The sequence below is a fragment of the Dasypus novemcinctus genome, chromosome 2, assembly GCF_030445035.2.
Source record: "Dasypus novemcinctus isolate mDasNov1 chromosome 2, mDasNov1.1.hap2, whole genome shotgun sequence".
NCBI lineage: Eukaryota > Metazoa > Chordata > Mammalia > Cingulata > Dasypodidae > Dasypus > Dasypus novemcinctus.
In genome coordinates, this window is record NC_080674.1 from 75681137 (window position 1) to 75748728 (window position 67592).

Below are 67592 nucleotides of genomic sequence, written 5' to 3' on the forward strand. Positions count from 1 at the left end.
TTAATAAATATATCACACCCACAGCAACACATCTCCACAAGAACAAGGTTTTTTTAAAAATTTAAACTCAAGCTCATGGGCCCCTTGTTAAGAACCCCTGCTTTAAAGGGTGAAGAGGCAATACCTGAGGTCTACAGTGCCAAATTAAATGAACAATGACCGCAAAGTTGGATGGAGCAATACAAAGTAAATACTTGACAACTTTCTTAAATGCACTCATTTGCTGAGAGGCATGATTATTGAGTACCTACTCAAAATGATCAAAGATCCCTGTATTTGCAGAGTTCAGAATTCTCTGCTTGAAGATATATCTGTGGTTGTGGGGTAAGGAAAATAAAGAAAAATTGTTGTTTTTTTAAAAATCCTAATTAGCGATGCGGCGTTTTAAGTAAGTATTTAATACATCTTGACCTTTGTTATCTAAACGAGCCAAAGATGGTCTCTCTGTATTGACCCCGTGGTCGTTTATTTCTTCACAGCAGCCTGTGTCCGTAGAAAAGCCTGCTGGCGCCAAACTCAAATTCTTACTCAACTAATTATTTAAAAAACAACCCCAAACAAGCGATTTAAAAACTGCTCCCAACATCTGCTTGCAGTTATAAAACTCCAAGTCGCTTTGGCACTTTGCAGCGATCTGGCCCAGAGGCTCCCCGTCGTGCTGATTCTGCGAAATCACCTACCTAAGCCCTCTTATTCTCTTCCTTTCCCTTCTCCCCTGGGTGTTTTCCCGTGCTCTGCTTTCCATTCCGGTGGCTACAACCCCTGGAAAGTTTCCGGCTGTGAGGGGTTGGCCCTGCCCCGGCAAACCTGTCAAAGTGGCATCCCCCTTAAGTAGCAAGTGTGTTATTGCCATCTAGTGGCCAAAACCTTGGAAATCCTTGAATTTTAACTCAACTTCAAATTTAAGAAATCTCATAAACAAAAAAGCAACACCAAGGAATTCAGGGAAAGGAAAATGCTTTTTTAAATCAGAGATGAACTTACCAGGTGCAATGGATGTGTCATGATGATGGGAGAGAGTGTTGCTGTGGGGGGAGTGGGGGGGCGGGGGCGGTGGGGTTGAATGGGACCTCATATTTTTCATAATGTAATTAAAATAAATAAATAAATAAAAAAAAAACAAAAAAAATACATATATATGAATTTTTAAATTTATGAATTAATATGACTAATTATATGAAATATATTATGAAATATATTTAATTATGAAATATCCATGAAATGAAAGGTATCTGAATGCATCGGGAATATTCCTCACTACCCATCTGTTTGAGGCAGCAGTTCCTTCTTAGTAAACTTCTATTTCTTTAGATAATAGAGCTATGGGATCTGTCCACCCTTGTGGGCAATCTGCAGCAATTGGTTTTTACCAATACCACTGGATTAGGAACATTTATTTTTAAAAACAGTAGCAGCAATATGGAATTTACTGCAGTGCATGGTTCCTCTCTCTCTCTTCTCTTTTCTTTTGGCCTATTAATTCATGTGGCCTTATTAGCGCATTTGATGGCTAGGCCTGTGCCTTCTCTCTCCTGTGTATCTCTGCTTCCCTGAACACAGTGTTCTGTCCCCAATGGGACTCAATAAATGCTGACTGTCCCCTGTCCTTGTGCTGTGTTGGTGGACAGCAAATGCCACCCGTTTATCTTCTACATTGTATAAACCATCATTTCTCAATGTGAGGAAGAAATGACAATTTTTTCCACTTTGAACACAGTTACAAAATGCTCAGATTGCTGAGAGCTTGGAATCTTAACTAATGCTCAGTATAAACATTCTCCTAGGAAAATTTTATCGTTGTAATACCTTTTGTTTCTAAGAGGCTATAAATATAAAATTATAAGTTGATTTGATTTTTATAACAAGAAATTCTATTTTTCAGCTGCTAGCCAGTTGAAAAGGATCTTATAAATAATCCTCTGGGGACAGGCTCTGAATACCCTCAAAGTACATTTGGATCATACAGTCTATGCAACAAGGAGTACTACAGAAATGATGGCATGTTGGGGTCAAATTATATGGCTGGAAAAAAGGGACATTTCATTATCCCCAAGGCTTCTCTTTCCATGATCAGCAGTAGAACTATATAAGTGAATTCTGATTTATCACTTACAGGTCAGTTGATTTCCTACTCCTTCATCTCTAGATAAATTTCTATTGGGCTTCCTTGTCACCAGTTTTGAGGAGGATTGTTAAGAAGGACAGTGATCCAAACAGAGCCTCAGGGTCTGCGTTAACATAGGAGAGGTTGTTGGCGCACTCCAGTGTCTCCAAATAATGATTTATTCACAAGTTGGGTGGGGGTGGGGAGAGAGAAAGAGAATGTTTTAGTTTTCTGGGCTGCTCAGTCAAATACTATGAAACGTTTCAGCTTAAACAATGGGAATTTATTTGTTTATGGTTTTGAGGTTAGGAAAAAGTCTAAGTGAAGTCATCATCGAGGCGATGCCTTCTCCTTGGGGCATTCTGGGGCTGGCGTGGTCCTTAGCTGATCACATGGGAAGGCACCCACTCACGTGATGGAGTCTCCTGGTCTTACCCTTGGCTTCTGGGTTTTGTTGAACTTCAGCTTCTTACTCCTGTGACTCTCTCCCTATGTTCTATTTCATTCTATGGATGAATGACTCCAGTAATAGGATTCAGCCACGTCTTGATTGAGCTGGGCTACACCTTAACGGAAGTAGCCTCATCAAAAGGTCATACTCACAATGGGTTCACACCCATAGGAATGGATTAGGTTTAAGAGCATGTTTCTCTGGGGTACATACAGCTTCAAACCACCACAGAGACAGAGAGAAAGGGAGATGGAGAGGGAGAGAGAGGACGAAGGAGGAAGAGAAAGGGAAGGGAAGGAAATTGTTCCCGTCCTCCCGCCCATCTGAAGATGTGGGATGGAGCTGAATGAAAGGTGAGCTATCTGCAAGGTCAGCACCTTGCACTGGCTGAAGGCGCCAAGGGACCTAAGAGTCCTTTTTCCTGAGGGGGTGTGTGTCATGTACACCACTGGGGGGCCAAGAGGAGCCTCACGTCCTGGAGGTGCTATAACCCATCCTCTTAATTAACAGAGGCATCCTCTTCTTTTTCTTTTTAAGATTTATCCGCCCCCCCCCCCACCCCGTTGTCTGCTCTGTGTGCATTCACTGTGTGTTCCTCTGTGTCCGCTTGCATTCTCAGCAGCTCTGGTGGGAATCTGTGCCTCTTTTTGTTGCATCATCTTGCTGTGTCAGCTCTCCATGTGTGCAGTGCCACACCTGGGCAGGCTGCGCTTTCTTCACGAGGGGCGGCTCTCCTTTCGGGGCGCACTCCTTGCACATGGGGCTCCCCTATGCAGAGGACACCCCTGTGTGGCACGCACTCCTTGAATGTATCAGCACTGCGAGTGGGCCATTCCATCTCATCACATGGGTCAGGAGGCCCTGGGTTTGAACCCTGGACCTCCCATGTGGTAGGAAGATGCTCTATCTGTTGAGCCAAATCTGCTTCCCAAGAGGCATCCTCTTAATTAACCTGTTTGCTGGTCCTGAACAGAGCTGGGGAAGGTTCCTCTTGTTTTTTTGTCTTTTAATTAATTTATTGAAGTGTATCACTCATACATACACATACATAAACAATAAGTGTATAGTAATAGTTGTGAACTAACAAAATGAACATATATAATATCATCAAGACTCATAACTCACCCTACCACCAACACCTTGCATTGTTTTTTTTTAAAGATTTATTTATTTTATTTATTTCTCTCCCCTTCCCCCCCTGCCCCGTTGTCTGCTCTGTGTCTATTTGCTGCGTGTTCTTCTTTGTCCACTTCTGTTGTTGTCAGTGGCACAGGAATCTGTGTTTCTTTTTGTTGCGTATTCTTGTTGTGTCAGTTTTCTGTGTGTGCGGCGCCCTTCCTGGGCAGGCTGCACTTTCTTTCAGGCACAGCAGCTCTCCTTATGGGTCATACTTCTTGCACGTGGGGCTCCCCTATGCAGGGGACACCCCTGCGTGGCAGGGCACTCCTTGCGCACATCAGCACTGTGCGTGGGTCAGCTCCATACAGGTCAAGGAGGCCTGGGGTTTGAACTGCGAACCTCTCATGTGGTAGACGGATGCCCTAGCCACTGGGCCAAGTCCACTTCCCAACACCTTGCGTTGTTGTTAAACCTCAAAAGAAAGTGCAGCCTGCACAAGAATGGTGCTGCACACAGAGAGCTGACACAACAAGATGATGTGGCAAAAAGAAACACAGATTCCCAGTGCTACTGATAAGGATAGAAGTGGTCACAGAAGAACACACAGCAAATGGACATGGAGAGCAGACAACTGGGGGTGGGGAGAAATAAATTTTTTTAAAAAAATCAATATATAGAGAACATTGTTGGGAAACAGACGTGGCTCAACTGATAGAATGCCCATCTACCATATGGAGGATCCAGGGTTCTATACCTAGGGCCTCCTGACACATGTGGGGAGCTGGCCAGGGCGCGGTGCTGTTGTGCGCAAGGAGTGCCATGCCATGCAGGGGTGCCCCCGCGTATGGGAGCCCCATGTGCAAGGAGAGTGCCCCAGAAGGAGAGCCGCCCCATGTGAAAAAAGCGCAGCCCGCCCAGGAGCAGCGCTGCACACATGGAGAGATGATGCAACAAAAAAGGGACACAGTTTCCCAGTGCTGTCTGATAATACAAGCAGACACAGAAGAACACATAGAGAATGGACACAGAGCAGACAATGGGGCAGGGAGAAGGGGAGAGAAATAAATAAAAATAAATCTTAAAAAAATAAATAAATAAAGAGTACTGTCAAAATATTACTACCAACCAAAGTATTTTCCCCCCAACCCATCCTATTATTATTATCTTTATATCATTTATATATGAACACACATAAACAATTAAGTGTATAGTAAAAGTTGTGAATTTACAAAGCAAGCATGCACAACATTCCATACATCAACCCTCCACCAACACCTTGCATTATTGTGAGACCTTTGTTACAAATATGAAAGAATATCATCAAAATCTTACTAGTAATTATGGTCCTTATCTTACATTTGGTGTGTTTTCCCCTACCCCACTCTATTATTATATTTTAAATATATTTTTTGTGACAGAAGTTGTAAACTTATAAAACAATCATGCACATGTGCAGAATTCCCAAACAACACAAAACACCATGGTGGAACATTTGTTAAGATAATATCTGATTGTTACCACATCCATAATGTACATTTTGCTCCTATTTTCCATACTGCCCCATTATCAACAAGTACATCTTTGACATAGATGAAAGAATATCATATTATTACTGATAACCACAGTCCATAGCTCACTCCAGTTGTATTTTTCCCATGCTTCTCCACATTCCCAACACCCTGTAGTAGTGATGTATATTTGCTCTAGCTCACAAAAGACATTCTTGCATTTGTACCATCAACCACGATTCTCATCCACCTCTTAGTTTACTGTGCTAGTCAGTTCCTAGATTATTCTCTAGCATTCTGTCATTTGGCATTTATATACCTAGACTACCATTTTCAGCCATATCCATTTATAAAATAGCTGTTAATCACTATGTGTTACCTTCCACTCTATACATTTCCACACTTTTACAGTAAAGCTAATTAAAACTTTTACATACATTAAACATCAGTAATCCATCTCAGTCCTTCTCTTATCTCCTTTAAAAATCCACCACCTACCACCAGGTCTTGAAGCTATTTTCCTACAATTTCTTGTAAAAGTTTTATGGTTCTTTTATTTTTAGTTTTTTGATCCATTTTGAGTTAATTTTTGGATAAGGTGTGAGATAGGGGTCCTCTTTCCTTTTTTTGGCTATGGATCCAGTTCTTTCAGCACCATTTGTTGAATGGACTGTTCTGCCCCAGCTGTGTGGGTTTGAAAGGCTGGTCAAAAATCACTTGACCATACACATGAGGGTCTGTTTCTGAACCATCAGTTTTGTTCCATTGGTCTATGTGTCTGTCTTTATGCCAGTACCATGCTGTGTTTTTACCACTATAGCTAGATAATATTATTTAAAGTCTGGAGATGAGGGTTCACTTTTCCTTTTTATGATGTTTCTGGCTATTCAGGACCACTTACCCTTCCAAATAAATTTGATGATCATGTTTTCAATTTTTTAAAAAATGCTGGTGGAATTTTTATCAGGATTGCATTGAATCTGTATATCAGTTTGAGTAGAATTGACATCTTAAAGATATATTTATCTTGCCTCCATGGTTTCTGGTGAGAAATCAGCACTTAATGTTATACATTGCTTTTCTCTTGCTGTTCTCAGAATTCTCTCTGTCTTTGGCATTTGACATTCTGATTAGTATGTGTCTTGGAGTTGGTTTATTTGGATTTTTTTGGATGGGAGTACATTGTGCTTCTTGGACATGGATGTCTATGTCCTTCAATAAGGTTGGGAAATTTTTTACCATTATTTCTTCACATATTCCTTCTGTCCCTTTTCCCTTCTCTTCTCCTTCTGGGACATCCATGACATGTATGTTTGCATGCCATTTGCTGTCATTTAGTTCCCTGAGACCCTGTTCAATTTTTTTTCCATTCTTTTCTTCATCTGTTCTTTTGTATGCCCAATTTCAGAGGCCATTTCTTCAAGCTCACCAATCTTTTCTTCTGCCTCCTCAAATCTGCTATTATGTGATTCCAATGTTTTTAAAATTTCATTTATTGTACCTTTCATTCCCATAAGATCTGCTATTTTTCTAGGTATGCTTTCAAATTCTTCTTTGTGCTCATTCAATGTCTTCTTAATATCCTTAATCTCTTTAGTCATCTCATTGAATTTATTAAGGAGATTTGTTTGAACAATTATGATTAGTTGTCTCAAATCCTTAATGTCATCTGGAGGCTTATCTTATTCCTTTAAGTGGGCCATATCTTCCTGTTTCTTGGTGTGGGTTGTAATTTTTTGTTGGTGTCTTGACATCTGGCTTACTAGAGTATTTTTTCTGGGTGTAGTTTTTCTCTTTAGTTTAGGGCATCCTGCCCTTTCTCCCTTGCTGGTTGTACAGTAGGAGCCAAGGATGTAGTTGGTGCTATAAGCTGTGGTAGCCCTCATTGCCCCAGGGACTGATGAAACTCCTCTCAACTATCTCCTTTGCCAGGGGTAGAGACAGAATCACAGCTGTGTGGTATAATCCAAGTCATGCAGTCCTAGACTGCAGTTGCCCAGAGAGAATGATGAAGCTTCACACCCCTTTCTCCCCTGCCTGGGTGGGATGGAGCTGCCAGTATGGGCAACAGTCTATGCAGTGTGGGTCCAAGATGACCGCAGTTGCCCTGGTAGACTTCCAATTATTCAATCTGTGCCAGCAAAATGTACTTGCAGTTACCTGGATAGGCTGGTGTAGGGCCCACCATCTTCCTCCCTGCTAGAGGTGGGGCTGAAGCCTAGTCTAGGGCTGCAGGCTGATCTGGGTGAAAGAAACTGGTCCCTACTGTCACTGTGATTTTGGTCAGCCCAGCTTCCCCTCATCCTGGGGCAGAGTCAAAATGGTGGCCACTGCCTCTTTCCAACTTGGACAGATTCACACCCAGCTGTTTCCAGGGCTATACCCTAGCCAGTTGAGTCCACCAATCAGTAGCCAAAATCAGCAGCCAATCATCTCCTCCTCCCCTGTTTTCGGGAAATGGAACTTCCAATTCCAGCCACAGAATAGCTCCTGGGGCAGCTCGTGCTGCCAGAGTAGGATAATCCCCAGCCTTGGCAGCTTGGCCTTTAATTTCCTGGAAAGACTGGCACAGGTCCCCCAGCTTCCTCCCTGCTAGAGGTGGCACTGGGGCCTAGGCTAGAACTGCAATCTGACCTGGATGGAAAGAAGTCGGTCCCCACCAGCACTGGGATTTTCAGTCTGCCCCACTTGCCCTCGTGACAGATGTGGAGTTACGATGGCAGGTACCGGCCTCTTTCTGACTTGGACAGACTCAAACTTAAGCTGTTCTTAGGATTATATTTTAGCCCGCTGAATTTTACTCATCAGTAGCTTAAATTGGTGCCCAACCATCTCTTCCTCCCCCGTTTTGGGAAAGTGGAGCTTTCAATTCCAACAGTGAAACAGCTCCCGAGGCAGCTTGTGCCCCCGGTGGAGGATGGGCACTGGCCTCCGGGGCGTGGAGCACTCTGCTTAGGAGTCTCTGCAGATGGGCAGTCTCCTCCTTCCATTCCTTCAAGGACATTGTAGGATGCTCTTCTGGTCTCCTGGAGTCCCCAAACAAGTGCTTCAGCTAGCTCCAGAGAGCTCTGGGTGTTTGCTAACTGCCCTGTAGCAGGAGATGACTCTAGGAGCTCTTTAGTCTGCCACCATTTTGCTGGTTCTCCTTGGTTCCTCCTTTTTTTTTTTTTTTTTTTTTTTTTGTGAAGCCCTGCACTCCATCAGAGAGTGCTCTGGGCAGCTCCAAACTCTAAGCCTGAAAATACGAAAATAGATTCTCTCTGTGAATGAGGGACACTAGGAAAATGAGCAAGGGTTTTGTTTTTCTGTTTCGTGAAAGGAGAAACTTACAAGTACTTGATATGCACCAGCCTTATTTGATGCAGAGGAAATACAGGAAACCATAAATGTACATTTTACGTGACTTTATGAGGAAAGGCAGACAAACACTGCACGTTGCAATTCACATGTACACTGGAAACTCAGCTCACTGTCATTCCTATCAGGAGGTTTGATGGCTTCACAAAGAAAATGTAATGGCATCTTCCTGAACCACAATAAGCAAGTTGTTTTTTCTGCATGCAAATTTGAGAAGAATAAGATAAAATAGAGTATAGGCTTTGTTGGAATGCGTTTCTATTTAAAGAAACAAAACTTTTTCTTGGATTCAGAAAAGTAGACTTAAGATATTCCAAGACTGACTTGAGAAAGTGCATTTTAAGTTATTAGTTGAAGTTTTCTAGTCAAATCTTCTTTCCTTTTTTTTTTTTTTTGGCTTGGCAGTGTCGTTGGTATGTTGGTGATGTATAAACTGTCTGTAGCCATCAAAGGCTTAGTACATCTTCTTCCCACCTGTGCTAACCAATGACATTCTTTCCAAAAAGCAACAGTACTTTGAGGCTGGCTCACAGTCAGATTGTTTTCTCAAGATAGTGTCCAGAACATTTGTCTGGCACATGGCATATAGCCGGATAGGAGTTATTTTCCTTAACTGCCTTCTACCATTTGTTTTCTTTCCTTCCTGTATATCCTGTTTCGCCTTTGGCCCTTTCCCCAGTTCACACAAGGTCTCTTCAGGTGTAATGTTAGAAGGCCTCCACAGTTGCGGCATCTTCTTGATGTCAGTTGTTTATTGGTTTATTTGCTGGCTGTAGGGTCTAGATAGTCCATGTTACGTCAGTCTTAGTTAACAGTTTTCTAGGGATGATAGGTTCAGTGCCCAAGAAACTGGCATACATAAGCATAAATCACAAGAAGTCAGTGTAATTTATTATTATTATTATTCCCGATCTGACACTGTGGTCCTGCAGGAGTCAGAGTTTATCTTAAATCCTTCACTTTCACCATTAAAAAACAAAGAAAACTAAAAATAAAAGTTGAGTAAGCATGCCTTTAATGGAGAAAGCAGGTTTTTAGCAAAAACAGTTTCCCCCCACCTTGTTTCCAATTGATGCTGATCAAAACATGCCACTGGCTTTCTAGTAAAAACAAACAAAGCAAATGCAATATATCTGTACACAGACATAAAGGAATGGGGAAGGAGAAAATGAAAGCATAGGGAAAACTATAGTTGTTAGGATGTGATGGAACAAAAGTGTAGTTTTCTAACTGAGATGCATTCCTGTGTGTGGGAATAGATTTATGGGGTCAAGTAGCAGGTTCCTTTTTTTCGGTAGGCACTTCATTTTTGCTGCCCAACAAGAAATTTTATCTCCATCCTTTTTTTTTTTTTCCCCAGTATGGGGGCTGGGATTGAACCCATGACCTCTTATGTGGGAAGCCATCATTCAACCACTGAGTCACACTGGCTTCTGTGAGTTGTTTTTGTTTGCTTGCTTGCTGTTTGCTTTTTGCTTTTAGGAGGCAATGGGAATTGAACCTGGGACATCCTATGTGGGAAGAAGGTGTTTAACTGCTTGAGCCACATCCACTCCCACCTTCCATTTTCAATCATGCAAGTGTCTACTTCATTGATTTGGCTACTCACCTAATGGAAATCTGACCTGCTTCTCTGAGCAATCCTATGATTCACAAAAGACTCCATCATCTGAAGACTTTACTGAGGTTAGAATCCACTTCCAAGGTGTCTCATGCACATATCTAGCAAGTTAGGGCTGGTTTTTGGCAGAAGACCTCAGCGTCTCACATCATTCACCCTTTCTGTGGTCTCCCTAACAGTCTAATGACATGGCAGCTGTTTTCTTCCAGAGCTAGTGATTCTGTCCTCAGGTTTTGGTGCAAAGAAAGGGACGCCTGCTAAAATAACTCTCCTAGCCTATTTCATCACCTCTCACTCATTCTTACCAACTGGAGGAGGAGGAAGAGGAGGAGAAATTTCTGATTGGTGAATTTGGTAGGAACTGAGCCTGATCAGTCACTTTCTTTGGGATTATTTTATTTTGGAGTGAGCATGTCCACTGGATGCATGGATTCTCACCTGGTTTTGGCCAGACTAGAGTAAAAGGCTTAATCTTTGGGAGAGTACTAGGCCAGTAACTGGATGGGCAATTCTGTCTCACTGGTGTGAATTGCTTGCAAGAGCCCATCCTGTGGATCTGCAATCATGCGCTCCCATCAGCACTGCCAGGGAAATGTTAGATTCCATCTCAGTGACTCCCACAGTGTCAATTAGACCTGAATACTAGAGGGGAAGATGAGACCTCTCAAAACTTCAAAATTTGCTGTAAGGCAATAAAAGTATAATAATTCAGCCAGAAATAGGAAGAACTGAGTTGCTTCCCCACTGGCTAAATTTTAATATCTTTAAACCTGAGAATGTTACTCTGTTCACATCTTTTCCTTGAGGATGTGTGATGGAGATACTCTCAAGACTTCTTTTACAGGGGTGTCTGGGTAAGGAGTGGAAGAAAGAAAGTCTTTTTTTTTTAAAAAATTATTCTTTCCCTCACATTTTCTCACCTGGTTTGTTTCAATGTCTAGTGGTATAAAAAGGTAGGAAATACCAACCACAGTCTTTAAATGTGAGTGCTAGTCCTCTCTACCATCTGAATCAATTAAAAATTTCCTGGCAGATTTGTTGACTTCCTTGTCATAAAAATAATGATAAAAATATTAAGAATAGCACTTAATATTTTGAGCACCCAACATGTGCCATCCAGTGTAGCATGAGTTTTACAGGCATTGTTTCTGTACTTTACATTAACCCTAAGAGGTAGGTATCATCAATCTCATTTTATTGATATGGATAATAAGGCCCAGAGAGATTAAGAAATGTGTTCCAGGTCACACAGACCTGAGATTGGAACTCCATTCTCCTGACTTCGAACCTACTGCTCCTTCAATTTTGCTGCATCTCTTCTCTGAGTCCATGCCACGTCTTAGCTTTTCCAGGAGGGGAGGCAGTTAAGGGGGAGGCTGTCCTTACTTTCTAGGGCAATTGACTTCTCCCTGGTGGGATTTTCCAAATAACCTAAAAACTTATGAAACATCAAGGCAGAGAATTCTACTCAGAGACCATCCTATCCTCCCAACACTACCCATCCTTGACCATGACCTTCCAGCTGTGAATAGAAATGTTCCTAACTCTGAATTGTGCATCAAAGATATATGTTCAACCAGGAAGTGCCATTATCTTTTTGGTCCTTTAAAATGGCCATTCCCATGTTGGGGCTTGAATCATGTCTCCCACAAATGTTCAGGTCTCAACCGCGGGTCCTGTGGGTGTGCTCCCATTTGTAAACAGGACGTTTGAAGACGTTATTCGTTAAGGTGTGCCCAGACTGAGTGAGGGTGGGCCTTCATCCAGTACGGCTGAAGTCCTTCCAAGCCAAGGAAATTGGACATAGAAAGAGAAGCCAAGGGGAGAAGCCAGAAGCTGGAAGTCAATGGAACTGGAAGAGAAAGGAGAAGATGCTGCCCTGTGCTTTGCCATGTGATGGAAAAGCCAAGGAGCCCCAACCAGAAGACACCGACAGTGGGAGGAAACAAGCCTCTAGACCCTGACGGCATGAGCCAATAAATTCCTGTTGTTAAACTAATCCATTGTATGGTATGTGTTCATTTTAGCAGCTGGGAAAGTAATATAACCTGAATAATACAAATTTCCATTTTATCAGGGAAGCTGAGATTTTGTGTCTCTGAGGGGCCATAGCTACATGGCTGTTTCGTCTTCCTCTGACAAAAGGAATTTGAAACAACTCCAACACTGAGGGGAAAAATAGCAGTTCTTTAAAGTGTGGTAGGCAGAATAATCGTCCCCAAGATGTTCCTGTCTTTATCTCCAGCCCCTGTAAATAGGTTCCATTATATGGCAAAAGGGACTTTGCAGGTGTGATTATCTAGTTGGGAAGGGGGGGATGTAATCGCAAGGGAAAGAAGGAGGCAGGAGAGTCAGAGGAGGAGATCTGGTGACAGGAGCAGAGGTCACAGGGATGTGATTGCTGGCTGGGGGCCATGAACCAAGAAATGCAGGAAGCTTCTAGAAAGCGGAGAAGACAAGGAAACATTCTCTCCTAGAGCCTCCAGAAAGAACAAAGCCTTACCCACATACTTCACTTTAGCCCAGTGAGACCCATTTCAGATTTCTGACCTCTAGAACTGGAATATAATACATTTGTGTTGTTTTGGCCCATTACATTTGTGGTAATTTGTTATAGCCACAGTAGGAAACCAGTACAATAGGAGACTCTCTACCCCCCATTGCTTCATCATTTATTAATTGGCCATTAAACATCCTAGTCAGAAACTCTGCCAATTAGTGACCCTGCTGTTTAAACTTTTCTCATAAAACAAGAGACATCATGGCATATTATGTCTCGTTTACCATATTGTTATTGCCTCTTTTCATAATACAGGCCTTTTGGGAAAATGAGCTTACCCAATTCTGTTTTATATTAATAAGAAATCTTCACGGATCAAAACCATTTCACTGGCGACCACCACCGGAAGACCCTGCCTGTCCTGTTACTCACAGGTTTAATAGAGATAAACCAGCAGCAATATAACTAATAGATGTTACATGTCCATTTGCTGCTTCTGCTCCCAGAAAACAAAGCACATCCCGTTTACCACTGGGAAACTCCCCTGGGTTTCTTGAGTCAGCTTTTAGGAATGGAATTGTTTTACTGCTACAGGAAACAGGAGAGTGCAAAAAGTCAATGACTCCTGGATAGGCGGGGAAGGAAATTGTGCAGCTAACGCAAGTTCTTCAGAACTGGCGCAGTCTGTCTTGAGGGAGGTTAATGACCCCGGGTTGGAACTCCATCGTAGGTAGAGTGAAGAGCAGCTTGGTTGTTTTCAGCTGAACTGTCGAAACTACCTGGCTGCTTAAAGCCTCCTCTGACCAACTGCTCTCCAGCAGGATAATGATTTAGTTAACCCTCCTACTGGAGCTGATGGGAATCCAGAGCAGTCACTTCCCAGCAGAAACTTTTACCACAAAGAAAATTCAATTGATTTCTGCCCACTCCTTCCATCGTTTGTGAAAATTTGAAAGAACAAAACCATGGAGCGGATTAAAACCAAAGATTCCTTAAGGCTGACCTCAATTTACCAAACATCTCTGGAGTCTAGAAGGTGCCAGGTCCTCATAAATCCTATGTGGGCTTTGGTGCAGCATGTCAGGCCACTTCTAGATTCTTTTTTTTAAAAGATACATAGATGGAGGAATAGAGTATAAGTTAGAGTGGACTTACCGGTGTTCTGCTGGGGAACTATTGTGATTAGTAAGGGAAGAAATTGTAATATTGATGTGGAGAAAGTGGCCACGGTAGCTGCTGATGGTAGGGAGAGGGAAGAAGCGATATGATGTGGGGGCATTTTCAGGATTTGGAGTTGTCCTGGGTGGTGCAGCAGGGACAGATGCTGGACATTGTGTGTCCTGCCATGGTCCACTGGGTGGAATGGGGACAGTGTAGACTACAATGTAGACCACTGTCCATATGGTGCAGCAGTGCTCCAAAATGTATTCACCAGGTGCAGTGAATGTGCCACGATGATGGAAGAGCTTGTTGATGTGGGAGGAGTGGGGTAGGGAGGGTGGGGGGTATATGGGAACCTCATTTTTTTTTTAATGTAACATTTAAAAGAAAATAAAGAAGAGAAAAAAAGAAATATAAAAAAAGATATATAGATCAAAAAAATATATGTAAAAAAATATGAGGTTCCCATATACCCCGCTCCCCAACTCCCCACTCCCTCCACATCAACAACCTCCCCCAATAGTGTGGTACATTCATTGCACCTGAGGAGTACATTTTGGAGCCCTGCTACACAGCATGGACCATAGTTCACATTTTAGTTTACACTCTCTCCCAGTCCATTCAGTGTGTTATGGCAAGATATATAATGTTCTGCATCTGTCCCTGCAATATCATTGAGGACAACTCCAAGTCCCGAAAGTGCCCCGATATCATACCTCTTTTTCCCTCCCCCTGCCTTCAGCAACTCCTGTGGCCACTGTCTCCACACCAGTGATATAATTTCTTTCATTGCCAGAGTCACAATAATTCTATAGTAGAATACTAGTAAGTCCCCTCTAATCCATATTTTATTCCTCCATCCTGAGGGCTCTGGGATGGCAATGCCCACTCCACCTCTACATTGAGAGGAGACTTAAACTACTCTGTGTTTGGGCTACTCCATCCATGTATCCTAGGCGAGATGGTTCACACTGATTGATCAAAAGCTACATTACCCCTTAATGGGCTGTATGCAATGGTTGTGTTCCTGCTAAGTCACAAATAAGGCATTCCTGCCTTGAGCATTGGAAACCACCCTAGGCCTTTGCTAATGCTTGTCAGGATTCTAGAGTTTAACAACAAAATAAGCAATCAAATTACCAGAAGAAGATATAGTGAGATCTTGGCATTTCCATTTTACTGGCAGGGTCAGAAATCGGTGTTCCTTTTAGCATATTCCTGATTCTCTGGATCCCCTCTGATGTACTGTTATACTTAGATGAAGCAAACAAAACTAGTGTTAATGTGTGCAATTAAGACCCGAGAGCTAAATCTCATGTTTGGGATTACTTTCATTTCTACTATTTCATCAGTAGGAAGACTGAAAGATCAACTTTAATGAAAACTTAACTATGGGGTAGGCACTCTGTCAGATGTTTATTGCAGCATAATGCCCATGAAAGAAAAAAAGGAAGAATAAACTGACAGGGAGAGCCTCACACAAGGCAGAGGTGATCAATTCTAGGCCATCCGACAGGGCAGCCCAGGAGCAGAGTGTGCCCAGAAAGTGCTTCCGTGTTGGGTAGAAATGGCCAGGCCCCAGAACCCCCGCTGTGTTCTGTCATCAGCCGGCTCTGCTCAGGAAAACCTGACCTTGTCTCTAGTGTTGTGGTGGTCCTCAATGCCCCGGCGTTGGAACCGTGAGTTACCTGCACTCTGCACAGTGCAAGGAGAGCAGAGAGGCACAGCAACTCTAACTTCACTATTATGCCTATTTCTTAGGAAACCAAGTCATAGAGAGCTTAAGTAGTTGAATTGATTGTATTAATGTATGTAGTAAGCAGGGTTTTTTTTCTTTAATATTCCATGACTTCTCTAATAAGACTAATAAAGTTTTACTGCCTAGTGCTCCTAACAGAGAGACATAACAGATGATAATTAGTGCCTGGCACACAATAGATGCTTAAATAAATAAAGGTGCTTTAATACATCAATTAAAACACATAACTGTGTTTTAGTAATAATAAATAAATACTTCAGTGGTGGTAAAGAGGCTCTAATGCGGTATTATTTGAGGGATTCCCTTGTTCTAAAAGAAGTCTTCCTTTGTCCCTTAGAGTATTTGTAATTTCTCCATTGGTGGTAGAGCCAATCTGGGGTGTGAGAGAAGGAGACATTATGTCAACACCAAAGTTTTTGGTCTGAGCAGTTGGAAGCATGGTAGAGCTGTTAGTTCTTGGGAGGAACTGGTTCAGGGGGAAATACTAGGAGCTCAGTTCAGCTATGTCAGATTTGAGGTATGCAGGAGATGGATGTACAGGTCTGGAGTTCAGAGCAGAAGTCTGGGCTGGAGATTTAAATGTAGGAATCATTCACACTTTGATGGTATTTAAAGCTGTGAGACCAGTTGGGATCACCGAGGGAGTGAGTGAAGAGAAAAGAGAGGATCAAGTTCTGAGCCACTGGCCCTCCACCATTTAGAGATCAGGGAGATAAAAAGAAATCCACAAAGGAGATTGAGAAGAAACAATCAGAAAGATAGGGATAACACCTAAGAGAAGAAAGTATTTCAAGTTATCAACTGTGTTAAATACTGCTGATGGGACATGTAAGGCGAACACCGAAAAATAACCATTGGATTTAGAAATGGAGAGATCACTGGTGACTTTTAGAAAAGTGGTTCCAATGAAATATGTGTGGGAATGTGTGAAACCTGATTGAAGCGGTTCTAGAGAAACTGAGACAGTGGGTATATTCTTTTAAGGAGCTTTCCTGTGAGGAGGAAGATAAAGTTAAGGCAATGTATGGAGAGAAAAATGAGATCAAGAGAGAGTTTCTTAAAATATGGGAGATGTGATAGTGTGTTTGAAAATAGGAAATATCAGAGAGCAGTTTTGAAACTTTGCATGGGTCTATGTATGTGTGCGTATGCAAAGTCTCCATTTATAACGTACTTCCTACTGAGTCCAGGTGAAAAAAAATATATGAATAGGTCCCGCCCCAATCAAGATGGCAGAGAATCTTCTTCAGGGCTCTGTCCCCCCACAGAAGCTTTGAACGACCAGCAACAATCGGCAAAAACATCCTTCTCAAAACTCCTGAAAATAGTTAGAGGATTTCAGTAACAGGGCAAATGCCAAACCAAGAAAAAGGCTATTTAAAAGCAGTAATATCTTGTGGTGCCCTGGCTGGCCCCTCCTCAACGCCTCACTGAGTTAGCTTGGAGCTAGCCTGGGCTCCCACTGCAGGTTCCTGGCCCCGTTTCCAGAGGGTGCAGAGTAACACTCACACACATTCTGGGAGTTTGTATGTCTGGCTCAATCGGTCTTGTGGTGCTCTGAGGGACTTACTTTTCCAAACCTTACCCTGCATGTAGAAGGCAGTACAACCTACACTGGGAGAGCAGTGAAGTCATGGCTGCCTGAGGCAAGGGATGGCTGGCTTAGGACACACAGTGCAGTGCCTGAGACCATGAGGAAATGTTTCTTAGGGACGAGGTGACATTCCTATCTGTGTAAATGGGGAAATTCCTAGGGTCTTACACACATGCCCAAGCCAAGATGCATAAGTAGAAAAAATCAGGGAAGTCTGTATACTTTGGCCTTGAGCTATTCTCTAAAATCATTGTATGGATAAATTCTGAAGGAGAGGTCTCATACAAATTAATCTACAAAGACTGGGAAAGGTGTTTTCTTTTTTCCTTCCTTCCTTCCTTCCTTTCATCCTTCCTTCCTTTATTTATTTTTGGCTCCTGACACTCAAGGAAAGCTCTGTCATTAACACTAGCTGGATACAAGCTTAAGGAATAGAAACTTCAGAGTTTAAATTACCATGATAACAATTAAATATATCAAAGTATACAGGTTTCAAAAGAAAGATTACAAAACATACAAAGAAAAAGGAAGCCATGGCCCAGGCAAAGGAGATGATTAAAGCATTAGAAACCATCAGTGAGGAGGATCAGACCTGGGAAACACCAGAAAAGGACTTTTTAAAAATGGTCTTAAATATGCTCAAAGAGCTAAAGGAAAACATATACCAAAAAAAAAGAAGAAATCAGGAAAATGACAGATGAACACAAAAAGCATTATCAATAGAAAGATGAAAATTGTGCAAAGGAAGCAAACAGTGTTAAAGACCATAGTGACAGAAATTTAAAATTCCCTAGATGGGATCAGCAGCAGATTGGAGCTAGCAGAAGAATCAGAGAATTTGAAGATAAAACAACTGAAATCTATTTGAGGAGAAGAAAGAAGAAAGAATGAAAAGTAAACAGGGGCTAAGAAACCCATGGGACACTGTATTAGTCAGCCAAAGGGGTGCTGATGCTAAATCCCAGAAATTGGTTGATTTTTATAAAGGGTATTTATTTGGGGTAGGAGCTTACAGATACCAGGCCATAAAGCATAAGTTATTTCCCTCACCAAAGTCTATTTTCACTTTTTGGAGCAAGATGGCTGCCAATGTCTGTGAGGGTTCAGGCTTCCTGGGTTCCTCCCTTCCTCGGGCCTCTTTTTCCTGGGCTCAGGGTTTCTCTCTTCCTGGGGCTTGCTTCTGTTTCCTTTGTGAGTTTATTTCCTGGTGCTCCAGCTTAAGGCTTCAGCATCAAACTACAACAACAAAACTCCAACATCAAAAGCCCTCAACTCTGTTCTTTGCCATGCCTTTTATCTGGGAGTCCCCACCCACCAAGGGCCTTAATGATGTGGCCCAATCAAAGACCTAATAATTTAATCATGCCCAGGTACAGACCAGATTATGAATATAATCCATTATCTATTTTTGGAATTCATAACCATGTCAAACTGCTACAGACACCATCAAGCATACCAACATATGCCTTGTGGGAGTCCTAGACAAAGAAAGAGAAAAAAGGGTATAGAGAACATTCAATGAAATAATGGCTGAAAACTTTCCAAATTTGACAAAAGATATAGATATATACATCCAAGATGCACAACAAACTCCAAACAGGATAAAAACCCAAGTAGGCCCACACCATGAAATATTATAATCAACCTGTTGAATGCCAAAGATAAAGAGAAAATTCCAAAAGCCACAAGAGAGATGCAATGTGTCACAAAAAAGGGTGCCTCAATAAGATTAAGTGCTGACTTTTCATGGGAACCCACACAGGCAAGAAGGCACTGGAATGACATATACAAAGGGCTCAAGGCAAACAATTGTCACCAAGAAATCTATATCTGGAAAATCTCTTTCAAAAAGTAGAGAGACGAAAACATTCTCTGATAAGCAAAAGCTGAGGTAGTTCATGACCACTAGACCAGTCCTACAAGAGATGTTAAAGAGAGTTCTGCAGGTTGAAAGGAAAGGACAGGGAAGCAGACTTGGCCCAGTGGTTAGGGCATCCGTCTACCACATGGGAGGTCTGCGGTTCAAACCCCAGGCCTCCTTGACCCGTGTGGAGCTGGCCCATGGGCAGTGCTGAGGTGCACAAGGAGTACCGTGCCACACAGGGGTGTCCCCGCATAGGGGAGCCCCACGTGCAAGGAGTGTGCCCCATAAGGAGAGCCACCCAGCACCAAAGAAAGTGCAGCCTGCCTAAGAATGGCGCTGCCCACACGGAGAGTTGACACAACAAGATGACGCAACAAAAAGAAACACAGATTCCCAAGCCACTGACAACAGAATTGGACAAAGAAGAAGATGCAGCAAATAGACACAGAGAACAGACTACCAGGGCAGGGGGTTGGGGGTAAGGGGAGAGAAATAAATGACAACAGATCAAAGCCACATGAAGACATAAAGATATTTAGTAAGGATAATGAGATGGGTAAATATAAATGCCAGTATTATTATATTTTGTTTTGTGACTCCACTTTTTACTTCCTGCAGGATCTAAACAGTAAAAGCACAAAATGTGATGAGACACTATTGATTCTGGACTCATAAGGTATAAATATGTATATTGTGACAAGAATTACATGAAAGTTAGGGGATGATAAGGGTATAGGAAAAAAGTTTGTGTATACTATGGAATTTAAGTTGGTATCAAAACAAATGAGATTGTTATAGGTTTGGCATGTTAAAATGTAAGCCCCATAGTAACTACAAAGAAAATATCGCAATTATGCAAGCTCATAGAGTCACAAAGGGTAGTACAAGTTGCCAGGAGCTAATGGCAGGGTGCATGGGAAATCACTGGGTGGATGATAGGGTTCCTATTTGGGGAGGTGGGAAAATTGGGGTAATGGAAGATGGTGAGGGTACCACAACATTATGAATGTGATTAATCCCACTGAGTGGTATGCTAGGAGTGGTTGAGATGGGAGACTTTATGTTGTATATATGTACCCACAGTTAAAATAAAAAAGAGCAATAAAAGAGGCAATGAGGGGAAACGGACTTTGGCCCAGTGGTTAGGGCGTCCGTCTACCACATGGGAGGCCCGCGGTTCAAGCCCCGGGCCTCCTTGACCCATGTGGAGCTGGCCCATGCGCAGTGCTGATGCGTGCAAGGAGTGCCGTGCTACACAGGGGTGTCCCCCGCGTAGGGGAGCCCCACGCGCAAGGAGTGCACCCATAAGGAGAGCCGCCCAGCGCGAAGGAGGGAGCAGCCTGCCCAGGAATGGCGCCGCCCACACTTCCCGTGCCGCTGACGACAACAGAAGCAGACAAAGAAACAAGAAACAAGACGCAGCAAAAAGACACAGAAAACAGACAATCGGGGGAGAGGAGGGAAATTAAATAAATAAAAATAAACCTTTAAAAAAAAAAAAAAGAGGCAATGATAATTAAAGGCAATATATGATCCTGGACTGAAACTAATAAGGGAGAAGGGAAATTTCAAAAGAATAGTACTAGAACATATGAAAAAATTGAAATATAGACTGTAAGCTATATATGTTACCAATGTTTTTTTTAAAAGATTTATTTATTTATTTCTCCCCCCTCCCTCCATTGTCTGCTCTCTGTGTCCATTTGCTGTGTGTTCTTCTGTCTGCTTGTATTCTCATTAGGAGGCTCTGGGAACCGATCCTGGGAACTTCTGGAGTGGGAAAGAGGCAATCATTCTCTTGTGCCACCTTAGCTCCCTGATATGCTGTGTCTCTTGTTGTGACAGCTTTCCATGTGGCCCATCACTCCTGCATGGGGTGGCATTCTGCATAGGCCAGCTCATCCCATGGGCCAGTTTGCCTTCACCAGGAGGCCCTGGGTATCAAACCCTGGACTTCCTATATGGTAGACCAGAGCCCAATTGCTTGAGCCACATCTGCTTCAATATAACCACTGTTAAATTTCTTCAACTTGATAATTACACTTAACGTGGTTATGTAAGTGAATAGCCTTGTTTGTAGGAACCGTACATGAAGTATTTAGTGTTCAAGGAGCATGATGTGTATAAACTACACTCAAGTGTTCAGAAAATGGATAGATAGATAGATAGATAGATAGATAGATAGATAGATAGATAGACGGTTAGATAGATGGATTGTTGAATAGATAGAATGGCAAATGCGGCAAAATGTTTAAATTGGTAGATCTGGGTAACTGGGGGAATAGGAGTATGTAGGAATTCTCTGTGTGGAGTTTGTATTATTTTTTTAAGTTTGAAAGCATTTCAAAATAAAAAGGTACATTTTTTAAAAATGTATGAAGGCCACAGTAGTACACTGCAACTTTACAGACTGAATCCTGAGAAAGTAGAACAAAGAGCAAACGGAGAACGGGTTCCACATCCAGATGATAATTCTTGATAATACAGAGGGGATTAAGAAAAGAGGAAATCATTGCATCCAATCAGAAACTTACATTTAGATGCCAGATGTATACTGCCAGGCTAATGGAGATGGATTGATCTGTTGACCTGCTGCGTACCCATTAATACTTTTAAAGATTCAACCATATGTCCTTATATAAGAACTGCAGTCCTTCCAGGATGTTTCTGACACTTCACTCCATGCTCCAGTAGCAGTTGAAAGATTATGCGTTTTTTGGCTTTTCCCTAGGTCTTGAATGCCAGACTAAAAACACTCTTATACTTAAGGGGAAGGATGGGCCATACCCCCTGGGCCATGCCTGGAGCCAGTGGTTCCCAATTAAATTTAATCACAGCAATAAATTCAATGCTATGGAGAGAGAAGACAGCCAGTGGTTTGGAACATAACCCAGCAGGCTATTAAATGTCCAGGGCAACACTATGTTCTCTTCTGGCTGAGTTGCAATAGCCATTAAACACAAAGACAGGCTTGCAGGAGGAGAGAGGTCAGGGTTACTGTGAGTCACTGAGGCCTGGAGACCTCAGACCATTAGCTGTAGTCAAATATTGTCCTGCCAATCATTACTAATTGATGACCCAGGACTCTGCGTGGAGTCCTCTGGGGAAAGTCAGCCTTTTGTCAGCTGTTGTACTGCCCAAGAACATCCTTTGGTGAAAATATTGAGAGGACTGGGTACCTGGGCCCATTTGAGAAGAGCAAGATAGCAAAATTCACACACACACTTGCTAAATTTATTATTGTGCTGGTTATCATTTTAAGTCATTCATCAAAAGAGATATTTTCCTCATCTGGGACCACAGGGAAGGAAAATGAGCCTCAAAACTGAATAAACATCCAGATGTGTTATTAGCCCTACAGGGGATACAAAAGAATAGAAAGCACATCTAGGAGAAGAGAGCATATATGACTTAAACATTTAAAGAACAAGTCATGGCAATGTATACTTAGTATAAGGCTGTTTTCCCATCCATACCTTCTTTCTTTTGCCCCAGGAGGAGGGCAGGGCTGTTACTTCTCACCCCCAAATATTTCTCCTTTACTTCCCTCTGCCTAAGGACACAGGGTCTTAGTCCTCCACTGCATCTCCTTTTCCATGGAGTCATCTGGAACTGTAGAAGCACTCAGTTTTTTCTTTTCCCAACATCAAAGGCATTCGAGGGAATCTGAGTATAGAGGGGGGACTGAACCCTAAATTTAAATGATTTCTTTGAAACCTTTACAGATCCTCTCCCTCTCTCTTTCAGTACATTTCCCATTCTGAACGCTTCCCTGAGAAGTAGTGCCAGCAAAGGGCCAGCGATCGGCTGCTGACTGTGTTATAATGGCTCCCTATTTGGCAGTTAATAGGTTAGAGAATTTCAAAGATTGGGGAACATCCCAAACTGAACAGAACCTAGATGCTTTAAGATCTCCTCACTTGGTCTTAGATGAAAAGGACATTTATTCAGTAAATATTGATTGAGTCCCTATGGTGTTATACGTAGGGGACATAAACCTTTTCTGTTTCAGTGATGATTTTAGTCTATGATACTCAAACCCCCACTCTTTGTTAGACAGTATTTTTTTTCTCTCCCTCTTCTTTATTAAATGGTCTAATGTGAGCCCATTGAGCAAAGCTGGGCTGAAAAGCTTCAGGGACATCTAAGTAACTGCTCCATTGCTGCATCTCCCACTTAGCACAACTGACAGGAGAGGCAGAACCAGGAATCCCAGGGGCCCCTAGGCCCCATGAAGGTGAAGGCTGGGCCCTCTGAGAGCAGTGCCAACAGCTAAACTGCACACACAGCAAGAGTTCTGAGTGCTCTGAAAACACTCAGGGCACATGATGTCTCTGCTCTGTAAAAGGATCATTGGGAAGAGGTCAAATGATTTGCCCCATTATCACTTGGCAACTCAGCAGCTGCACCAGAAATAGAATCCCGCCAAGCACTCCTGACTCCTAGGCATGATCTTAAAATGCTGCCAAACCCCAGGAGGGAGGAGTCACCCATGGAGTCCTTGACCCTGATAAAATACAAAAACCTGCATGACCCCTGAGGTCCCAAAGGCTCTTGCAACTTGGGGTGTGCCACCATCCTCCCCAAACCCACCTCAACCCTGGAAGCGAACCAAGGAAGCTGTGGCTACTAAGTAGGCATAGAGCAGGCAGATGCACTTGTTCTGTCTGATGGCAGTGTTTGCAGAGGATAATTTAAACTCTGCTTGAGCCAAACTTCTGGGCTGTGCTGGGCTCCCCAAGCCGTGCACTCGGCTGCAGGGAAGAGATGATGGATGCTGGCCATGCAGTTCCGCCCACTTGCTGAATGAGTCAGTTATTGGCTAGAGCAGAGGCACAAAGCAGCAGAGTACAGTGCTAGCTAAGATTCCGGAGTCAGACTACCTGAGTTCAAATCCCAACTCTAATGCTTGCTACCATTTATAAGCTCTGGGACATTGGCCAATTTACATCCCTTCTCTGCCTCTGTTTCTTCCTCTTTAAAATGTGGATGGCAACAGCACCTACTTCGTAGAGTCTGTTTTGAGGATTAAATGAGTTAATGAGTAAAGTACTGGCATATAATAAGCATCATTTAACTGTTAGAAACATGTATCCACTCAAAGGGCTATTACATGACCATTAAAATGATGGTTACAGGGGACCAGATACAGTTCGGTTGAGCATCTACTTTCCAAGTCCTGGATTCAATCTCTGGTACGTCCTTTAAAAAATGATGGTTATGAAGAGTGGTATGTCGCTAAATGTTTAACAGCTGCCTCTTGAAGGGAAACACTCCGGTTTGTAACATTTGTTCATTTCTATGGCTTAAATCCTTCTACTATGACTGATTTCAAGCTACCAAAGTGACATTTCTTTTTTTTAAAAAGATTTATTTATTTATTTAATTAATTCCCCTCCCCTGGTTGTCTGTTTTCTGTGTCTTTTTGCTGCATCTTGTTTCTTTGTCCGCTTCTGTTGTCGCTTCTGTTGTCGTCAGCGGCATGGGAAGTGTGGGCGGCGCCATTCCTGGGCAGGCTGCTCCCTCCTTCGTGCTGGGCGGCTCTCCTTATGGGTGCACTCCTTGTGCGTGGGGCTCCCCTACGCGGGGGACACCCTGTGTGGCAGGGCACTCCTTGCGCACATCAGCACTGCGCACGGACCAGCTCCACACTGGTCAAGGAGGCCCGGGGCTTGAACCGCGGGCCTCCCATGTGGTAGACGGACGCCCTAACCACTGGGCCAAAGTCCGTTTCCCCAAAGTGACATTTCTGAACACAGAGTTGGGAAGAGAGGCACACATTTGACTCTCATGAGCTAGCCCAACACTGGTTATGAAGCCCAGGCAATAGCATAAAAAATGCTTATGGCATATTATGTGAAAAAATAAGAATAAAATTTTAATTATGAAATGATTACCAACTATGTGAAAATAAAGTGTGTGTACAGAAAAGAAAATAGAAGAAATATACCAAAAATACTGACTGCAGCTGTGTTAAAATGATGAGAAAGTAGTTAATTCTCTAATATATATGGTTTTGTTTTCCTTAAAATCCTTATCACAGTAGAAAGGTGAGTACAGCTAATTAAAAATAAAATCTTTTTATTATGGAAAATTTCAAGCATACACAAAAATGCTACAGTATACACCCTGTACTTATCTCCTAGCTTAAACAATTATCAATGTTTTGCCAATCTTTGTTTCATTTTAAGAACCCCTGGTTTTGTCCTTATCTCTACTTTCTTCAACATTTTAATGCCTTTATGTCCTTGAGTTAGAATTCAGGCTTCATTGCTTTCTAGCTGTGTGACCTCAGTCCAATAACATTTCTGCACCTCATTTTCATCATATATAAACTGGAAATGATAATATCCATCTCAAAGCTTGTTTTGAGGGTTAATAGCAACCACTACTTGATTTTTTTATGTTGAACCACTCTTACATACCTGGGATACATCCCACTTGAGCATGGCGTGTAATTCTTTTAATGTGCTGTGTGATTTGGTTTGTTGATATTTTGCTGAGGATTTTTGCATCTGTATCTATCTATATCTATATCTATATATTTTAAAGACTTAGTTTTATTTATTTCTCTCCTCACCCCCTGTGTTGTCTGCTCTGTGTCCATTCATTGTGTGTTCTTCTGTGTCCACTTGCATTCTTGGCAGCACCGGGAATCTGTGTCTCTTTTTGTTGCATCATCTTGCTGCATCAGCTCTCTGTGTGTGCAGAGCCACTCCTGGGCAGGTTGCACTTTTTTTGCATGGGTAGCTCTCCTTGTGGGTCACACTCTTTGCACGTGGGGCTCCCTACATGGGGGACACTCTTTTGTGGCTTGGCGCTCCTTGTGCACAGCAGCACTGCGTGTGAGCCAGCTCACCACACAGGCCAGGAGGCCCTGGGTTTGAACCCTGGACCTCCTATATAGTAGGTGGATGCTCTATCTGTTGAGCCATATCTGCTTCCCTACATCTCTATTCATAAAGAATATTGTTCTGTAATTTTCTATTCTTGTGGTATTTTTTATCTGGATTTGGTATGAGGATGAGGTCCTCATAGCATGGATAAGGGAATGGTCCTTCCTCTTCCATTTTTTGGAAGAATGTGAGCAGGATTGGTGTGCATTCTTCTTGGAATGTTTGGTAAAATTTCCCTGTGAAGCCTAGGACCAGATGTCCTAGACTTTTTTTGTTGGGAGGATTTTTACTGCTGATTCACTCTCTTTACTATTATTGGTTTGTTGAGGTCTTCTATTTCTTCTTGAGTCAGTTTGTGTGTTTCTAGGACTTTTTCCATTTCATCTAGGTTATCAAATTCGTTTGCATTCAGTTGTTCATAGTACACACTTATGATCCTTTTTATTTCTTGGGGGCCAGTGGTGATATCCTGCTTTTCATTTCTGATTTTAGTCATCTGTGTCCTTTCTCTTTTTTTCTTCATTGGTCTAGCTGAAGGTTTTCTACTAATCTTTTCAAAGAACCATGTTTTGGTTTTGTTGATTCTCTGTTTTTTAAAATTCTCTATCTCATTTATCTCCTCTACAATTTATTTACTTCCTTCTGCTCACTTTGTCTTTAGTTTGCTCTTCTTTTTCTAGTTCTTCCAGTTTTGGGGTCTGGTTTCTGAATTGAAATCTTTCTTCTTTTTTAATGCAAGCATTTAGAGCTATAAATTTCCCTCTCAATGCTTGGTATTATTATTTCTGCACAGGTTTTAGCATCTCATTTTTATGGTGGGCTCTTCAAGGATATACTTTTTTTTCATTAAAATTATATCATTCATACATGAACATGCATAAACAATTAAGTGTATCGTATAAGTTGTGAACTTACAAAATGAACAGGCATATTATCATACAGGGCTCCCATACATTTTCCCACCAACAAAACCTTCTATATTATGAAACATTTGTTACAATGTGTGAAAGAGCATTATGAAAATATTACTACTAACTATAGCCCGTATCTTACATTTGGTGTATTTTCCCCCCAACCCAACCAAATATTAACACCCTGTATCAGTATTATATATTTGCCCATGAAAGAAGTTTCTCATATTTGTTCTGTTCACCACAGGCCATCTTCTACCACAGGCAGACGTCCCATGCTTTGAACCATCCATTCAAAGTGTACACTCAGGGGTTCTCCTCATTTTATCACAGAGTTGTGCTGTCATCACCTCAGTCAATTTGAGAATGTTTTCACTACTCCAAAAGGAAAAATTCCATATCCCCTTATGCTTCCTTATAGTTGTCTCTTAGAATTGATGCACCTTCTTTGCCATTGCTGCAAAAATATTACAAAATTACTGTTAACTATAGTCCATAAATTACACTAGCTGTGATTTTTCCCATGTGTCACCATATTCTTTAACACTTTGTAAAACACATTCTTGGGTTTATAGTTTTAACCACAATCTTCATCCACCACTGAAATCGACTATGTTATTTTGGCATAACAATTTGGAGGGTAAATGGATGACTGTTATAGAAATATTTGACAGGGTGGTAGTAAAGAGAGTGGGATTTCCATCCTGGCTCCTCCACTGACTGCTGTGTGACCTCTATCAAGTCACTTAAGCATTCTGTGCCTGCATCCCCTCATCCATAAAATGATTATGGTCATAGGTTTGTTGTGAGGATTTTGTGAGAATATCCATGTAAATGGAGCTGCTCAATAAATGTGAGCAATTATTATGAAATACTCTTCTTCTTTGAAATATTTTAATTTTAGCCTGAACTAAAATGGGGACCTATTTTGAGGCAAGTCAGCATTTTGAGCTTAAGGCAGCTATCTCCATAATTAGCCCTATTTGGTTATTTTTTTCGTTCTAGCACCTCGGAATATCATGCCAGTCCTGTTTATGCTCACACAAATATGGGGCTGGAATCCTGCCTGCTCACTAGAATAAATAACTTCTATTTCTGTCACCGGCTGTGTTCAGTATAGCCCCCTCCCCCTAACTGACAGTAAAAAAACTAGTAACCCAACCAATCATTTAGGTCCAAGGATGGAGCCATTCCAGGGGGCTCAGGACATCTGTCCCTCAGCAGCCCACTCATCAGCCAGGACAAGGTGAGATCCCAGGGAGCTGCCACTGGACCCTCCAGTGAGCGGCTGGCACTCACAGCTAGGGAACCTCAGGCTGGGAACCCGTCCACATGGAGATTAAAGAAGAATTCAGGGATTGCTCCGACAGCCCAGCCTGGCTCTCCAGCCGACTGACCATCCGTCTGGGAGTGCCCTTCACTGCCGAGCAAGGCCCCCTTAGAGACAAATCCATCAGATGGCAGGGAGGTGGCCTGATTCCGGCTTCCTCACAGGCCGAGGGCTTCAGGGAAATGGACCGTAGCTGACACGAGGAGCCGGAAGATTTAGAAGGACTTTCAGCAGGGGTCATCTCACAACTGCTTCTTCATCCTAGGTATGCTGTGTTTTTCTCCTGGGAGTCTATCTTGGAGATGTTGTTAACTTACCTTCTTCACTTTTTAACCAAAGTTCAAATGTCCTTTTCGTGTTACTGTCTAAATTCTTTTCTTTCTTCCACCTTACTTCTCTTACTTACTTAATTCCCAAAGTATGATTGATACCCCAAACAGCCTTACAATAAGACTTCAGGTCATGCTAAAAAAGCATCACGCTGCTAGTTAAGTTCCATGTATATATATAATTTATAGTGATCCAGGTCAAAAAAAGGGTTTTGGGGATTCGGGATCTTTCTTGTAATATATAGCATCAGCTAACATTTATTGAACACTTACTATAAGTCAGACATGTTTCTACATTACAGCATGCCATCTCACAGGAGGTAGGGTGAATGATCATCTTTAACCCCATTTACAGATGAAAAAACTGAGGAAATAGAAGTAACTTGCCCAAGGTTGTACAGTCAGCAAGGGACACTGGTTTGAAATGCGGTGCCCTTTCCTATCACCAACTCCATAGTTGGTGTGTGTGCACAGGACTGAGATGAGGGCAAAAGCACAGGAGTTTGGAACTCCTGATGATCATGCCCAGCCTTGTTCTGGGAACGACCCTGAGGTCACCACCTTCTCTTGCCTGCCATTCATTCTTTCAATCATTCATTCAACAAATATTTGTCATTGAGTCCCTATACTATGCCACATTCTGACCAAAACCCTGGGGACACAGTAGAGAGCAAAACCTGCTCTTCTGGGGTGGTTTCGAGGGTGGAGTAATGACCTGTACTGGTTTAATTGCAGCTGCACCAAGAGCCAGAATGCAGAGGAACAAGATGAGTGAGAATGTGTAATGAGACAAATTGCCCTGCTTAGGGAGATCAGGAAGGACTTCCCTGAGTCAGTGACAAACAAGGTGATATCTAAAGGAAGGTGAGACTTAACCACGGGCCAAGGAGAGGGGAGGAGAACAGCTTGGGAAGAGACCCTGAGTTGGGAAGGGAGCGGGGCCCACCTGGGGCTGACAGCGGACCCGCGGCTGGAGCAGGCGTGTGGAGCAGCCCATCACAGCCGGGCTTTGGAGGCCACGCGAAGGACTCCGTCGTTATCTTGAGGGCAGTGAGAGGCCTCCGAACCACCAACTTTGGACTCCATTCTTGAACAGTCCGTGGGCCCAGGGGCAGCAGAGGCCCTGCAGCTGCCACCTGTGCCTGTCTGTCACACGGATGCCAAGGAGGCAGCTGCCCGCGGCTTCAGCCTCCCTAGAAGTTGTGGAGGCAGCTGATGTGGCGAAGAGAGAGAACAAGACCCTGGCCACTTCTCACTTCCTTTGGCCTGTAGGGCAATGGCAATTCCAGGAAGATTACTGATCACAAGGCAGAGATGGTCATCACAGAATGTGTTCAGGACAGAGTTTACCCACACTTCTTTGCAAACAAATCAGTCCATCAAAACAAAAACTAAAACAATATAAAGAAAATAAAATCAGTCCATCGGGAGTAATTACAGTGTAATAAATTAACAGAATTCCGCAGATTGTATCTGCTGTTTCTGCCGTTTCTGCCTTATCTTGGCTGTAAAATTCTCTGCTTGAGACATGATTATACATAGTTTTCTGGCACAAAGTGCCCTGCTGGCATTCCACAAGCACAGAAGAATAACAGTTATGATAACTCATTTATTCTCTTGTTCCTTAAATATTAGTCACTATACTTTGTTAATAATAAAGTTACTGTAAAAATATGCCTCATTAGATATAGCTTCCTTAAGTTTCAGATACCAATTCCAATGACATCTAAGAAAACTCACTTCTCTGAAAGTTTTTTGGGAGGGAGGATATTTATTGAAGGCTGCCTTTCTTTTTTTAAATTTTATATTTTGTATCTTTTTTCATTATTTCTTTTAACTTATTATCTTTTTCTGCCTTTCTAATTACCCCAAAGGAATACTTCCTGATGTGTGCATTTGCTGTCTCTCAGAGCACACAGGACCTTAGAAGGACAGAGAATTGAGCCTCATAAAAGTACTTTCTGCAAAGCTGACACTTTTTCTCAGAATCCAAGCAGAGATGTCATCTAGAGGTCTTCTAGAGGATCCCTCTAACTCTAAAAAAGAGAAACCCAAATCATCCTTGACAGAGGCTTCTCCGTTCATTGACTGAACGGTATTCAGATCTGCATTTCCACAAGGTGGGTGGAAAGCCCAATCCCAGCTGGAGCCCAGAGAGGCTTGCCCCAGGTGAAAGCTGCCATTTCACCCCCTGCTCACGTGAAGGATCTGTCATTCAGGCAGAGCTTGGGAGAAAGTGGGGAAGTTGGCTCCTAATCCTGGAAGAATCGGCCAGAGTTCCCAGAAGCCTTGCTTGAGGAGCAACGTCTGTGTGGAGGACCTCCAGAACGCCTCTTTCTCCCTCTCACCCCACGTTTCTCTCTAGGTCCATTTCCCCCATCTTGGCATCAGAAGGAAGAAGAAACAGAGGATTTGGTTTAGAAAAGCTAGGCTCCTGTTGGTGGGAAGGAGGCCGGAGGCTGGAGGTCAACTCATCCAACCTCTGCCCAAGGCAGAAGGGCTTTCCCCATGCCTGGAGCATGGGCAGGGCATGCAGCCATGCAGCGCTGGCAAGTGCCTCCAGGTACATGACCTGGGGCGTGCACTGAGCCTTACTTGACTAATTTCTAAAATGGCTGTAAGAATATCCATCTCATGTGCTATTGGGATGACTCCTTGAGCATATAGAAGTACATGGTCCAGCGCCTAGTATGTATTAATTATTCTACAGTAACTTTAATATGCAGTGTAAATGTCTAGATTCAGTCCTCCCATATTTGCTTTTCATCTAAGCTTTTTAGCATCTGCAGGTTTGATAAGCACAAGGCCTCACTACTCAAAGTGTAGCCTATAGAGCAGCAGTGAAGACATCACCTAGAAGTCTGTTAGACTCAGGTCCTACCCCAGACCAGTGGACTCGGAACCCTCAGGTTAACGAGATTCCTATGAGAAGCACGGGCACATTAATATTTGGTCCAAGGCCCTGACCAAACTGACAAGGCACACAGGGTTACTGATAGATCCTTATGACAATCCACTGGAGACTCCGGTCCAATTTAACACAGATGATGGCTCTACTCTGTCCAACATAAAAATGGGTTATGGGAAGGATTATGACTTGTAGAAAGGGCAGAACAAAGGGAGGGCATTTACACTGCATATTAAAGTTACCTTAAGCTGCCTTAGTTACCTCAACCCCGCCTGCCTCTGTGTATTCCATCCAAATGATCTCTGACCGGGCAAGTTTGGGTCAGTGTTTTCCACTCCTGGATCAGTCAACCCTGGCCAGGTTTGAGTGAGCAGGAGGGAAGGTTTGAGCCAATAGCCACGCCAGTTTGACTTCAAATGGCCATGTTCCAGAAAGATATATGAATTCAATCTTTTTTCTTGCTCCAAACAGCCTTCCATTCATCAGATGTCCATTCAGATGAGCCATTACTACTTGACTACAATCTAGATCCTAAACAAAGTTAATGTCATGTTAGGCATCTCAAACTTACCTCAAGGAAGAAATGGAGAAGGGAGCCTGATTCTGACTTTGGAAGAATTGTATATTTCCAGGTTAAATCATTGAAAACAACTGCTAGCACACAATGTGTCTGCTTAGAAGTTTCATTTGGAAACTTTAATCACCCAGAGGATTTTTTTTTTTTTTTTTTTTTTTTTAGATTCCTCTAAAAATACTACATATCTCTAAAGGACTGGATAACTGCTGGCTCTGGAAAATAAACGTGAATTTCCCAGAGGGCCATATCTGGGAACTGATGATGAATTGGGGCTATGGTAATCTGAGGAAAATATAAGAATTGACTCCACACCTTTACCTGACCCATGGTTTAATCCCTGGCAAAATTATGCATGTTGATAAAATTCCAACAATCTGGAACCCAGGGGAGGGAAAAAAGTGACAAAGTTTTGTCTCCAAACCAGTTAATGTGTTAATAGGAATATCATAGCCACCTTGTAGAAAGTAAGAACCTTACTGTTCTCTGAATGGGCTAAGCCACATCTGTAGTGTATTCAGCAGTGTGTGTGTGTTTGTGTGGCACTCTAAGGAGGGCACTGAAAGGTGGAGAGTTTCTAGGTAAAGAGTATCCAGAGGATGAAGAAAAGTTCTAGAAACCATGTTGCATGAAGAACCAGATAACCAGAAACTTCTGTTTGAAAGAGACCACAGACAATTTCTCTTCTGTTCCTGAGGGTCTAACTAAGGGCACTGAATGGCAGTTAGGAGAAGGGGATTTTTTATTAATACAAACATTATTTCTTTATCTCCGGCACAGAATTTCTCTTATGGAGAAAACTGTCAATGATTGAAGAAAATGCTTGGATAAGTGTCTTGTATGTTGGAGAGATTACTGAGGTGGGAATATTGTCAAACTATAAAAGGATTAGAGGAGGTGAGGGAAGCATGTATGCAAGGGACAAGGAAAAGAATTTGTTGTGTTCCTGAGAGGAAAAGAGTGAGCAGAAAAGAGAGAAGCCAGCAAGAAGTGGGGAGCTAGAAAAGCCAGAGAGGCAGACCTGGGGTGGACGGAAAGGATTTGAGAGAACAGAAACAACTCCCTCCTTTCTTCCTCTGTCAGTACATCTTTTTTAATATTGACTCTGTGGTGGGAACTGTCATAGCCACTGGGGACAGGGCAGTGGATAAAGCATACAAAATGTCAACTGTTAAGGTATGTACCCTCCAGTGGGGAGATGGACAATGCCCAACACACAAATAAATGTACAAAATGTCAGCTCATGGTAAGTGCCATGAAGGAAAACAAAGCCAATGAAAGCAATCGCGTGATTGGGTGGTCAGCAAAGACCCTTCTGAGGAAACGACATTGAGCAAGAAACTGAAGGAGGTGAGGGAACAAGCCTTGGGAATATAGGAGAAAGCTTTTGTGGGGAATAGGAAAGCCACATGGCTAGAGCAGAGGCTGGGAGGGGAAAGTGGTAGTGAAAGAGTTAAAAATGCTTTTTATTTTATTTTATTATTATTATTTTTTAAAGTCTAGAAGCCAAAGAAGCAGCTGAATTTCAGGAGTAGGTAGAGGAGGTACAAGACTGAGGTGGCATGTGCAGGCAGCAGAGCCGAGAGCCTCCTGCCCCTCTTTGAAATTTGCAAATGTCTTGGAGAAGACTTGAACGTCAACATGCTGTGACATTGTGAGGATCTGAACTGATCTTACTTAGATCTTTCAGGGGCAGGAGGGTCCCACATGCGTCTGAGCAATGGAACATGGAATCTGCTCTCTAGAAGGTTCACATGGGTATATGGAACATCTCCTCGCTGAAGGGAATTATATCAGTGCTCCTCAAGGAAGGTTATTGCAGAGTAACCTGGAAACTGTTTAAACATATATAGGCTCCTTGGCCTTATCCCAGAAATTCTGAATCAGAATCTCTGGGAAATGCACCCAGAAATTTGATTTTTAAAAAAGTTTCGCAGGTGCTTCTGAAGCAATTATAATACAAACTAGCACTTGGAAAACAACAAATTGGATGACTTTTAAGATTTCTTTCAGCTCAGGTTTTTTTATTTTATTTTTTAGATACCAGAGTCAGGGATTGAACCCCAGACCTCGTATGTGGGAAGCTGGCGCTCAACCACTGAGCCACACCAGCTTCCCCAAGTTGGTTTTTTCATTTGTTTGCTTGTTTTTGTTTTTGGGAGGTACTGGGGATTGAAACCTGGACCTCATGTATGGGAAGCAGGACTCAACCCCTTGAGCTACATTTGCTTCCCTCAGCTCAGGGTTTTTTAAAAAGATTTATTTTTTATTTATTTCTCTCCTCTTCCCCCCTCCCCCCAGTTGTCTGCTCTCTGTGTCCATTCGCTGTGTGTTCTTCTGTGACTGCTTCTATCCTTATCAGCGGCACAGGGAATCTGTGTTTCTTTTCATTGCGTCATCTTGCTGTGTCAGCTCTCCATGTGTGCAGCGCCGTTCTTGGGCAGATTTTTGATGTCATGAAATGCCAGATCCACGAAGAGGTCAACTCCAATCTTTCAGCTGAAGCTTTAAAAATTGCTTTTACAGTTTTTAAGGGAATATGGGTTTGTTTAAAAAGGTCAAATGGTACAGAAATATACACTGTACACTCCCTGAAATAATCATTATTAATATTTGATATATTCTTCCATATTTTGCCTTATGTTCATATGTAATATAAATGCTAATATTTTGTTCACAAAACTTTGATCTTAGTTTGCTGAAATTAGCTTTGGGCACATGATAATATATCTCATAGATCTTATTATGTCAGTGTACATAGAGCTACCTCACTCCTATTGAGGATTGACTAGTGTTCCATTATATGGCTGTACCATAATATAATGGGCATTTACATCTTTTCAAATTCTTTGCAATAACAACCAATGTTGCAATAAGCATCACTGTATGTATTTCTTGGTGTTTTTTAAACTCAATCTTCTTTATTTCCCATTTACGTTTTTTTCAACTTATAGGCAATCAAATTATGTTTAATGTATTACTTTAAAGCCAGGTATATCAAATTATAATTTATACATAATAAAATTCACTATTTTTAATTGAAATTTTTTTTTTAAGATTTTATTTATTTATTTATTTCTCCCCCTTCACTCCCCCCCACTCCAGTTTTCTGTTCTCTGCATCTATTTGCTGCATGTTCTTCTTTGTCTGCTTCTGTTGTCAGCGGCATGGGAATCTGTGTTTCTTTTTGTTGCCTCGTCTTGTTGCATCAGCTCTCTATGTGTGCAGCACCATTCCTGGGCAGGCTGCACTTTCTTTCACACTGGGTGGCTCTCCTTACGGGTGCACTCCTTGCGCGTGGGGCTCCCCTACGCGGGGGACACCCCTGCGTGGCACTGCGTGGCACGGCACTCCTTTCACACATCAGCACTGTGCATGGGCCAGCTCCACACGGGTCAAGAAGGCCCAGGGTTTGAACTGCAGACCTCCCATGTGGTAGGCGGACGCCTTAACCACTGGGCCAAGTCCGTTTCCCTTAATTGAATTTTAACAAATGTAAGTGGTCATGTAACCACCACCTCAGTGAAAATATAGAATATCTCCATCACCCTAAAGAACGCCCTGAACAGTTGACTTTTCTTTTAAAGGAGGTGCCAAGGATTGAACCCAGGACCTCGTGCATGCAAAGCAGGCACTCAACCATGGAGCAACACCCATTCCACTGATTGTTGAATGCCCAGGAAATCTAGAGATTTTATCTGAAAAAACTGGTGGTTGAGTTCAGTGGGATCAACCAGCCTGCAGGGAGAGCCTACAATGTACCAAACATCTCTGGGGGCCTTTGTTCTCACCCAGAGAGCTGCAGACTGTCGGCATGTGTCCTTTTTAGCTTATTTCCATTCTCTGAGTTTGCCCCCACTCTTCATATCTTAGCCTTCCTGAGACCCTTGAGCCTCCCCTGAAACCTTGAATTTTTTAAGTCTGAAATTCATGGTCAGTAGATATATGCATAGGATGGATGTGTGCACTTCAAGCTTGATTTCAGTATGTAGGGGCCAGCAATGGTTTGAACATTGCAGAAAGAAGAGAGAGATGACTCTAGCATATGAAAACCTCATCCAAAAGAGATTCAGGGATGTACGCACTGATTCACGGGAAGTTGTAGTGACGAAGCTTGTGATTCAGATGTGGATTCAGCAGCTCTGCAGAGGTATGATGAAACATTAGTCATAGCTTTATTTTCTTGCTAAGTATAATTGAAAGAAGATAGAATATTATCATGCAATCATAGTTGCGATGGTTAGGCTATTGTGTCAACTCGGCTAGGTAATTGTGCCCAGTTGTTTGGTCAAGCAAGCACTGGGCTAACTGAAATACAAGGGCATTTATGGACTTTAGTCACCATTGACTTTACTGCAGTGGTAAATCATAGATAGCTGGTTATATAATTACATCAATCAGGGAGATTGCCATCAGCAATGAGTGACATTAACCCAATCAGGTCAATCTCTCTCTCTTTTTTTTAAAGATTTATTTATTTATTTATTTCTCTCCCCTTCCCCTCCCCCCGACCCCAGTTGTCTGTTCTCTGTGTCTATTTGCTGCGTCTTATTTGTCCGCTTCTGTTGTTGTCAGCCGCACAGGAATCTATGTTTCTTTTTGTTGTGTCATCTTGTTGTGTCAGCTCTCCGTGTGGGCAGCACCATTCCTGGGCAGGCTGCACTTTCTTTCTCACTGGGCGGCTCTCCTTACGGGGCGCACTCCTTGCACGTGGGGCTCCCTTACACGGGGACACCTCTGCGTGGCTCGGCACTCCTTGCGCGCATCAGCACTGCGCATGGGCCAGCTCCACATGGGTCAAGGAGGCCCAGGGCTTGAACCGCGGACCTCCCATGTGGTAGACGGAAGGACACCCTAACCACTGGGCCAAGTCCGCCACCGGTTCAATCTCTTAAAAGGGAAAGTGATTCCAGCATTGAGAGAGAATTTCCCAGCTCGTCTTTGGACAGCCAACATCTCCCGGAACTCATCAAGAACCTTCATCGGACTTTTATTGGAGCCCCTGGTTGCAGCCTACCTGTGGAACCTGGACTTGTGCATCTCCACGGCTGCCTGAGAGACTCTGATAAATCTCTTACTATCAACGGATATCCCTTGCTGATTCTGTTTCCCTAGAGAACCCTGACTAATACAATAGTCAGTGTCACCAACCTTTCAAACAAAGAAACACCAGCCACTGGTGTCAGATTATGGTCTTCAGAATTGGCAGCCATAATGCAAACAACCTGAATTTATTTTGTGAAACAATATATACAAGTAAATCAAAGTACTGGTAATGTCTAAGCCAAGCCTCTTTATATAACCAGTAAATTGAGAAGAACCTATTAGTAGGGCTGTAGAGAGAAGCAGTTTCCAAACTTTGATCCTTAGAGTTATCTTTGCAGCTTGTTGAAAATACAGATCCCGTGGAGATTCTGACTTAGTCATCTGGGGAAGGGTCCCAAGAATATGCATCTTCACCAAACTCCCCAGTTGATTCTGATGCAGCCCATCCAGAGTCTACCCTTTAAGGGTACTGAATTTGAAACCAAAAGGCCTGGGTTTCAGAGCTCCAGGAGTCCAGGGTTCCATTTACTAGCTGTGCTTAGACAGGTCATTTCTCTGGGCTTCAGTGGCCTCATTTTGGAAAAGGGCCACAGCCAGTTTTTTGAGCAGGGTGTTTTTTCTGATGTGAAGTGTTCCTTGGGGGATTAAGGCAATGATTGTGCTTGGACTGGCTGAGGCCTGAGAGGCTGGTTAGGAGGTGGTTGCCACAGGGCAGGTGCCCCGTTATGAGGGATGATGGGAAGAAAGGCAAGGAGGGTCAAAGGTGAGGACAACGTAGAGTGGGAGGAGCGGGATTTGAACTGGTTGTCTGTGAAGAGTGAGGGAGTGAAAGGAGTAAAAAAGAGGGCGCCAGCGTTTCACAACAGGGTGACTGGGTGTGGGGAGGCTTCATTACAGATATTAGGGAGTTAGGAAGGGCAGACAGATAAACGCTGGGCAGTTCCTTTAGCGGGTCCTCCATCTGCTGAGATCCGTTCTGGAAAGGGCCCTTCCCTCCTGATTTAAGAGGAGGGTGTGGGTGTACTGTGTGGAAGAGGCAGGTGGCAGCTCGGGGCCACTCGCTCCTTCTCTCACCTTTGAAAAATCACCTCATCTTACTGGAATTTAGTTTCCTTTTGTAAGCGGAAGAGGGTGGATGAAAACCAAGGATTCTTACGGGATCTATGGATGATCTTCAAGGATTCCATGAGTACTTTGAAATTGTATGCAAGATTGTTGTGAATAGGCCCATCTAAATATTTCACAGAGAGGACCCACAACTTTCATCAAATTTTTGAAGGAGTTAGTGACCCTAGAGGAGTTAATAACTACTGCAATAAATAAATTTTTAAAATGTTTCTACTATGGAAAATTTTAAATATCCAAAAGAAGGGGATATGTGAGAGAGTTACGTCCTTATTTCCCAACTTTAGTAATTTAGATGATCTCTTAAGTCCTTTCTGAAGGGCTAGTATTTCATTGTATTGATGTACCATTACTTACATGTTTAACTTTTTTTAAAAATTGTATTACTGTTAAGTGGACTTCATTCTTACAAAGGTGGGTGTTCAAAAGATGGAATGGTAAAATTCAAAGACCTCCACTTAAGCCACTCACCAGATGCTCTCTAATGTTTCTGTAAAACGTTGATGAATGTCCTTGGTGCTCTCTATAACACATAAACTCTTCTAGTCCTACTAATTTATATTTGTGCTTCTCTGGAGTCAGTTGGGTCTATTTTCCAAAGCCTTTTGTGCCTGTTCCAACTAAGTGCTAAGATGATGTACTTTCATTAAATATGCATCCAATGTATTGAATAAGACGTTTTGGTGGTATGAAAATGGAAAAACACCAACTTTATTCTTTCTCATCAATGGCTTTCAAATGTGCTATGTTGAATTTTCCTCCCTGCTGTTGAATGTTCTCTCAGGCAGATTCTATAACATTTGCCCTCAACTTTCAAATCTTTCAAGGCCCAAGATGGAGGCCAGAGCATCAGCTATCACATCTGCATTCCAGGCGGTAGGTTGGAAGGCAGTTCTCACTGTAGCACTGTCTTTTTCCTCTGCAGTCAGGAGCACGTTCTTGCCTTTAAACTTTTTTTAGGCACAAGTCCAGCCTCTAGCCTCGGGGATCTCTGACTCCAGGGTCCTTCATCAGGCTCTTGAAGGCGGTTCACTTGAAGATCTCACAGAGTCCAACTTCAAAGAAATTCTTTCTTTCAATCTTCTTCAATTGCTCTTCCTTTTTCTAAAGCAACCTGAAAGTTGGTGATGACCTAAGGAATGGTGGACATTTTTGCCCACCCCTGTAGCAAGTCCTACAAGGATGATCTGGGTCTTTTCTTTAGAATGTGTGGGTGTGCTCAGGTTTGGGGCCTGAGGCAAAAATGAGACAAAGGAAAAGTCACATTTTAATATCCATTTTAGGAATATCACTTAAATGGGGAAAATGTCAGTGTGAAAGGGAGTTGTTTCTATGAAAGCTAGGCTAAATGTTTAGGAAAAACTGAAAAAAGGCAAATCATTAAAAATATGCTGCAGAATTAGGTGTGGATGAGACAATTAAGAGATTGGGGGGATTATAAAAATTTACAGGATTACATAGAAGTGTATATATTCTTTAACTTAATTATATCCACTTAAAGAATGCAAGACTCTAATTAGCAGCCTTATACCAAAAGAAAGTAGGGAATGAACATGTTTTGACAGTTAGAAGGGAAACATTTAAGGTAAATATCACCAACATGCAAGTATCTTTTTTTGATTCCCTGCTTTTCTTATTTTGATGGAGCTGTTGTAGCAAGTACCAAATATTGACTCGATTGTACAACAGGAATTTATTGTCTCACAGTTTTGGAGGCCAGACATCTACAGTTCAGGTATCAGCAGGGTCATGCTTCCTCGGAAGTCCCGCAGTGCTCTGGGCTCCTTCCAGCATCCGTAACTCAGCCTCGCAGTCCAGCCTATCCCAACTGATACGGAAGTCTTGGACTGCAATATTTATTTCTGAATGGAAATGAAGCTTGCCAGGCATACTCTTTTAAGAAATTTACAAATAATTACTATCTATGTAAACTCTATTAAACTACTCAGGGACGTTGTAGAGGGGATACCCGAATTAGAAGGAGTATCCTTCACAGGCCTTTTAGACTCTAAGATTCTAGAACACTGTTTACTTGAAGTCCACGCCTTGCCCTGAGATAATTCTAATAAAATTAATGATTGGCTTAATGTTCAGGGTAAATATTTCTCTGTTCTGAAAATTTCTTCAGGCTCTATTTACTGGGGAAGTCGTGGACATACCCTGAGCAGCCACGTCCCGGCCCTTGCCTATGCCCCCTCCTCCTCTATTATGCTATTTCCATCCCACAACCTGGGGGAGACGTTAGTTCTAGTGAAAAGGCCCAACCAGATCTGAGACCCGGAAACCAGGAACAAGCAGCCCAGGTGCTTATCAGGGCAGGAACTGTCCATGGCAAGGCCCGTCCACCTGAAGTGGATAAATACCCCACACTCACACAGTGCAGGGTCTCTCTCCTCTGCAGACTGGGGCGTGCACAGCCGCCATCGACTGACCTACTCCCAGCAGTGTGGCCTCTGGGGAGACCAGCCATGATGAGCTCTCTTTCCCGCTCTTTTGGCCCTCTGTACTGTGTAAGTGAGAAAGTGGTCATTTGCTGAAAGTTTTGGTTGTGCCTGAGCGTGTGTTCCATTGAGATACTGTGTAATAAATCACTCCACAATAGTGGTTATTTTCCCTTGACTAAGTTGAGAACTGGCAACACAATTTTAGAGCCAAAACCGGTAGGCTAACACCTTGTACCTCGATGACAGAAGTACCATATTCCTTCAACCCAAGACTCCATCAATTGAAGAGGCATCATTGGTTTCATAATTTTTTGAGAAAAAAAAATTAAATGGAGTCATTTTTTCCCTAAGTGTTAGGTATACACACACACACACACACACACATACATTCATTCACTATTTTTTTCCTTTGGTGCCATGATCAAAGTTTGCATTTAAATCTTTTTCACATTCAGCTGAAATATTCTTTTGAAATACTTTTGTTTCACAGCACTTTGCCTCATGTTTATATAACCAGTTCTTGTGCTTTTGGGGGCTTTTGTGCTTTGGTTGCAAGTACTATGGATGAGTAATGCTAAATGTTCCTTATTTCATTGTCTGTGAGTAAAATTCTTTTCCTCCTTTTTCCCCCCAGTAAAATTGAGCTTTACAGGCCTGACTCTGGTTTTGAAAACTAACTAATGAAACTCCAGAACATGGCTTTTAAAAATGCTTCCTGGGTACAGGATTTTTGTTTTGGGTGATGGAAAAGTTTAAGTAATGGATGATGGTGATGGGAACACAACATTGTGAATTTAATGAAGAAGACTGAATTGTACACTTGGAAGTGGTTAGAATGGGGAATCTCGAGTTGTATAAACATTACCACAGTAAAAATTTAAGACAAACAAAAAAAAGTAAGTCCTCAGAATGAACAGAAAGAGGCTCAGAAGAAGATAGAAATATCTCTCTCTCTTCTGAAGCTCTGTTGGGAAAGGAAGAGCTATGCTATAGTCAGTTAGAAGAATTGTATTGTTTAGATTGAGAATCCTCTCAAGAACATTTGGCTGGTTTTCCTGTGCAACACAGAGATTTGTACAAAGCTGTACCAATCTGTCCTTGGAGGTAGAATTTTATAAAGGAGACTTGCAAGATTCTGAAGACTTGAGAAATTTTTCCATTTCCTGTGAGAGATAACCTCCAAAAGAAACCTGTAGTTCTGATTGGTTGTCTTAGTACTAATTGCTGCCTCAGTACTAATGTTGTATTGACATGTCTGTGTCCTAAAATATATAAATCCTTGGGAGATCACATACAAAACGGAAATAATAAATGTGTATGGCTCACTTTAACAGACATTTAGAGTCTTATCTCATTTACATTATAATTTCAAGGCACATAAAAAAATCAGGGTTCTTGATATCCTGGTATTTGTTTGTTTGTTTGTTTTTACATCAGTTGTGAGACTACAATCAGATTTCAGATATGCAGATATTTTCAGAAATGCAGAATTAAAAATATATCTGAGAGCCAAGAAAATAGGATATTTTTGCAATGTAATTCTTGTCATTTTATTTCTGCGAAGTAGTAAATATTTAATGATCAGAGTACTATTTCTGAGAAGCAGATGTGGCTCAAGAGATACAGTATCTCCCTACCATATAGGAGGTCCAAGGGTTTGATAACCAGGGCCTCCTGGCTCGTGTGGTGAGCTGGCCCACGTGCAGTGCTGCTGCGTGCAAGGAGGGCCGGCCCACGCAGGGGTGCTCCTGCGTAAGGGTGTCCCCCGCGCAAGGAGTGGCCCCTGTGCAAGGAGAGCTGCCCTGTGAGAAACCACAGCCCACCCGGGAGTGGTGCCACACACACGGAGAGCTGATGCAGCAAGATGATGCAACAAAAAGAGACACAGATCCCCAGGGCCACCTGATGAGAATACAGGCAGTCACAGAAGAACACACAGAGAATGGACACAGAGAGCAGACAATGGGGTGGGGGAAGGGAACGGAAAAGAAATAAATAAAAATAAATCTTTAAAAAAAAAAGTTATATTTCTGTAATCATGAGGTCATTCTTAACTGGCTATAAGGCCTAGGAGAAATGACAAGGGGAGTCTCTTTCTTCTTATTTCTTAACATTTTGTGCTGGGGAACTCTGTTTAAAATAATTATCAAGGGCAGCCTTACAAGAAATCTGTTTTAAATAATTATTAAGAGCAACATTTCCTGGCCAACAAAGTTCTTTGGGATCTGGTCTCAGTCAACCACTCTCTCCCCTTCAACCGTAAAGTCCAGGCCTGAACCTTGAGATGAAACAAGGCACAGCCCCAATTTGGCAGTCAGAACACGACTACTGAAGCACCAATGTGGCTGTTTCAGATGATGAAACTCTCCTCTGTGTGCTTTGACTCCCTGTAAGAGTCTCTCAGTGTGGAGGGGCTGTGAGTCACTTGATTGCGCGTCTTCCTGCCTGCTCTCTCCTAGCTCACTGACTGGGTTGGCTGCTTAACAGCCACACCCCTACTGAGACAAGTGCATACATACCTCCTCTCACCCTCCTGCTTTTTCAGACACAAATGTACAGCCTCACTCCTAAGAGGAGATGGGCTCCAGAGCTGCAGATCTAATCTAATCCATTGATTTTGTTTTTCCAGTTGCCTTTTCTGAGAAGACAAATTACTGTGGTGCAAGGTTTGGAAGCTGCTGATATTTGTAGGAAACAGAGATTAGAGCAACATATTAGCCCAGTGAGATACCAAGTCAAGGGGAGCTTGTGTCTCATGGGTGCTTGCCAGCGCTATCCCAAGCCTCCCTACCCTCGGCAGCCCATTGGTGTCCTGCTCATTTGGAGATCTGGCTGCTACCAAATGTGCATGGGTTCACTGCATTACTTTGTAGCACTTTCAAAGGGCTCTGACACTGTAAGTGCCAAGACAGCAGGAGGTGGGAGAGCTGGGGGATTATACAAATTCATAGCTTCCATAACATCCCCCAAAGTTGCCCCAAATAAACATACAATCTATAGAAATACTTGTTTCTTTCTGTGCAAATGCAACTTCAAAAAAGTCCCTATTATCTCTTCAATCATAAGGCTGCCCTTGAACCCCTCTGGAAAGAAGTTCTGAACCCTGGCAAAGCTGGCACAGAAATCTTCCCTAAGAGACTCTGATGAGCTATGAGTAGTGTGTCAGACATGACTATATTCACCAATTCACCATTATCTGGTTCTCCTCTTCTGATATACGGAAGGCTGCACTTCTCAGTCTTCTTGCATTTGGACAGGGCCATGTGACCAGTTCTAGCTAATGTGGTGACACCCATCATTTCCAGGCTGAGGCAGTAAAAGTCCCTGCGTGACTCTCTAAACTCTTTCTTCCCCAGCTGAGGCAGCTGAGGAGAAGGCCTCATGCTGAGATGGAAGGCCCGAAAGACTAAAGCAGCCTGGATAACTCAGTGACCCCACAAAGCACAAGTGCCCTCAAGAACTGCTGGACTCACAGCAGTTCTTTTGTACAAGAAACTCTGTACAAAAGAGAAATAACTTTCGTTAAGTCTCTGAGATTTGGTGGTTATTTGTTATTGCTGCATAACTTAGCCCATCCTTACTAATATAAGCAGTAATGTTCAACAGAGCTAGACCTCCCTTCCTAAACCTCTTCCAAGCCAGATACACTTCCCAGTCCTCTCCTCTGATGCCAAACCATTCTCAGTCCTTTTTCAGTTGTAAAGCTCATGGTTAGCCACCCAAACAAGCCGTAAGACACTGCAGACCCGAGAGTCCCTCTTAGTTGCATTGGTCTAGGGGTGAATTCTACTGAGCACCCATCCGATTGCTTCCATGAAACAAAAATTTTAAAGTCACATGGAGACTTCCAATTTGAGTATCCAGGGAAGAGAGAATAACTGATTATCTTCACTTAACAAGTATTACTATATGAATAAATTGTGAGGTGGGTAAAGTCTATCTTTATTAGGTGAAGATAAGAACTACTTTCCTTCTTTCCTGAAACCTCTCAAGTCAATCTTAGCACTTAACTTGTTGATGTAAAAATAGTTCTGTACAATTAACACCTAAGTGCTAGGAAGCTGTGCTGGTGACACAAACTCAGATGCCAAGAAGTTCCAAAGGAAGATGCCTCATTGGCCTGGAAGTTAGGCTGGCAGCTTACGAACTGCTGCATTAATCTGTCTGAAACGTCCTACCTCCATGTTATGCCTGCTAGCAAGAATGCTAGGAACTAACTGAATCTTCATGGATTATCCCAGGAATGTGGGGCTGGTTTAACATTTGAGATAACTAGCAATGTAATTCAACATAATAACCAACTAAAAAAAAAAAATCATATAATCATCTCAGTCGATAGAGAAAAGCACTTAGCAAAATCTAACATCTATTCATGATCAAAGCTCTCACCAAAACAGAAATAGAAGGAAATTCTCTTACTCTGATAAAAGGCATTTATTAAAAAAATGTACAGTTAACATCATACATAATGATGAAAGACAGAATACTTTCCTTCCTAAGATCAGGGAACAAGGCAAAGATGTTCACTCTCCTCACTTCTATTTAACATTTTCTTAGAAGTCCTAGGCAGTGCAATTAGGAAAATAAATAAATAAATGGCATACAGTTTGGAAAGAAAGAAGTAAAATTGGCTATTTGCACACAGTGTGATCACCTACGTAGAAAATCCGATAGAATCTACAAAATAGCTACTAGAATGAACAAGTGAGTTTGGCAAGGTTGGAGGATACCAGCCCAATATATTAAAAAATCAATTGTATTTTCATATACTAGCAATGAACAATCAGAAATTGAAATAGAAAGCAATACCAATTATAATAGCATAAAATATACAAAAATGTTCATGATCTATATACTGAAAAAATTATTGAGAAAATTTAAAAGAAAAATAAATGAACAGATAAAAGCTGTGTTCATGGGTCTGAAGACTCAATATTGCTTCAGTGCCATTCCTCCCTAAATTACATATTCACAATCTCACAGTCTTTTTAAAATAGAAATTGGTGAAATGATTTTAAAATTCATACTGTAACGCAAAGCACAAAGAATAGACAATCATCGCTGAAAAATAAAGAACAAAATATGAGACTCACATTACCTAATTTTTAAAAATGATTAATTTAATTTATTTATTTCTCCCCCTCCCTTTGTTATTTGTGCTCACTCTTTGCTCTCTGTGTCTGCTTGTCTATTTTTTTTAGGAGGCACCGGGAATCAAAGCTGGGACAACCAAAGCTGGGAGGAGGGGCCCAACTGCCTGAGCCACATCCGCTTTCCTCACATTATCTAATTTTAAGGACTTATTTTAAAGCTACACTAATCAAGACCGAATGGTATTGACACAAAGCTAGACAAATAGATCAATGGAAAAGAACAGATGATGGAGCCGGTGACCCGAGGGTATTGGGAATGAAAGACAAAGAAAGATTGGGTTCAGGGGATCTGAGAGCATTGATTTCTCAAGTTCATCAGACAACTTTATTGAGTCGAGGGGCTAGTATATATACCCCTAACATACGTGACATTCAGCATAAAATCAAGTTACCTATTACCCTTACCTCATTCTATATTAACTAGTGATTGATGAACACCAACAAACTTTATTGGAACTATTATTATAAAAATCAGTAACTATACTCATAAATCCTGTTACTCAGGTCGTTCCGTTCTATATGTTATTGTTCCGCCTGTAGGTGTACTTTCCCAGCCATGATTGTGATCCGCACCGATAATCATAAGGGACAACATGACTCAGTGGTCAAGGAAGTAACTTGCTTCCATGGAAACAACATGCCTTTGTTTCCCACAACAGAGAGTCCAAAAATTGGCCCATTCAGACATTGACATCTGATTTTGACAAAGGTGCAAAAGCAATCGAGTGGAGAAGGATAGTCTATTCAACAAATAATGCTGGAACAATTGAATAACCGTATGCAGAAAAAGAGAGAAATATTATCTATTTCTCACACCATATACAAAAATTAACTCAAAATGAATCATAGACCTATACAATTCCTAGTGGGAAGCACAGGAAACCTTTGTGACTTTGGGTTATAAATAGATTTCTTTGATACAACACTAAAATATGAGACATAAAATAACTGATTGATAAACTAAATTTTATTAAAAATCACAGAATATTAATGGTTCAAGGAACCTCAGCCATTTAATGCCTTCTCTTCCACTCCCTGCTTTTTAAAAATATATATTTATTTATTTATTCCACCATTCCTCCCTCCAACCCCACCGTTGTCTGCTCTCTTGGCCATTTGCTGTGCATTCTTCTGTGTCTGCTTGTCTTCTTTTTAGGTGTCACCGGGTACTGATCCTAGGAACTTCCAGAGTGGGAGAGAGGTGCTCAATCTCTTGCACCATCTCAGCTTCCTGGTCTGCTGCGTCTCTTATTGTCTCTCCTCTGTGTCTTTTTTTTTTTATCGCACCCTCCCCCTTGCGTCTTGCATGCTGTCTGCTCTCTGTGTTCATTCGCTGTGCATTCTTCTGTGTGTCTGTATTTATTTTATTTATTTCCACCCCCCTTGCGGCTTGCTTGTTGTTTTGCTCTGGTTCCATTCACTGCATGCTTTTCTGTGTTTTTTATTTGTCTCCCTTTTTGTTGTGTCACCTTGCTGAGTAGGCTCTCTGCAGTGCTTGTGGGCCAGCAGCACTCCGCAGCATTGCTGGGTGAGCCCGCCTTCACAAGGAGGCCCCGGGACATGAACCCAGGGCCTCCCATATGGCAGACGGGAGCCCAACTGATTGAGCCACAGCCGCTTCCCTGTGTCTCTTTTGGTTGCATCATCTTGCTGCGCGTGCTCTCTGCTTGGGCCAGCGCTCTGCTCTAGCCATCTCGCCTTCACCAGGAGGCACAGAAAATCGAACCCTGGACCTTCCGTATGGTAGACAGGAGCCCAATTGCTTGGCCACATCCACTTCCCACCCCCTGCTTTTTAACGTTTTCATTTTTACAGATGAGGAAACAGAAAACCCAGAAAGGTGAAGGGACTTGCCTAAACTTCAACAGATCTGTTAGTAGATCCAGGACGAGAATTGCTGTGTTCTGCCTCCCAATGCAAGGCCTTTTCTGGTATGTCATACTGCAGTCTGCCTTGTAAAAACATTTTTTTTAAAACCTAGAACACTTCACAAATTTGCGTGTCATTCTCTTGCAGGGGCCATGCTAATCTTCTCTGTATCATTCCAATTTTAGTATACAGGCTGCCAAAGCAAGCACTGACTTGTAAATTTTTAATTTCTGAATTTTATTTCCTTAAAACAACAAAGAGAAAAAATGCAGAGTGAAATTTAATGCATACAAGTGGAATTACCCAGGGGGGCTCGTGTACGTTTTATAAATGAGGCAGCAGAACCTTGGAGTATAGGAGAGAAAGGGTTATTTTCTCCTAGAGTCACAAAACCAACATTAAAGACTGGTCTCTGGAGGCAAGTAAAGGAAAACAACCCTGCTTGTCCTAAATAATTCTCAAATGTATAACTTACATCCAGTCGTCAACATCTACCTTAGTCTAGTAGACCTCAGTGTGCCTGCAATAGCAATCCCAGACATTTCAATGCCAGTGTTCCCAAGGGTATTCGGATGCTAAAAGTGAAGTGTAAAAATTGTCATTTTGTGTTCGTTGACAGTTTTTTTAAGTTGACATTTTAAAAATGGCATGTCTTTTTTTATAACTGAATACTGAATTTGCTTTAAATTAGGCTTACTCATGAAGAGCTGAAAAGTTGCTTTATTCCTTAAATGTGCCCATCAGTGCAAAGATCAAACAATGGAAATTTTAGCTGACAGAATGAGAAAACTAATATTTTAACAAGTTATGGATGATTGAAAGTCTTCTTGATAACTCCACAGGATATTATTATCCTATGCATTAAGCAAAATTTAGGAACGTTGCATTCATTTGCATAGTCATTTTTTCCCTAGAGCATTGCATATATATATATATATATATATATATATATATTATATTCCTGCTGAGAGGCACTGCTTTCTACTTTCTATCATTTTTTCTTTATAAGAAGACTAACTCCAAATCTGGGCTCCCAGGGGATGCTGTAAAGTAGAAGGGTACTTGGATTAATTTTTTTCAAATCTGAATGAACCGTGAAGAAAGATGAAAGGAATTGAAACCGCTCCACTGAATCACAAGAAGATATTGAATGTCCCCTCAGATTTCATTTCCTACCTTCCTGTCCAAATTCTGCAGGAATCGTTCATAACGTTATTTATACAGTATGGCAGACACTGATATTTGCCTACCCAACATCCATTCCAGCTTCTTCCTCATACACAAAAGCACAATTTTGTTGAAGAGTGGCTATGTGTCAGCAAAAATTACTCCCTCAGATTCCCTTGCAGCAAGGGGTGGCCATGTCATACTCACCTGACCAACTGGTCACCTGACCAATGAGACATAAGCTAAAAGTATCTGGGAAATTTTTATTTTCCTGCTCCCTCACCCTGCTCCATACCTTCTTCTTTTCTAGAGTCTGGACAGGAAGCCTGGAGGGGCAGTAGCCATCTGGAGATGCTTGGAAACCAGCATGAGGAAAACCTACCAAAAAGCCAATTGCTTGAAGAAATTCTGCTGAGATGTTTCTCAGGCATCTCCATCTCATCTTGTCCCAAAGGGAACTAAGGATCTTTCCATTTCTCCTTTAGAATTTCCTATTTGGCAAATGGCATCACCATCCACACTATTGCTATTGTCAGAAACTTGGAAGTTATCCTTGACCCACTCCTCTCATCCCCAAGTCTTCACAATAATTTCAACCAAATATTTCCTAACAGACCCCTTGTATCAAATTTCTTTTATTCTGGTAAAATGCACGTAACATAAACTTTACTATTTTAATAATTCAGGAGCACTTAATACACTCATAATATTGTAAAACCAAAAACCACTATCTAGTTCCAGAATATTTTCATCACCCCAAAAGAGACTCCCATATCTATTAAGCAATCACTCCCCATCCCCACCCCCACTAGCCCTTGACAATCACTACTCTGCTTTCTGTCTTCTGAATTTGCCTATTCTGGACATTTTATATAAATAGAATCGTATCATATGTGCCCTTTTGTGTCTGATTTCTTTTACTTGTCATAATGCCTTCAAGGTTCATCAATGTTGTAACATGTTTCAGAACTGCATTCCTTTTTATGGTTGAATAATATTCCATTGTACATGGATAAACAACATATTACTTATCCATTCATCAGTTAATGGAAATTTTGGTCGTGTCCATCTTTTGTTATTGAAGTTGGGCTTCTATGAACAGTTGAGTACAAGTTTTTGTTTGAACACCTGTTTTCAATTCTTATGAGTAGATGCCTAGAAGTGAAATTGCTGGGTCATATGGTAATTCTATGTTTAACATATTGAGGCAGCATCCAACTGTTTTACATTACCACCAGAAAGGTATGAGGGTACCAGTGTCTCCACATTCTAATCAACATTGTTTCTATCTTCTTTTTGTTCATAGCCATTCTAGCAGGTGAGAAGTGGCATGTCATGGTGGATTTTGTTTTTTATTGGTAGACTTTATTTTAGAGAAATTTTGGTTTACAGAAAAAGTACACAGAAAGTACAAAGTTCTCAGGTACCCTCCAACACACACATAGTTTTCCCTATTATTAACATTTTTCATTAGTGTGTTATATTTATTACAATTGGTGAACCAATATTATAAAGTCCATAGTTTACATTAGGGTTCATTCTATGTGTTGTACTTTCGTATGATGATTTTTTTAAAATTTATTGTGCAACATATATAAAATAAAATTTCCCACTTTAGCCACATTCAGATACAAAATTCAGTAATGCATTTCCCTAATGACTAATGATGTTGAGCATATTTTCATGTACTTTTTGGCCATTTGTATAACTTCTTCAGGGAAATGTCTGTCCAAGTTCTTAGCCCATTTTTGTGATGGAGTCACTTGTCTTTTTGTTGATGACTTGTAAGAGTTCTTTTTATATGTTCTGGATACTAAACACTTATCAGATATATGATTTACAAATATTTTCTTCCATTCTGTCTTTTTACTCTCTTGATAGTGTCCTTTGATGTACAAAAGTTTAAAATTTTTATAAAGTCAATTTATCTGTTTTTCTTTTGTTGCTTGTGCTTTTAAATTTTTTTAAAAATTTTAGTAAAATATATACAACCCATTATTTCCCCTTTTAGCCACATTCCAATATATAATTTAGTGTGTGTTAATTATATTCACCATGTTGTGCTACCATCACCACCATCCATTACTAAGACTTTCTCATCACCTCAAACAAATTCTGCATGTTGCTTGTGCTTTTGGTGTCTCGCATCCACTATTGTGTCCTTTAATCCCTGCACAGAGCAGAATGGCATTTTCAATTCATAAATCGCATCATCTTTCCTCTGCTTACACCTTCAATAGTTTCCCATTGCACTTAGGAAAAAGTCCAAAATCTTTTCCATGAACTCCAAGGCCCTGCATGATTTGGTCCCTGCCTTTCTATTTAAGCCTCATTTCCCCACATTTTTCCCCACTTTCCTTGCCTTGGTTTCTCAAGTGTGCCGCTCTCTTAAGTATCCCAGGACCTTTATACATACTCTTACCCCTGCTTGGAATGGTTGTCCCACCTCTTCTGTCCTGAGCTAATTCCACTTCATCCTTCTTGTTAAGTGTCACCTCCTGAGGAAAGCCTTCCTTGTCACAAACCCCTCCCTCAAAATAAAACTGGGTCAGGTCCCATGGTGCTAGAGCTGGCTAGTGAGAGCTAGACCTTTGCAAGCTGGATGTTAAATACAGTTATTATTAGAAATTAAACTTACAATTAAAAGTTATTTTGAAACAAATGTAATAAACACTCAAACCTTCTTACAACTTACTTATTTTATGATATTATACTATTACGCAATGCTCTTGAGGCCATCTGTAAGGTAGAAATACTATGTAACAGTGCTCTAATGTGCATTTCTTCCCAACTTTGCCTTGAAATCCGTCATGGTGGGAGGATTTACACCATGGAAACTGGCAAATGCTACCAATCAGAGTTTGTTTTTGGACAGCTGGTGTTAACATTTACCAGTACACTACAACTGGTCAGATCCCCCGTTCCATACTATCACGGCACTCTGAATTTCTCTGTTGTTCTTTCCAAGCTTGTAAGCTTTCAATTCGTTTTTTGAAAAAAAATTTTTTTAATGTCTGTGCTACTCACAATAATGTGAACTCTGAGAAAGAGACGAGGGTTCATGTTGTTTTATATTGATCCCTGCATCCTTAACACTGAGCACAATTCTTTTTTTTTTAATATGTATTTTTTAAAGATGCTTTAGATTACATAAATATTACATCAAAAGTATAGGGCATTGATTGTACACTTTGGATGAATTGTATGGTTTATTAATATGTATCAATAAAATTGATTTATTAAAAAAACAAAAAAGTATAGGGGATTCCCATATACCCCACCCTCTTCCCTTCCCACATTTTCCCCTATTAACAACATCTTTCATTAGTGTGGTACATTTGTTACAATTAATGAACACATCTTGAAGCATTGCTTCTAAGCATAGTCTATAGTTTACATTATATTTTACACTTTGGCCCACACAATTTTATAGGTTTTGACAAAATGTGTAATGGCCTGTATCCATCATTGTAATATCATGCAAGACAATTCCAATGTCCCCAAAATGCCTCCATGTTGCACCTATTTTTTCTTTTCCCTCACCTCAGAACCTCTGGTGGCCACTGCCTTTATATCAATGATATAAGTTCTTCCATTGCTAGAATAATAATAAGTCTACTTTAGTCCATAGTTGCTTTCTCCTCTTATGTTTGTTCATTCCTTAATCTTGAGGATTTTGGGATGGTGTTGCCTCTCTGCCTTCGATTGGGAGGGGCCTTAGATCCCATGGGGCAGATGGATGCAACTGTATGCTAGCACTGTTATTGGCACATGATAAATAGTCAATGATTTTTGTTAACAGATTGTCAACAAAGCCTAAGAAGCAAATATCCAATGTTTAAATATAGGTGGATAGATGGCAGGGATTCATCTTGAAAAGTATGAAATTTTCCATTTCACTGACTGGGCCATCTTGAGGATTTAAATAGTAATGATCATTTAATTCTGTTCAGAATTCTTACCAGGTTTAAACATTTCTTTGATGTCTTTTCAGTTAGGAGATAGTGATAGCCTAGGATGATTCTACCTCTTTGCAGAGCTCTCTCTGAAGGTGTGATGGTTAGCTAATGTGTCAAGTTGGTGAGGTAATTCTGCCCAGTTGTTTGGTCAAATAAGCACTGGCTCATTGTAATACAAGGACATTTATGGACTTTGGTCATCCGTGAGTTTACTGCATAGATGGCCAATTACATCTACAATCACCCAGGGAGATTGCTATCAGCAATGAATGACGTTTTATCCAATCAGTTTAATGCCTTAAGAGGGGAAGTGATTTCAGCTTTCAAAGATAATTTCCCAGCTTGACTTCCCACAGTCAACATCTCCTGGGAACTCATCAAGGACCTTCACTGGACTTTCATCAGAGCCCCGGGTTTGCAGCCTGCCTGGGGAATCTGGACTTGTGCATCCCACAGTAACATGAGAGAATTTTATAAAATCTCTTACTATTTACATATAACTTCTGTTGGTTCTGTTTCCCTAGAGAACCCTGAGTAATAGAGCTGGCATACCCTGCAAGCAGCCTGTTTCATGTAGTGCGTGCTCAGTACGTTATAAACAACTGAACCTGCAGACTCTAGCTGGTCTGTGCAACTTCACCTGATTAGTCTACGGGGCTTTTTACTTCTTCTAGCGCCAGACCTTGCCTTTGCTGGCAGAGGAGGGGACCCCCAGAATCTCGAAATGACCCCAAACCCAAATACAATCATGGCGTTTTATTTAATTTGAGTTTTTAAACAAACCAACCTACAGACCATAACTGGCAGTTTGTTGGAAGCCAACCTAAGGGCACGAAGTCGCACTTTCTAGCCCAGGGCTGGGATAGCTGAGAAGAGGTAGCCAACACTTATCCTAACCCTATGTAAGGATTAAAATTCCAAATGTTATCACTATCCTCAGAACATGTACTGGTGAATGACATAGCTGGGTAGAGCTAGGTCCAGCCTTACAGAGTCATTCCTTCATAGAAGCAGCTTACATTTCTATATCCTTTTGGGGATATTCACTTTGAGTAAGCATTGGTATAGATCAGGTGACTGTAGAGCTAGATAGATCCAAAGAAGTTTACCTGGACCACCTCTTCATTTTATGAAAACCAGGAACACAGAATGATGGACCGTCTCACTCAGGATCCAAGGGTGGAACCCACGTGGTCTTGCTCCTGGTTGTGTGCTCATTCCACTGCTCCGCTCCAGCTGTGCAATGCAAAGGCTATGGGTCAAAATGACCAGTGTCTTCTCCCCTCTGTTCAAACTTAAGGTTAAAAACCCAAGGGAGCAAAGCGGGTGTAGCTCAGAAGTTGAGTGTCTTCTTTGCATGTATGAGGTCCCAGGTTCAATCACCGGAACCTCCTTAAGAAAACAAAAACAAACCCAAGGGAGGAACAAGACAGTGGACCAGGTTGGGCATCTCTCTGACACCCAGAAAAAGGTCTTCCCTATTGCAACTTCTTAACGAGAAACAAGGAACTAAAATATTTTGTTTTATTTTAATCAGGCCAATAAAACATATTCAAATAATTATCATTACTGTTTTTTTAGGGGGACTAAAAGAGTAGACTATTTTTGAGGAGGGTTTAACTGTTACTAGCAAAATGTCATCATCTTTGCAATCCTAAAAGCATTGGATTTAGCATTATGCAATGCAAGTTCATTTTTATTTAGAGACTTAAAATGAATTATACATTATAAAATATGAGCAGGGAAACCATTATCATATACCGTGATAACATCTTTATATTCTAGACACCAATATTGCACTCATTCTGCATTCCAGTGAATGTAATTAAATAGAAAGGGATTAGCATTCTGGTGTGCTTTGATATTTTAAACAGGCTCTGGAGATTTTCTGGTTAAACATGGCAGAATAAACACTTGTTTTTTCCCTCCACTGTGTCCTGAAATACCACCAAAATAATAGTATAAGGGGGAAAAAAGAAATAAGCCACAAGTTCCAAGTGAATGGAAATGGATATAACTTAGGCAAGACATATGAAAAAATTGAGTTGGAAAGAGAAGAACTTATGTGAACTGACTTGGACTGGAGAAAATGGAAAGCCAAGCCTGCTCTGTGGAAAGCTGGCAAGAAGCTGGTTGATTGGCTCTTCAAAATCCCACAAAGCCTTTGGCTTTAATGCAGAGTAGGACTGAAGACTGGAAGGATGGTGAGATATATGGAAGCAGCAAGGACCCACATTTCTTCCCTGAGCTCAGCCAGGTGACTGCTTCTCTCAAACACTGGCAAAAGACTGGAGTTACTTGCGGAGGAACTTAATCAGAGGGGACCTGGACCAGGGAACCCAAGGCAGAGCTGAGGGCAGGGCTGAGAGAACTCAATGAAATTAGGTGAAAGTCTGTGTACCAAATGCAGAGACCCCAGACCCCTTCTCCTCCTTCATTCTCAGAACACCAGCTGCCAGGTTTATAAAACCCATGCAGGAAATTCGTGGTAGATTGAATCCGGCCCCCCACAAATGTCTGTTTAAGTCCTAACCCCTAGTCCTGTGGTGTAAACCCATTTGTAAATAGGACCTCTGAAGATGTTATTAGTTAAGATGAATTTGAAGATCCTATTTAGATGACACTAAATTGAATCAGGGTGGGCTTTACTCCATATGCCTGGAGTCCTTATAAGCAGAGGCAGTTAGTAGAGGCTGGAAGTCATGGGACACCAGAGAAGCAGACACAAGGAGGAGAGGTCACCATGTCACAATGGATCACGGGAACTCTACAGAGACCAGGGGAAAGCAAGCTCTGCCAAAACCTTGATGTCAGACTACTGGCCTTCAAAATCATAAGACAATAAATTCCTGTTTTTAAGCCAATCAACTTGTCGTATTTGTCATAGCAGCCTTGGCAAACTAAGAGAAGATTAGAGAATTCTACTCTGGAGACTCTGGTCAGTCCAAATTGGATACTGGTGTGTGTGTATTGGGGTGGTGAGTGAGGCCCCACAACTAAATTCCTGCTTTCTCAACAGAGGTTTTCAAGCTTGGCTGCACAATGAATCACCTGGGAATGTTTCATGTCTGCTAACACCTAGGTTCCACTTCAAGGGGTTCTGGTTTAACGGGTCAGGAGTGCAGTACCAGCCTTAGGAATTTGCTGAGGCTCTCCAAGTAATTTTAATATACAGCCAAAATTGAGAAACTCTGTCATGAACTCCACGAGTCAACAAGCTTTGCTCATACATGGAACTTCCAATCATCTTTTAAATTTTAATTTATTTTATTCTGCTAACATATAAACATAATCTAACATTTCCCCTTTCAGTTTCAATTTCAGTGCTGTTAATTACATTCACAATGCAATTACCAAAAACATTTCCGTCATTCCAAATAGGAACCCTGTACATTTTAAGACTTAAATTCCCTTTCCTTATCCCCACCCCATCTGCTGGTAGCCTATATACTAAATTCTGACTCTGTGAGATCGCTTACTTTGTTTCAAGTTTGTTAGATCATGTAATATTTTTCTTTTGTAGTTGGCTTATTTCACTCAACATGATGTCTTCAAGGTTAATCCATGTTGTCACGTTTATTAGGACTTCATTCTTTTTATGGCTGAATAATATTCCACTGTATGTATATACCAAAATTTATGTATCCATTCACTGGTTGTTGGACACTTGAGTTGCTTCCATCTTTTGGCAATTGTCAATATTGCTGCTGTGGACATTGGTGTGCAAATATTCGTTTGAGTCCCTGCTTTCAAATCTTTTTGGTATATATGTGGTAGTGGGATTGCCAGGGACTATGGTAGTTCTATACTTAGGTTTCTCAAGAACCGCCAAACTGTTTTCCATGGCAGCTGTACCATTTTACATTGCCACCAGCAATGAATGAGTGTTCCTGTTTCTCCTCATCCTCTCCAACATTTGTTATTTCCTGTTAGTTTTTTTTTTTTTTTTATATGCTTTCTGGTCATTTGTATGTTTTTGGACAGAGGTCTGTCCAAGTCTTTTCCCCATTTTTTAATTGGCACCATTTTGTTAAGTCAAAGGACTTTTTTTTATATATACTGGGTATTAATCCTTCATTGGATATGTAATTACCAAATATTTGCTCCCATTGTATAGGTTGTCTTTTAACTTTCATGGCAAAGTCCTTTGAGGACCAAAAGTTTAAAATTTTGATGAAGTCCCATTTATCTATACTTTTCTTTTGTTGTTTGTTCTTTCAGTGTAAGTCTAAGAAATCATTGTCTACCACTAGATCCTGAAGTAGCTTCCCCATGCTTTCTTCTAGTTTGATAGTTCTAGATCTTATATTAAGATCTTTGGTCCATTTTGAGTTGATTTTTGTATATGGTGTGATGTAGGGGTCCTCCTTTTCTTTTTCAAATGAAGATCCAGTTTTTCCAGCACCATTTGTTGAAGAGACTACTTTCCCATTAAGTGGTTTTTGCACCTTGTGAAGTTGGCTATACATGTGAGGGTTAATTTCTGAGATCTCAATTCTAGTCCATAGGTCTATATTTCTGTCCTTTTACCAATACCATGCTGTTTGAATACTGTGGCTTTGTAATAAGTTTTAAGATTGGGAAGTGCGTGTCCTCCAACTTCATTCTTTTTCAAGATGCCTCTCAGTATTTGGGGTGCATTACCCTTCCATATAAATTTGATGCAATCCATTTTGATGCTTTTACATTTCTACAAAGAAGGTTGTTCGAATTTTATTGGGATTGCATTGAATCTATAAATTGCTTTTGATAGTATTGACATCTTAACAAGATTTAATCTTCTATTTCATGAACACAGAATGCCCTTCCATTTATTTAGGTCTTCTTTAATTTCTTTTAGCAATATTGTATAGTTTTCTGTGTATACGTCTTTTACACCCTTGGTTAGATTTATTCCTAGATTTTTTATACTTTTAGTAGCTATTTTGAATGGATTTTTTTCTTGATTTCTTGTTTTGATATTCTTTGCTTGTATATAGAAACACTACTGATTTTTAGGAAGTGATCTTGTACCCTGCCACTTTGCTAAATTCTTTTTTTTTTTTTTAGCTCTAGGAGCTTTGTTGTGGATTTTTCAGGATTTTTTTTGTACATAGGATCATGTCATCTGCAAATAGGGAAAGCTTTACTTCTTTTTTTCCAATTTTGATGTCTTTTATTTCATTTTTTGCCTAATTGTTCTGGCAAGAACTTCCTGTACACTGTTGAATTACAGTGGTGACAATTGGCATCCTTGCCTTTTTTCTGGTCTTAGAAGGAAAGCATTCAGTTTTTTACCATTAAGTTGGATCTTAGCTGTAGGCTTTTCAAATATGCCCTTATCATGTTGAGGAAGTTTCCTTCTATTCTAGTGTACTAAGTGTTTTTATCAAGAAATGGTGATGAATTTTGTCAAATGCATTTTCTGCATCAATTGACATCAACATGTGGTTTTTTCCCTTTCATTTGGTTAATGTGGTCTATTACATAATTGACTTTCTTATGTTGAACCAACCTCGTATACCAAGGATAAATTCCACTTGGTCATGGTGTATAATTGTTTTTATGTTCTGTTGGATTCAGTTTGCTAGTATTTTTTTTAATCAATCTTATCAGTACATATTAATAAAGCATACAATTCATCCAAAGTGTCCAGTCAATGATATTTGGTATAATCACATAGTTCTGCATTCAACAGTTCAAGTTACTAGAGCATTTTCATTATTTCAATAATAATAATAATAATAATAATAATAAAACAGACAAACAAACAAGAAAATTCCCCACCCCTCAATCTCTGTTTCCCCTGCGGTATATAGCTACTGTTTCTGGCTATTGGTTTGGTAGTATTTTGTTGAAGATTTTTGCATCTCTATTCATAAGAGATATTGGTCTGTAGTTTTATTTTCTTTTCTTTAAGATTTATTTATTTATCTATTTCTCTCCCCTTCCCCCCAGCCCCAGTTGTCTGTTCTCTGTGTCTATTTGCTGCGTGTTCTTTGTCCACTTCTGTTGTTGTCAGCGGCACGGGAATCTGTGTTTCTTTTTGTTGCATCATCTTGTTGTGTCAGCTCTCCTTGTGTGTGGTGCCATTCTTAGGCACGCTGCACTTTCTTTCTCGCGCTGGGCGGCTCTCCTTATGGGGCGCACTCCTTGCGCGTGGGGCTCCCCTACGCAGGGGACACCCCTGCGTGGCAGGGCACTCCTTGCACACATCAGCACTGTGCTTGGGCCAGCTCCACAAGGGTCAAGGAGACCCAGGGTTTGAACCACGGACCTCCCATGTGGTAGATGGACGCCCTAACCACTGGGCCAAGACCGCTTCCCAGTTTTCTTTTCTTGTGCTATCTTTTTCTGGTTTTGGTATGAGGGTGATGTTGGCCTAGTTGAATGAGTTAGGGAGTGATCCCTCCTCTTCAGTTTTTTGGCAGTTTGAGCAGGATTGGAATTAATTCTTCTTGGAATACTTTATAGAATTCCCCTGTGAATCCATCTGGTCCTAGGCTTTTTTGTGTTGGAAGGTTTTTGATTACTGATTCAATCCTTTCTTTACTAGTCATGGATTTGTTGAGCTCTTCTTCTTCTTTTTGAGTCAATGTAGGAAGTTTATGTGTTTCTAAGAATTTGCCCATTTCATCTACATTATCTAATTCATTGGCATACATTTGTTCATAGTATCCACTTACAATACTTTTTTTATTTCAGTGGGGTCAGTATCAATGCCACCCTTTTCATTTCTGATTTTCATTATTCATACCTTCTTTCTTTTTGTCTTTGTCAGTCTAGCTAAAGGTTTGTGGATTTTATTGATCTTTTCAAAGAACCAGTTTTAGTTTTACTGATTCTATTGTTTGGTTGTGTTTTTTTTTTTTCCTATTTCATTTATCTCTGCTCTAATATTTGTTATTTCCTTCCTACTGTTTGCTTTGGGTTTAGTTTGTTCTTATTTTTGAGATTAGGTCACTGATTTGAAGTCTTAGGGCTATAAATTTCCCTCTCAGCACTGCCTTTGCTGAATGCCACAGTTTTGGTATGTTGTATTTTCATTTTCATTTTCCTCAAGATATTTCCTAATTTCACTTCTAACTTCCTCTTTAACACATTGGTTGTTTGAGAGTAAGTTGTTCAATTTCCATATATTTATGAATTTTCCCTTTTCCATTTGTTATTGATTTCTAGCTTCATTCTGTTGTGGTTGGAGAATATACACAGAATGATTTCATGATTTTTTAATCTATTAAGACTTGTTTTATGACACAAAATATAGTGTACCCTGGAGAATGATCCATGCATACTCAAGAAGAATGTGTATTCCATTTTCATTGGGTGCAGTGTTCTACATATGTCTGTTAGGTCTAGTTTGTTTAGTGTATCATTCAAATCCTGTTCTTTCTTATTGATCTTTTTTAAGAGAACAGTCAATTGTAGACTCGCTTTAATGGCAAAAAAGACAAGAAAAAAAAAAACTAAGGAATACATAAAAATAGCACTGCCCATTATATATGTTGAATGAGGTGTTTATAGCCATGTAATCCAACTAGTTATTTTCCCCTCTTTAATTTTTATGCCCTGTCTTTAATTATAGGTATTATAAGTTACACTAAGTTAAATCAAAAACAAAATACCCTTGGATTTGAGTAATTCCACACAGAAAATTGAGTACATGGGAACTAGAGTTTTAACAAAATTTTTGGGAAAGATTCAGTAGTTAATTCACTAAATTAACTAGTTCTGTCAAAGGCAGCTATAAAAAATACACATCATAAGCTAAACAGTTAAGAGTGGAGAAAGCCTGCCATTTCTTAATGTATCTGGTGAGTGCTGTAAACCCAAGACAGAAGCATCTTAAATAGAGAACATTTAGGCATTCAGACGTGTTCAGTTTCTAGTGTACCCTATCTTGGTAATACTCAGAGGGCAGGCTGTGTCTCTCTGTATACCCGAAGGCAACTGAGGCTGGAAAACCACAGGATGGGTTCTGTCATCACACTTGATCCCGCAGGAGGTCAGTCTCTGGGAGAGCTCCTCCTTGGCAGAGGCTACATTTAAGCCCAAAGAGCTGGTCTGCCCCTGCGGCAGCTCCATGTTGTGGTCGAGGCCAGCCTCGCCTGCCATCTCCTGGAGCAGCACATCCACTTGGCTCTGCCGAGTGGACAGGGCTGCCGTGTTGCTCGTCATGTCTTTCATCTACTGTGCCTAGATTTCCAGTATCTCAAACTGGTGCTCAAATTTGTCCATCAGGGCAGAGATCTTCTCCAGATTCATGGTCTTCAACATCGTGTCCATTGACTTAACCATTCTGGCTATGGACTTAGTCACCCTGCCCATTGTCACTGCCGTCTGGACTCTGGCAGCCACGGCACTGACAGTCATTCACAGGAAAGACACCACCTGGTTCTTCTGGCGGATGGTGCATTCCGTGAATATTCTCACAACTTCCATGTTGCCTCTCTGAATGGCCTTTTTAATCTTGGCCCTTTCCACCTTTTTCTCTTTGCTGATTTCTTGGCACTCCTGCTCAGTTCTTTGACCATGATCTTCAGGTTGAGTAGGAGTTTTTCCATGTTGGACATGGTTGGATGTCTCCTTGAGGGTGGGGATCTGTGTGGTAGGGACCCAGAGGATGGGGTTTTGCCCCTTATGGACTTTCTGACTAGCTGTTCTATCCATTATTGAGTGTGGTGTGTTAAAATCTACTATTAATGTAGAATATTCCATTTCTCCCTTCAAATCTGTCAGTATTTCCTTCATGTATTTTGGGGCTCTGCTGTTAGGTGCATGTATATTTTTTTGTTATATCTTTTCATTGAGCTGTCCCTCTTTATCAGTATATAATGACCATCTTTGTCCATAATAACTGTTTTTTACTTAAAGTCTATTTTATCCCATATTAATATAGCCACCCCAGCTCTCTTTTGGTTACTACTTGCCTAGTGTATTTTTTCCTTCCTTTCACTCTCAACATACTTGTATCTTTGACTTTAAGGTGAGTTTCTTGCAGACAGCATATGTTTGGGTCATGCTTTTGTATTCATTCTGCCAATCTCTGCCTTTTGACGGGAGAGTTCAATTCATTTACATTTGAAGTCATTATTGATAATGCAGGACTTTCTTCTGCCATTTTGCTAGTTAGCTTTTACATGTCTCTTACCATTTTTGTCCCTCACTTCTGTTAAAGACTACTTTTAAATTTATTTGTTTTATTGTATTGTACAATATGGAGTGCCTTCTCATTTCTATCTGGATATATTTTTCATCTGTGTTCCTTGTGGTTACCATGGGGTTAAAATTTAACATCCTAAATACATAATAATCGTATTTGATTTGAAACCAAATTAACTTCAAGAGAGTGTACATTTACTTTTCCTATACCGTTCTGTCCCACCACCATTTTTTGTACTGGTTACCACTTATATCTTTGTAATTTGTATATCCATAAACCTAGATATATCATTATTTTTTATGCATTTGCATTTTAGCACCTGTAGGAAGTAAGTGGAGTTACATACAAACAATACAATAAAATTATACTGGCATTTATATTTACCCAGTATTTACCTCTACTATAGGTCTTTATTTCTTTATGCTCCTTTGAACCACTGTCTATTGTCTTTTCCTTTCAGTCTAAAGAACTCCCTTTACCATTGCTAGTAGGGCAGGTCTTGTGATGATGAACTCCTGCAACTTTTTTTTTTTGTGAGGTACTAGGGTTGGGGATTGAATCCGGGACCTCATATATGGGAAGCTGGTGCTCAACCACTGAGCCACATCAGCTCCCCAGAATTGGTTTTTTCATTTGTTTCCTTTTTTATTTTTAGGAGGCACTGGGAACTGAACCTGGGACCTCCCATGTGATAAGCAGGTGCTCAACTGCTTGAGCTATATCCACCCCCTCTTCAGATTTTTTTGTGTGAATTTTTTTATTAGAGAAGTTGTGAGCTTACAAAACAATCATGTATACCATACAGGATTCCATACATTGCCCCACTGCCAACACCTTACATTGTTGTGACACATTTCTTACAAATGATGAAAGAACATTGTCATAATATTACTGCTATCTATAGTCCATAGATTATTTTTGGTGTATTTTCCCTACAAATTATCTTATTATTAATACCATGTATTAGTATTGCATATTTGATATAGTTTATGAAAGAAAATTGTCATATTTGTACTGTCAATCACAGTCCATTATCCACTGTGGGGCTCACTGTGTTATATGGTCCCCTGCCCTGTACAGTCCATCCAAAGTGTATACTCATTGGCTCTCAGTTTCATCACAGAACTATGCTAGCATCACTTCAGTCCATTTTAGAATGTTTTCATTACTGCACAGGGTAAAATCCTATACCCCCTTATTGCTCTCCCCCCATTTTGACCCTTGACATTGATATAATACCTTCTTAGCCATTGCTGTAAAAATATTACAATATTACTTTTAACTTTAGTGCATAAGTTACATTAGTTGTATTTTCCCCATGTATCACCATATTCTTAACACCTTGTGTGTTCATTAGTAAAAGGGGTGCTGATGCAAAATACCAGAAATTAGTTGATTTTTATTAATGGTAGTTTTTTGGTATTTATTTATTTAGCTTACAGATACCAGGCCATAAAGCACATGATACTTCCCTCACCGAAGTCTATTTCCATATATTGGAGCAAGATGGCTGCTGACGTCTGTGAGGATTCAGGCTTCTTGGGTTCCTCTGGGCTCAGCTCCTCTGTTTTCTCTACAAGGTCAGCTGTAGACTATCAGGTGAATGGCTCTGTCTCTCTCCCTGGGGTTTCTGCAGTGTCTAAGGAGCCATCTCTATTCCTCTGTGTTCTTATCCTGGCTCAGGTCGTCTCTTCCTGAGGCTTGCTTCTCTTTCCTCCGCATGCTCACTTCCCGGGGTTCCAGCTTAAGACTTTGGCATCAAACTCCAATATCAAAATTCCAACATCAGAAACCCTCAACTTTGTCCTTTGCCATGCCCTAATGACATGGCCCAATCAAAGCCCCAGTCATAACTTAATCACACCCAGGTACAGACCCAATTACAAATATAATCCATTATCTATTTTTGGAATTCATAAACATAGCAAACTGCTACACCTTGTAATAGAGTAACATACTTATATTAGTACTTTTAACCACAATCCTCATCCACCACCACCGTCACTATGTTACACAATCCCTAGATTATCCACTAGCTTTCAACTCCCTCAGATTTTCTTTATCTGAGAATGTTGTAATGAGTCTTCCAGATATAAAATTCTTGGATGACAGTTTTCTCCTTCAGCACTTTAAGTATTTCAACTCATTGCCTTTTTACCTCCAGGGTGAGTATGATGAACTGGAGAGTAGGTGCTGGCTGCAACTCTGCTGAGAGTCAGGGCTCAAACGGCATATGAACAGAATGAAGATTTAATTTCTGGGACATATATTTAATGAGTATAGTGCTAATTATAGGTTCAAATAAAAGAGGCAGAAGAACCATGTGTAAGGAAATTATAAATGAGTGTAACTCTGTTACATCGGGGAACATATATTTCCAAGGTAAGGCCCACTGACAGGGTGCTGAATTCCTGAGATTGTCTGCCCTGTCTATACTGTCTAGATGTCTCTAGAGCCCTCAGGTGTCCCTCTGCTGAGGCACAGTTTATTGTGGCATTCAATGATAACCTCCTGAGATGTGCATAACCATAACCTCTGGAATGGTCATTCCTGACTCACTTTGAAATCTCTTCACCAGAAAAACTCATTTGTATTTAATATTTTCCCCTTTGGTCAAGGTCTTTTTTTTTTTCAAATACATTGCTAATTAGCCCTTGGGAATAATCCCTCAGTGCCAGGGAGGCTCATCCCCAGGAGTCACATCCCATGCTGGGGGAAGGGTAGTGAGTTTATATGTTGAGTTTGGCTTAGAAAGAGGCCACATTTCAGCAACAAGGAGGCTTTTAAGAAGTATCACTAAGGCAATATATAATACTAGACTAAATTTCAATTTTACAAAAACGAGGTTCATAAGTACAAGTGTCAATATCAAGAGCCTGGTGTAATGGTCTGCCCTCCTTCACTAGGCACTGCCCATGTACTCTGGGAATTCTTGCACTCTATTAGAGAATGTAACAGGACTTCCCAGGATGGAAATTCAATTTTCTTTGGTTATTTTGTGGGTCTTCATCCACTGAGACAACACCCCATGACTATTTGAACATACTCATATTCCATAAAGGCATGTCCCTGATGCATCCCTCTCACATATCCCCCATCACCAACACCCTGCATCAGTGATCCTCCACTGCCACGGTTGTGACCCCTCTGCAATCCAAAATCTCTCCAAAAGTAAAGCCAAAAAATATATAAATGAATAAAAATAATACAGAAAGATAAAAATTAAAAAATTTTTTACATTTATCCCTACTGATAACATCTTCTTTAGAAAAGATTTATTTATATATTCCCCACCCCCACCCCCTGCCACTTGTGCTTGCTGTCTGCTCTCTGTGTCCATTCGCTGCATGTTCTTCTGTGTCTGCTTGTCTTCTCTTCAGGAGGCATGAGGAACTGATCCCAGGACCTTCCAACTTCGGAGAGAGGCACTCAATCACTTGAGCCACCTTAGCTCCCTGGTTTGTTGTGTCTCTCACTGTCTCTCCTCTGTGTCTCTTTTTGTTGTGTCATCTTGTTGTGCCAGCTCTCTGTGCTGTGTGGGCCAGCCAGCTCTCTGTGCCACGTGGACCAGCTTGCTTTCCACCACGAGGCCCTGGGAATCGAACCCAGGCCCCACCATATGGTAGAGAGGAGCCCAATCACTTTAGCCACATCTGCTTCCCTAATAACATCTTACATGAGTATGGTACGCATTGTTATAATTGATGAATGAACATTGAAGCATTGCCACTAACCATGGTCAATGGTTTACTTTATGGATTATATTTTGCAACATACACTTTCATAAGTTTTGACAAAAGTTATAATGGCTCAAATCCACCAATGCCAGATCATATGGAACAACTCCAAAGCCTAAAAATGCCCTATGCTCCATCTATTCTATTCTTTACTCTCCTTCCCCTCAGAACCTATGATAACCACTAAGTTTCAATTTTTGACAAATGAGGTTCATAGTTACATGCATTAATACTGAGGGCTTAACATGTTGGCCTGTTCCTTTTATTAGGTACTACCTATGTTTTCAAGAAATTCTTGCCCCTCTAGTTGAGAATACAGTAGGACTCCCCAGGATGGGAGTTTAATATTTTCTTGTTTATTGTATGGGTCTCTACCCATTAAGATAACATACTATAACTAGATGAACATTTTCATAGTCCATAAAAACATGTTCCTGGTACACAATATCCCACATATACCCCCATCCCTGACACCCAAAAAATATCTTTATCAGAGAAGTTGTGAACTTACAAGACAATCATGCACAGGTGTGGAATTCCCATAAAACACCTCTGCACCAACACACTACATTGCTGTGGAACACTTGTTACAGATTATGAGATAATGTTATCAGACTATTACCACTAACTATGTCTGTAGCGTACATTTGATGTATTTTTTTCCACACTACCTATTATTAACACAGTACCTGTTTGGCATTGATGCAAAAATATTACAGTATTGCTGTTTACTATAGCTCATAGGTTACATTAATTGTATTTTTCCCATGCTTTGCCATATTCTTACCACCTTGCAATAATGCTATACATCTGTTCTAGTTCAGAGAAGAATATTCTTGCATTCGTACTATTAACCACAATTCTCATCCACCTAAGGGTTCACTATATTATTCAGTCCCTAGATTATTCCCTAGTTTTCTTTCAACTGATACTTACATCCCTAGATTAGCCTTTTCATCCACAATCCCATTTATAAACCAGCTGCATCAATTCTACTCATTATGAGGTAGCATCAACTCCATCCATTTCCACACTTTTATAGTCAAGTTAATTAAAACTTCTACGTACATTAAGCATCAGTACCCTTTCTCAGCCCTCCTCTTATCTTCTAATAACCTATACTCTAGGTTTTAACTCCATATTTCTATTTGTAGTGTTTAGTTCCTATTAGTGAGATCAGGCAAAATTTGTCCTTTTGTGTCTGGCTTATTTCACTTAGCATAATGTCTTCAAGGTTCATCCATGCTAACATATGTGTCCCAATTTCATTTCTTCTAACTACAGCATAGTACTCCATTGTATGTATATACCACATATTGCTTATCCATTCATCAGCTGATGGACAGTAGGATTGTCTCCATCTTTTAGCAATTGTGAATGACACCACTATGAACATCGGTGTGTAAATGTGTGTTTGCATCATAGTTTTCAGCTCCTCAGGATCTATTCCTAGTGGAGGAATTGCTGGACCATATTGCAGTTCTCTATTTAACTTCCTGAGGAACCACCAAACTATCTTCCACAGAAGCTGCACCATTTTACATTCCCACCAACAGTGAAGGAGTATTCCTATTTTTCCACATCCTCTCCAGCATTTATTTTTCTGTTTTGTTTTTTTAAATAATAGCCATTCTATTTGATGTGAGATGATATCTCATTGTCATTTTGATTTGCATTTCCCTAATAACTAGTGACACTGGACATTTTTTCATGTGTTTTTTGGCCATTTGTATTTCCTCTTTGGAGAAATGCCTTTTGAGGTCTTTTGCCCATTTTAAAATTCGCTTGCTTGCTCTTTTATTTAGTTGTATGAACTCTTCATATAGGAAGGAAACCAAACCTGTATCAGATATGTGGTTTCCAAATATTTTATCCCTTGAATGGGTTACCCTTCCATCTTCTTGAAGAAGTCCTTTGAATCACAAAAGTATTTAAGTTTGAAGTCCCATTTATCCATGTTTTCT

At 41.0% G+C, this 67592-nt stretch overlaps 1 long non-coding RNA gene, 1 other non-coding gene and 1 pseudogene across 2 annotated transcripts; 1 reads left to right on the forward strand and 2 right to left on the reverse strand.

Moving 5' to 3' along the window:
* The first annotated feature begins 28090 nt into the window (after positions 1 to 28090).
* LOC101412361 (uncharacterized) lies at positions 28091 to 49708 on the forward strand. The gene is made up of 3 exons (XR_187758.2): positions 28091 to 28440; positions 47570 to 47685; positions 49101 to 49708. It is a non-coding gene; the product is annotated as an uncharacterized lncRNA (long non-coding RNA).
* On the reverse strand, positions 47726 to 47832 carry LOC111762910 (U6 spliceosomal RNA). The gene has a single exon (XR_002795906.2). It is a non-coding gene; the product is annotated as a U6 spliceosomal RNA (small nuclear RNA).
* A 10898-nt stretch (positions 49709 to 60606) lies between the features above and the next one.
* Positions 60607 to 61301, reverse strand: LOC101415304 (charged multivesicular body protein 1b-like; annotated as a pseudogene).
* Between the last annotated feature and the right edge of the window lie 6291 nt (positions 61302 to 67592).